The sequence below is a fragment of the Lissotriton vulgaris genome, unplaced genomic scaffold (genome assembly GCF_964263255.1).
Source record: "Lissotriton vulgaris unplaced genomic scaffold, aLisVul1.2 SCAFFOLD_1139, whole genome shotgun sequence".
In the NCBI taxonomy this organism is placed as follows: Eukaryota; Metazoa; Chordata; class Amphibia; order Caudata; family Salamandridae; genus Lissotriton; species Lissotriton vulgaris.
The window spans coordinates 9,597-81,685 of record NW_028241234.1 but is presented as its reverse complement, the minus strand read 5'-3'; the positions used below and the strand labels follow the sequence as shown (position 1 = coordinate 81,685).

The 72,089-nt window shown below is 44.5% G+C and overlaps 1 pseudogene; it reads left to right on the top strand.

Annotated features, from left to right (window-relative positions):
• The first annotated feature begins 33,647 nt into the window (after window positions 1-33,647).
• LOC147672007 (microtubule-associated protein 1 light chain 3 gamma pseudogene) lies at window positions 33,648-33,967 on the top strand (annotated as a pseudogene).
• The last annotated feature ends 38,122 nt before the right edge of the window (window positions 33,968-72,089 follow it).

The window sequence follows — 72,089 nt, the reverse complement described above, 5'->3', positions numbered from 1 at the left end:
TAGAGCCAATCTTTGAAATAATGACATAAATGTAATTAATGGGGAGTTGCAGGCTTGGCAAGGGCTTTTCACCCCTTGATCGCGGCGCAAATTCCGCCGTGCTGCTGGGGATATAATGAGTGGGTGGGGTTCGGATGGCCGGGGGCCGTCCTCCGCACACACCCGTTGTGACGTCGAACGGCTGGGGGCCGTCCAATGCATGCAAGTGGTTAAATACCAAGTTGAAGTTGCAGTGCAAAATGCAACCACAGGCTCTGTAATGCCAGGCCTCAGACATGTTTAAGGGCTACTTCAGTGGGTGATACCAGCAGTGCGGCAGTCCCTCTAGTAACTTTTAATATACAGGCCCTGGCCACATGTAGTGCACTTTACTAGGGACTTATAATTAAATTAAATGTGATAATTGTGGATACTTCAGTCAAACCATGTTTAGGAAAGGGAGCACATTCTCTTTAGCTCTGGTTAGTAGTGGTAAAGGGCTAAGAGTGCTAAAGCCAACAAAAAGGAATCAGTCAAATATCAGACAAGTCAAGCACAAAGTTTGAGGGAGGACTACCCTAAGGCGGTCAGGTCTAACAGTATGTATGTATTTTACGTGCTTGTGTTCCACATTTTATTCATTTCTCTTTTTTTTATATATTTTTTTATTTTCAATGGCAGAGGCATAAAACATACAAGGACGAAAACAGCATTTAGTCAATGGCAATCGTTCACATAGTTGCTAATACATTACTAGCTAAATAAGAAAAAAGGAAAAAAAGAAAGAAAAAGAAGAAAGAAAGACAGAACGTGTAACATATGAAATATCTCTTTGCAGATATGGTCACTATTAAATTAGATCCAATTGTCAATAGGAGACCATAGCTTCCTAGCAAAAATCTTCTTTTTCTGTCCTTTCAATTTATAGACTGCTTTGTCCATTCTATAAACATTTAGCAACTTTCCCAACCATTGCTCGAATGATGGTGGATCTATATCTAGCCATCTAGAAGTAATACAAAAACGGTAGACAGACATTCCAATAAAAAGAAAATGTTCTTGATCAACAGATAAACTCTCGGATGGAAAATAGATACCAAAAATAATCACAGAGGGACATAGCTTAATATTAACATTAAGCAAGTTGGTCAGAAACTTTTCAATCTTGTCTATGTATACCACTAATTTAAGACAGCTAAAAAACATGTGACACGAGTCTGCTGATAGGGTTCCACAACGACTACAATTAATGCCTTTCGTGGCTTTCCATTTGGCCAGCTTAGCAGGTGTATAATAGAGATCTAAAGTAGACATATAATGTTGACTTTTGAGAGAGCTATTGATTAGTGTTTTGTTGCTAATCTCGAACGCCCTTACCAAATCTATCCCTTCTATACACAGTTTTCTTTCCCATTTCTGGGCTTGTTGATCGAGATCATCATGCAGCCTGTTAACCATTAATTGATAGATTGTGCCAATACGGTTATCCTTCCTACAGCTCTCTAAGATATCGTTAGTCTCCATGGCATCGCTGTATAAGAGGTTTTTTTTTCTCCAAAAAGCTACGGATCTGTAAATATTTAAAAAATTCATTCCTGGAGAGGCCAAATGTATCTTGAAGTTCAGAGAAGGACATAAAAACCCCATTTTGATACAGTTGCCCAATTGAGTGAATCTGTCCCAAGCGCAATCGATGTGTAGGAATGTCTTGAGAAATCCCTGATAGTGAAATATTACAACAAATAGGTGTATAAAAATTAAATTTTGAAGTTATCCGTAAAATTTTATTAATCTGTCTCCAAACTAAAAAAGCAGAGAGAAGCACCTTAAATTTTGTTTTTTTGTAATAGCTGGGTTCCATGAATTTCAATAAGCATTGGCGCGCATGAGCGCCCATGAGCATTTCAAAGATAGAGGGTGCCATAGAAGTTTCGGTAACATGGTCATGGAATAGTAGGACCTTATTTGTTTTAAGAGTGATAGCCCAATAATACATTCTAAAATTCGGAAATCCCAACCCAGCACGCTCTTGCGGGAGAGTACACCACTTTAAAGATCTTCTTGAGCGGCGGTACCCCCACAGGAATCTGGACAACATCCTATCTATTTTATTGAAAAGAGACATAGAAAAGAATAGGGGAATGGTGCGGAAAAAATAAAGAAATTTTGGAAAGATCATCATCTTAATGACGTTGGTCCGTCCAAATAAAGATAAGTGTAAGTTATTTATCCTTTCTAAGGTTCTATTAGTGGATATAAGTAAAGGATCCAAATTTAGTCCAACAATGTCATCAATTTTAGGGGATATAGTTACACCGAGGTATGTGGCAGTAGAATTTAATGGAATATCAGTGGGTGTACCAGTTTTAGAGTGTATAATCTGGGTTTTTGAAATATTAAGCTTATAACCAGAGAATTTACCAAATTCTCTAGCAGCATCAATTATTTTAGGTAGGGCGGTAGAAGAATCAGAAGTTACGATGGCCACATCGTCTGCGTATGCTAAGACTTTGTGGTCAACCTCATGGAGTCGGACTGGTGGGATGCCAGGTTCTGTAATTAATCTGTTCAAATAGGGTTCTAAATAAAGTGCAAATAAAAGCGGAGAACAGGGGCAACCTTGTCTGGTCCCCCTAGTGATTGAAAATGGTCTGGAAGTATCAGTGCCTAGTCTTATTAGACCCTTAGAATTAGAATAAAGTGATTGTACAGCTTTAATGAATTGTAACAGGAAGCCCTTCCATTCTAATACAGTCCAAAGGAATCCCCAGTCTACTCTGTCAAACGCTTTTTCAGCATCGAGTAGGATCACCCCGACTGGGGATTCCTTCGCTTGAGCCCAATCCAACAGTGCAATAACGCGTTTGACATGATCTGTAGTATCCCTATGTCTGATGAACCCATGTTGAATGTGAGAGACCAAGCCTGCCATAACATCATTTAGTCTATTTGCGAGGATTTTAGAATAGATCTTACTATCTGCAGTGATAAGAGAGATGGGGCGATAAGAGCCTAATTCCTTTGGGTCCTTGTTCTTTTTTACAAAAACAACTATAGTGGCAGTAGACCAAGAGTCAGGGGATTTATCTTGGAATGCTATATTAAAGATTTTTAACAACTCTGGTTTCAACATATGTCTAAATGTCTGATAAAATTCAAGGGGTATCTGGTCGGGCCCCATAGCTTTACCAGCTGCAAGACTCATGATAGCCTTTTCGATCTCATCCCAGCTTATTGGCCTAGCAAATGAGTCAATATCATCTGTACACAAAGAAAGTTGGTTAGCATTTTGGAGATAATTTATGGGATTAAGAGTCTTATCAACTTCATTGTTATGGTCATTATACAGTGTCTAATAGAAGCCATGAAATGCCTCTAATATTCCTTCCCTACTTTCGTGAGAGACACCATTCATATCTTTAACACACTGTATTTCATTAAAGGAAGATTTTTGTCGTAAGCGCTGTGCTAAAATTTTCCCAGTGCGCTCGCTAAATTCGTAACTTTCAGTTTTATATTGTTTACATTTTGCAGCTACTTCATCGGCAATATGAATACGCAGACCAGAGCGTTCAGTAATTAGTCGTAATTGTGCATCCTCTATACCAACATTATTTTTGCATGCAGTAGATAATTCCATCTCGGCCATCCTAATCTTATTTAACCTCTCCTTAAAATCTGTTTGGATTTTTTTCCTCTTGTAATTTGCAAAGCTAATTGTCTCCCCCCGTACAATAGATTTAAAAGAGTCCCAAACTACTTGTGGAGAGGCAGTGTCATTATTTATTAGAAAGTAATCTTTAATAATTGTAGCCATAAATTGAAGATAATCTTCGTCTAATAACAGATTTCTCTGGAATGACCAGGATCTAGTTGGATTTTGGCAATCAGTGGGAAATTGAATCTCAGCAATTATGGGGTTATGGTCTGAGATGACTTGTGGTAATATTTCAATACGGATTTTCTCCAAAAACACTGAGGATACAAAATAGTAATCTAGACGGACAAATTTCCGATGAGGAATGGAAAAAAAAGTATATCCTGGGTCTTTATAGTAGAATTTATTCCAAACATCAGTTAGCCTGTTATTTAGCACCAGATCTCTAAGTGCTTTATAAGTTCTAATCTTACGACGAGTATATCTCCTCCCTGATTTGATGTTCCAGTCAGCTGACATATGAATATTTAGGTCCCCACAGACTATTATTGGTTGTGTCCAAGTGGCTAACTCTGTATTCATGGTGTTAAACAGTTCAGCATCGTCCAGATTGGGGCCATAAATACAACATATGGTAAATTTATAACTTCCAATTTTTAATTCAGCAAGCCCCCATCTACCCCATTTGTCAGATGATGTTTTTAAACACTTCCCAACTCCCTTTCGCATACAGATTGCAACACCTCTTTTAATACCCATTTGTTTAGACGTAAGCAAAACTTCTAATCCCAGATTATCCAAAAGGAAACATTTGTCCCATGAGATATGAGTTTCCTGGATGCATAATAAATCAATGTTTAAAGTTTGAAGCATTGTTCGAAACATAGCGATCTTTTTTAAATCATTAAGACCATTAATATTAATTGTACATATTTTCACCTTTTTATCCATGTCGAAAATAGTAAAAAAAAGAAATATTAACCATCATCACTACTATATGCTCTTCAGTATTATCATTTGAATGCCTTATATTCATCCTTGTATTGAACACCTCTGCCTTACACCCCCACCACCAACCCCTGCCCTTACCCACCCCCACCCTTGTTCCCAGAACCCCTCCCCCCACCCTCCCCACTATAGGAGGCACAGGAACTATCAGTTCCTGAAACGTATGGGTGCCGTGTTCCTGACCCATAGCGTCCTAACAAAGAGAAAAAAAGAAAGAAGAAGGGAATATAGAAGAGAAAAGAGAAATAAGTAAAATAGAAAATGAGAAAACAAAGCGGTCCTGCATTTTTAGGTAATTATTAAACAATGTAGTTTCTAAACTCAAAGTCTAAATTTATCAAACTATGCATCAGAGTTCTTCATGATTATTCAGAGAGAGTCCAAATACTCCTTGGCTTTAATTGTAGAAATAAAGTATTTTACTTGGCCTTTGAATATAGTCTTTAGTTTTGCAGGACCTTGGAGAAACACTGCTACTTCTTTCTTTTGGAAATCAGGAATTAATTGCCTCAATTGCCATCGTTGAGCCACAGTAGCTTGGCAATAGTCTGGTCTCACAAAAAACTGACAGCCTAGTCCGTCCGCTTTCTTATCTGGTCTTGCGTTTACATAAATGGCTTCGCGGGCAAGGAAGTTATTGAATGACACCAAAATGGCCCTGGGATAATTTTCTTGACCTTGTCGTGGTTTCCTCATTGTGAAAGGAAATCTGTGTGCACGTTGTATTTCCCGAGCCCAATCCCAATCGGTAATCTCAGGAAAAGCATCATTTAATAGATTGATGATGAACCTCCTCGGGTCAGCTCCTTCTTTATTTTCAGGGATCCCTAAAAAGCGCAAGTTGCTTCTGCGGGCCTGATTCTCCAAATTAGCTAACTTATCGGATAAGTCCTCCTTTTGAGCTTTGAAGTCGCCCACTTCTTGTCTTTAGGCCATGCATTCTTATTCTAGAACAGATATCCTGGCCTCTGCTTCGGTGACCCTGTCAGCAGTCTCTGAACATAGTTTAATTGCGCGTCGTACTGCGTTTTTAACTTTGGCACATGTCACTTGCGTGCGTTGGTTCTCAGCTTTACTTTCTGCCCTATGGTTCATCATGGTGTCAAAAATTGTTTTCAATGTGATCTCTTCGCTGTTTTCTTGTGGCAGAGTTGGATCAGGTACAGAATTATGGCTGGACCCCGGAGTATCGTTAGCAATAGAAGCGGTAGATACTGGATTAGGAGATAAGGAGTTCACACCATTTGGTGAGTTAGGAACGGTCTCTTTACTCGCTGCGCGAAGAGATCTCTTCTTCCTCATCTTCTTTTTAATGATAGTGGCCGTGTTGGTATTATCAGGGCTCATACTAATCTCACCCTCAGAAGATAGACTCTCGCAACTAAAGTCTGCCCAATCTTTATTTAAGCCAGTCGCTTCATCAGATGAAAGTTCTGATAAGGAGTAGAAATTTTCGGGAAGCTCCTGATTATGCTGCTGCACAGTAGTTTCTTTTGCATTTTGTAAATCACTTGGTAAGTCATTTGGCGATAATGATAGCGATACTAACGAAGGAAGAGAGCATGCTCGATTGGTGATAGTTCCACCTGAAGCTGCAATTCCCATAATGCCCTTCCTCAAAGGATCGATCGGTATCAGGGTTGAAAAATTATTCTGGCTATCAACACTTGTAGACGGTTGATTAGATGATTGAGTTACAGTCATGTCAATGTTTTGATTATCACTATCAATTATTTTCTTTTTTGCAGCGTGCTTCTCAAACAAATCTGGCAATGTTTGTAGCGCCATATTTTTTATGCTTGATACTTCATTAGATTTTAGAGCGACCCCTTTGTTAGGGTTCTTACCCTGCTTTGTAGCGGTTTTGGCAGGAATCAGTGGTGCTGCCTCTGCCATCTCGATCTCTTCGGTATCCTGCTCCACACCTTTCAGATCAATCCCAGCACCGTCTTTCTTGTTGCTGCGTGTGGCAATGGAAGGTGGTAGCGGCGTCCTCTTTTTCTTCCGTGAGCCGCCTCTACCAGGAAAAACGCTACTCTGTACCCAGAACAAACAGAGTGTAGCGCGCCACAGCGGGGACCGCCGATTGAACTCGAAGAAGTTCAGCAACATTCGTGAACTCCGTCCGTCACGAGGATAGTTAGTAGCAATTTGTTATCACCGTATGCTACTGTAGCGCAGCGTGGTTGGCTCTGCTCCGCTTCAGTTCAGCTCTGTTTCCGCTAATGTTGGTCCCAGAACGGCGCCTTGACCCGACCAGGAAGCTGTCAGCGCCTCCGTGTAACTCTGTTGGTCGTGCTCGAGTCAACCCAAACGCAGGCAAAAACAGTGTTAATTTTCAAACGCTCTCTCCAGCGCCGAGATCCGACCAGGAAATGGTCAACGCCTCCGTGTAGCTCCGTCTCTCCGAGCGGCTCAGCCCGAGGCAAATCGGCAACTCCCACAAGCAGCTGCAGGCAGCCGGCCGGGATCGACCAGGTAGGGTAAAACCCGTCAGTTACAAATATCCGTAAGTTAATACGATACAGTGCAGAAAGAATAGCTGAGGATCACATGATCGGCTCTCACATAATTAATCGCGGAAAAAAGCCGAAATCTCTTTCTCTTCGCTCCGGGACGCCAGGAGTCAGGGAGCTGGCTGTTTACACAGCCTTCCTCACGGCAGCCATCTTGCCCCTCTGGTCGCCCTAGACGTTTGAGGGAGGACTACCCTAAGGCAGTCATGTCTAACAGTATGTATGTATTTTACATGCTTGTGTTCCACATTTTATTCATTTCTCATTGTGATTCTATTTGTTAAGTTTAGTCATATATCACCGTAATAATGTTGGAGGAAAATTCATGGGTTTGGCGTGTTCTGGATGAAAAAGAGGATCTGAGCCTGAAACAAAAGAACAGAGTTTGTAGAGTTGCACTACGCTGAATTCTGTGGAGTTGTCTAAAAACGAACTGGAGTTCTATGGAGGTTCGCTCCGCCTACGTGTAACACTGAGATTCGACCCCGCTTTCTGCACTCACCTCTCAGTGTTGCCTCCTCTCCTGAAAGCGGTGCCTCACTGGCCAAGAAGATGGATGCAGGTAGTTCAGTGCTACATCGGTCTCTCAGTCCCAAGGGACCCACTTCCACTGCCCCCTGCGGGGCTCCCCAATGAAGCGTGGGGTGCGGTGCTAGACATGGTGCAAGCAGCAGGAGCAGCATCTGCACACACTCGCTAATCTACTAGGGCACAGCATGCACAATACACATCATTCACCCAGCAACTACCACATTGCTGTGACATGTGCGGAAAGAAATTAGAGCAGCCTGGTAGGCAGGTATGATGTCTGTTGGGGACAGGGGCTGATACATTTTCGGTTTGGAGGGAGCTGCCGAGGCACCTACAGAGGGCTATGTCAACTAGCTCTCGTGGCCCTCAAAGCTCACCACCATGGCACACTGAACCAGTGAAGTGCCCTAAGACACCGGTATTTCAATGGCAGTTTTTTAAGCGTTTCCTTATTTTTTTTACCGGCTTTGTCATAAAGATACTGGAAATGTTAGTAGAACAGTGGCTGAGTGGGCATGCTTTAATGAGAAGAAGCCCGCTGCCAGCGGCCTTCAGAACCTTCTGGAAGTCCACACTGAACTTGTTGACCGCCTCGCGGCACATACCCAGCATGTCCTCGGAAACAAGTGTACGCAGGATGTCCCCTGTGAACTCTCAGGTCGTCACCTTGGCATTGATCCTAGATGTTACAACACCAAGTGCAGCACTTGGGACAATCGAGGCTTGGGCAGGCTGGGGGTGGAATCAGTGGAGTTATTTACTCTGTGAGATGCAGTTTGTCTATGAACAAATGAGACCACCTAAATGTGCCCGAACCCTTAACTCTGGGGAGGGGGCATACATTCCTGTTGTACTGAGAGCAGTACTGATCTGTCTTGGGGACAGGTCTATTCCAAGTTAGGCACTGTTGCTCCTGTGATTTCAGAGTGCACACGCCTGTGAGCAGTGAAGATGGATAGATGCTCAAACACAAAATGCATGCCTTTCAACTCTGTAGACGCACTACCACCGAGAAACAGTTTCTTATTACAAAACAAGACAGGCTGCACAAAATGCAGGCGAAGCAGCTTCAGTTGTGGCACCTTTGAAACTCTCACCCCTCACCCACCCAGTCTCAGCGTCCTATGCCACTGCTTTCTCTCTGAATGTAAAACTAGCAGTGGCCAGCGTCTTGACAAATGACTCGATAATGCTGTACGTCTTACTGGTAACCAGGCGCGAGGCATCCAGCCTGCAGACATTATTGCAACCATAGGAAAGCGGACCATTGGGGCACCTGGCGTCTGAACAGAATGTATGCTAGATTTTCAGGTAAAAAGTAAATTGGGTGACTGGGGGGACCGGCAACACAAGCAGGATGGTGATGTAGCGAGCCATGGTACCTGTTGACACAGCAGCAGAGGCTCGTAGCATCGTTTCCCCACAGTGGAGCAGCACTGCAGTGCACCTAATACACCTCATTCCCTCTCCTGAAGCTGAGCTGCACTCTCAAAACCAGCTCTTCTAAAGATGCGTCCCGACCTCAGCAGCTTTTGCGTTCTTGTTAAGAGTGAGCGGCGGGGCAAACTCTGCCACCTGGCTGAATCAGAGTTTTTTCCTGAACCCCGCACTCTCCGCGGACTGTGGAGTTGGCAAAACTCTGCAAACTATGCTGGCACAGCGGAGTTCACTGCCCACCCTTAGTCTGGACATGCAATGCATTGGGAGAAGCCTCTCGCCACAGAATCAACACTAAAGTCTTCTGTACTGTTGCTTATCAATCCCCCTCTCTGACTTCTTATGTCACAGCTGTTCTAAATGGCAGATGGACCAAATACAGATGGCGCCACATGTTAAACCTCTGCCTCTGGTTAAGATATGAAGTGGATTATCTGTAGAGAATAGCTGGTTAGACTGACTTAAATATCTGTTATCTCACCTAACATCACATGAAGGTTTGTGTGGAATGACATCTTGGAAGGCCGGAGCCAGGCCCTGAACCACAAAGAGAACAAAGGAGGACTTGTGCCCCTGCCAGTAGCTGGCAGTTATCAGATATGGCTAAGAAGAGCTGGATTACAAAGGAGACACCAGGTCAGAAGATAGCTACTACTTCCTAGTTTATGGCCCTTCCTTTAGTGCTGTTGAAAGTATCTAATATAAAGGAACAATAGAGTTGAGGAAGACACATGTACTCAATAATGTCTTTACTAAATAATTTCATATTCATTAAAAACAAACTGTGCCGGCCCTGGCTACTTTGATGAGCACCTGTTAAAATATATACACCAATGGCGCCGAAGGCATTACTCCCATCACCTAAAGTCAATTTGCATAGCAAACATTTCTCTATTGCACTTCAACTGATCTATGCCTAACCCCCTCAGAGAATGCAAGTCAATGGCAGTACTACCAACAATGCTAGAAAATATGTATAGCAAAGGTTTTAGTCCAACATCTAAGCACTTAGGTCCAGACAGTCTAAAAGACTGGTCCCAAAAAGTGGTTGCGAATTGCACATCGACATTTTGCAAGGAATTTTTAAGTGACCGATATACTAATAGGTGGCATACCAAAATTTCTGGTCGCATAGGGACACAGTACGGCCTTTCTAAACAATAATAAATAGTCAGGTCACTATTTGCAAACCCTTGTGATTGGCTTCAAGCTGGTGGCTGCAAAGAACATCAGATCATCATCCCTTTGTTTATGTTAGAAATGGGATCCCTGGCTGGCCAGTGCTTGCGCCAAAGTCAGTCAGAGATCACCACTCCTAAGTCAGGGCAAGGGAGTTACACGCCAAGATAACCCCTGCTCACCCTCTAGGTAACGTGGCGCGAGCAGCAAGGCTAAACTTGGAGGCTATGTGAGTTAAGTATTTGCGCACGCACCCCAGCAGCAACACCCAAGGCCCACCATAAAGGAAACTCCACACAAGGTTATATATAAAAATAGCCTTTGTATTATACCAAAACACATTAGATGAAAACACACACTTTACAATGTGCCAACAGGCACAGGCAGAATTTACAGGGGATATGTACAAGACAGGGCCACATGGACCACTGTCAGGAATCAGCACTTTTAGAACTTTGCACTAGGAACATGGAAAATAAATCACTGTAGCACAAAATAGAACATAAAGCACACCACCAGTAATCACTGGTAACAGGTAAGTACCACCTACGCAACCCTAACCACCTTAGGAACAGGTCACACAGGGAACCAGGTCCTCACTAGCACCACCTGTACTAGCAAGAACACCCACCGAAGTATCACAATACAAGTAGGGGCATAGGCACATTACACATGATGCATCTCAACACATTCAGAGGTGTAGGGATGGAAAACACATGATGCATAACATAATTCAGCGGTGTAAGAACATGGCACATGACGCATTAAAACACATTCAGAGGTGCAGGGAAGGAAAACACAATTGCGCAAAATTCACATTAGTCATCACCTGTGACAGTCCCTAGGCCTTCTGGCCTTGTTGGGGCTAGGACGCCCTGTGTCCCAATGTCAGGGGCCTAAACGTGGCAGCTGCTCACGAAGTGCTGGGCAGCTGGTGTAACAATGAGGGGGGCCAACGCTGGAGCCTCACAGGCTCTGGCCACAAGAAATGCCCCCTAGAGCCTCTCTGGGCTCTCAAAGCAAAGATGCAGCCTCACTGGGCGGTGGGGTCCGTCACGGGGGACCCGGGAACACTTGGGGCGCCTTGAACCTCTCTTGGGCTCTCAAGATAGATAGGCGCTGCTGAGCCTCTCGGGGCTCTGAATAATCAAAACTGTGCCCTACAACTGTGGCACCCCAGAGCCTCTCAGGGCTCGGTAATAAAAGGCCCCCGGGGCCCTCGGGGGTCCGACACAACTGCCCCCGCTCGTTGGAGCCTCTCTTAGGCTCGGGAATCGAAAATGCCCCCAAGAGCCTCGTGGGCTCTCTACAAGAATGCGACAGCTGGTGGAGCCTCTCGGGGCTCTGGATTCGAAAGATGCTGCCTGGGTAAGGGAGCGGCCCGCTGTCTGCCGGGGCCACTCTACCCTGAATGCAGTGAGGCCCCTAGAGCCCCCACTGGGCTCTGAAACTACAACGGAGCCTCGTGGGCCAGAGCCAGACGCTGCCCCTGTGCTGGAGTCGTTCCCTGTGGGGCTCGTAGGAAGAGTCAGGTCCTTGCACTGGAGGAGTGGGGCGGGCACCGGTAATGTGCCCCGACGCCCCTGCCTCTCCTATAGAACCACTCACCGGGTCTGCTCCGGTCGCGCTGGGGTGTGGAGGCAGGGTGGGCTCCCGTCCTCCTTCCGGCTTCTCTCCTCAATCCTCAGACGCGTCCCAGTGTGGGGTAGGCTCCTGCCTGGGCTTCCCGTCGTCCTGTCGTCCCGCCCCCGGCCTGCTTGACTTCTGGCCGGGTGGCGGCGACGATTCCTTTCGCAGGCACGGGGAAAGATGCCAGGTGGGCACCGGCCAAAACAAGTGGAGCGTCCCTAGGCGCTAGGGGACAATAAAAGCACTCCCAGGCGCTTAGAACAATAAGAGCGCTTCCAAGCGCTGGGGACAAAATAAAGCGCTTCTAGGCGCTTGTGGGCAATAAAGCGCTCCCATGCTCTATAAGTACAAATCAAGCGCTCCCAAGCGCTAGCAGGAACCAGCAGGAACCAAAGAGTCCAGGACAAAAGTCCTCCTAGCAGAGCCAGGCAGGGGGGCAAGGCTGGGCCCAGAGCCAGCTCACTGGGTCTCCAGGCAGGGAGACAATCCAAGTGGCGGTCCTCCTGGCCCCAGCAACAGCAGCAGCCCCCTCAGGCAGGATCCTGGAACAGAACAGTTTCTGTGGGGACACAGCCCCATTTTTATACAGGTCATTCCTTTGTCTCAGTTCAGGGTGAGGGGAAAAACCAGTCGCAGCTGGTTGGTGAGCACTCTTGATGTGCTCAGCCCCTCACTCTATTCACTGGCAGGGCTAGGGTCGTTAGACGCACCACAGGGGGCGGAGCCAGCATTGTGTGGGGAAAACCCAGCCCCATTCAGGACCCAGGTGCACTCCTCGCCTCACATCAGCATGCTAATCTCAACACTCACCACCGGGCAGACCCATCATGACTCATGGAGCCTGGCATCCCAGCCAGCCCCAGCCAATCATACGTCAGCACCTTTACAGCACACGCACAGCCATGTCTAGAAGTGACACTTCCACACTAGACACATACACGCCGCATACATCATTTTGCAGCATTCAATCACACGAGTCCGCACATACCAGACTCGAGCCTGTACACCCCAGGCATCAGGAACTACCAGGGACACAGACATTCTCCATGCATTCCTATGGGAGGGCAGGCCAACCTTACTCCACGCACTCAGAGTGCGCATGCACTTTCCACTGGGACACAGTGAAAGTGCGCAGAAACCAAAAATCACTACCACCAATTCACATTCACAAAGCAAAAACTTTAGGGGTGAACCTGCCAGAAGGGTTAAAAGTCCAACAGTTTACATTCCTAAACAGAAAACTTTTTAGGTCTTGTTCTATTCCATTCCGCAAGGAATGAATAGGACGAGACTATTGGGGCTAAACTAAGAGCTAAACTAAGATCTGAAAAATGCAGATTTCCAGAAGTGCATGTGGTCTCGTGAACGCGCTTCTATCCGCCTGCCTCATATCACCACATGAAAGCCATTTGTTGCTTGTTCACACTTCTTTCACGGCTGCGAGGCCGTGCGTGCTTCAAAGGAATTCTCCTCCCCTAATTATTCACTGCCCACGCTACTTTCACTTTCACGGCCGCCAGGCCGTGTCTCGCATTTTGTATTAAAGAAATCGCACTATTAAAAGTGTGAAAAACAGTGGCAACATAGCTCTTTGCCTATTGCTCTGTTACTAGCGTTGGAAAACGTTTTGACCTGAAAGGTCTTCTTCAAGAAAGGTGCGGCCTATCACCCACATAGCAAAGTTCTACGCTGGTCAAGTTTGTGCTCTTGTGCCGCTAACTAAATACCACAGTCCCATGGCTCGGGTACTTTCGCTACGCACACTTTGCCATCCAAATGCACCCTACTGTGCATAACCTTAAATGACAAATTATTAGACATTTCTCCACAACCTTTTTAAACGGAGAAGATGCCCATTTTAGTTTTTATAATCCAAGCGCCATACCAAAGGAGTTATAGTTACACAGTAAATGTTAACATAAGTTGTAAAAACATTCAGCACAGACATCTGTTTTGAGAACAATTCCAGCAGAATGTGGCAGATGAGACAGATGCGGTGCCCGAAGATACGCATGAAACTGACTGCAGACTCAGGGTTCAACTTCTGGAAGCTAGTTATGCTTCTATCTCACTCCACTGCCTGTCTGCCTCTCGCTAACCACTGCCTGGCTTGCCTCTCTCTGTGACTGCCTACTGCCTTTCTCAGCTTCTCGATCTCTTTGACTGTCTCTCTCTCCTCTACCCCTCCCGTACGCGCTCTCTCACCTCTGAGTCTGCTGCCGGTCTCTCTCTCTTTGACTGTAGGCCCCCCCCAGCCCCCTCGCGTGCTCTCTCCGATCTACAGCCCGTCTCTGCCTTGCGCTCCATGCCGCAGTCTTTCCCTTTATCTTTCATTTATGGCCGAGGCGCCCCCAGCCAGAACAAACCTCAGAAATATTTTTGAACAAGGCGAGGGATTCTGCGAGTCAGCTTTCCATGAAAGAAAGCCACAGGGAGGGGGAGCTCACACCTCACGGGCGAGTTTATGGCACCCCAAAACATTTGTCCCCCACTCTCACACCAGAAAACCATGTGAAGGGCTGTAAACGGCCTTCAAAGACCATCTTCACATCTCAGGACATGCTTCGGGCCATTACGGGGTGGGAGTGGTAGGGTCAGTCGCCAGTGCCTCCATACTAGCTGTCCAACCAGATTCTGACGGGGACTCAACAACCGTACCTATGTTCATAAAGTGCGCGAGTGCTTGTGTGCGTGCGCTCAGCAGGCGTCTGAAGAGTGGAGGTGCAATCTGTATGTATATATCGATGGTGTTGAGCGCTTTCTTCAGCGAAATGTATAACCTGCAGGCAGCAGGTCCTGTTTGCTGAAGTGTGGACTCTTACTTTTAACTCTGAAGGTAATATAAAAAGTGACGTAGTGTGGAGAAATAACACCGGCCATTGCTCAAGTGCTAATAGGCAATTCAGTTTGTGATGTATGCCATATTAAAGGCCCGCAGCATTTTTTATGTAACAGTCCTCGCTCGAGCGGCCTCCCCCCCCCCACTTCTTATCCAGGTCACAATACTAAAACCACATGCAGTGATCCGAGTTTCTCAAATGAAAACAGAATTCAGCCCACCCACCTAACCCCCTCGGGTGTTTTTCTTTCCCTCGTGAAACAATCCTTTGCAATGCAATAGGTCTCGCAGTTACACGAGTTAAAGCTATTGGCATTGCAAATGACAATGCCTTTTATTTGTTTTTAAAACGAAAACAAACAAAAAAAGGCTGTTATTTGCAATGTCAGTAGCTCAAACTTCTTTTAGATAACTTTGATTGTGACCCGAGCAGATGTGGACAAACACCAATGCCACGACATTCTCACCCTCATATTCATGAGTGAATCGCATGCTCTGGTGTTCCTCCGTTCACATTTCTTTCCGATCCTTCTGGTTCTTGCAAGTGATTAGTGGGTTTTCACGCTTGTTTATTTTCTGCCTGCACTTCAACTTTCCATCCAGTCAACAAGCAGTACTTTCTTTCTATTCCACCAGTCTATGTACATTTTTTTTCACGTCTGTCGCAAAGCTTTCAGTCTCTCGTGCATGTGTATAGCGCACTTTGTGGCTGTCTCCATAACTGCTCTTTAACCAAATGCTTTTTTTATGAAATCACCCCATGCCGTGCTTGCACTTCAATGGCATACGTGCCCCTCCCTTTAGTCACAGCTCATCGGATTCACTTTGTCAGCGCTGCTTGCACAGCTGAGCATCTCCCTTAAACACATAGGCCTGCCCCCTGCAGCATTCCCCTCCTCCACCCCTCCCTTTCAGTGTGCTTGGAGTGAGGTCTCACATTTGTGAAAGTTCCAGCCATTGGCATTATAAATGACAATGCTATTTATTTATTTATATATTGGTTTTCAAAACAGATAAATAAAAAGGCCTTGCCATATACAATGCCAATAGCTTAAGTGTAAGCAACTGGTTGTTTTATTTCATTGCACTTAGATCCAGAACTGCTAAACCAGCTTTGGATATTTTGATGGCAACAATATAATATTTGAGGGTATAATTGTAATTCAAGTTATTTTGTAGCTGAGTTGTGCTTTTGTCCGGAATTACTGAACTGGCATGTGTAACTGGTTGGCTGCTGCCATAATCATGGATGGCCCTGGTTACCAAGAGTATAAACACATCAGAGACATTAGTATAGTATAGGTTGGACTTGCTGTGGTACATATCAAACACAGACTGCGTGCACACAGTTGCAATTCGGACTTAGTGGTCAACATGAGGCTCGGTTGAATGATTTTGAAAATGGCGGGAATTCGGGTCCCTTAGTTCAATATGTTATGGTTAATACCAGATGGAAAATAGACAATGTGCTTTCTTTACTGTGTAGTACATTCATTGAAGGCACCTCCTTTCTGAAGTGTATCTATTACGGAGTTGGAGGTAGGTCACACACATAGATTGGCCTATTATGCACTAACGAGTGCCCAACAGGCCTTTCTGTACTCCCTTAGGTACATGAGATAGATGGCACAATTTGCGGCGTAATGAAGCCTCAAAATCTTAGGAAAGGTTTGAAATGTCTCTGAGGCTTTAGTATTTAACTCACAAAGAATTAGCATGGATCCATGATTGTGTATACATTTGGGTATCACTTTTGTTCCACACTTGCACTTTTGAACACTGCGCCATCTTCACTCACAAGACCGTTTTTAACATCTCAAGAGAATATAATTTTGTAAAACATGACCAGTGAAATTGTTTTTTGCTTTTACGTCATAAACTGTTGTCTTGAGTATTTACAGGTCTACATATGTGGTACTGACCGGGTGTAAAATGGACCCACAGGACCTTCTGTGTTAGTTGTTACCCTAAACCATCTAGTTTGCAGATGGTTTAGGGTAATACCACAGCACCACTCAGCACCACCACAGCATCACTCAGCACCACCACAGCACCACTCAGCACCACCACAGCATCACTCAGCGCCACCACAGCATCACTCAGCGCCACCACAGCATTACTCAGCGCCACCCCAGCATCACTCAGCGCCACCCCAGCATCATTCAGCACCACCACAGCACCACTCAGCATCACCACATCATCACTCAGCGCTACCCCAGGATCACTCAGCACCACCACATTATCACTCAGCACCACCACATTATCACTACATTATCACTCAGCACCACCACATTATCACTCAGCACCACCACACCAGCATCACTCAGCACCACCACAGCACCACTCAGCACCACTCAGCACCACCAAAGCATCACTCGGCACCACCACAGCATCACTCAGCGCCACCACTCAGCGCCACCACAGCACCACCAAAGCATCATTCAGCACCACCAAAGCATTACTCAGCACCACCAAAGCATTACTCAGCACCACCACAGCATCACTCAGCGCCACCCCAGCACCAATCACCGTCACCACAGCACCACCAAAGCATCACTCAGCACCACAAAAGCATCACTCAGCACCACCACAGCATCACTCAGCACCAGCACAGCACCACTCAGCAGCACCACAGCACCACTCAGCACCACCACAACACCACTCAGCACCACCACATTATCACTCAGCACCACCACATTATCACTCAGCACCACCACATTATCCCTCAGCACCACCACAGCACCACTCAGCACCACCACAGCATCACTCACGGCCTCCACAGCATCACTCACGGCCTCCACAGCATCACTCACGGCCTCCACAGCATCACTCAGGGCCACCACAGCATCACTCAGGGGCACCACAACATCACTATGCGCTACCACAGCATCACTGAAAGCCACAGCATCACTGGTCGCCTCCACAACATCACTCCGCGCCATCACAGCATCAATCTGTGCAACCATTCAACAACAACTGGTTCAAATATGTTCTCTCAATCTTTCAAGCTTTATTACAAATGTCACAAAAAGATGTTAATATTTCACTTCTGTTCTTGGATTTTCGGCACAATAAAATACACTGAACATAATCTTCACAAAAGTTATTTACAAAAGGTTAAGCTATTGCCATTATAAATTACAATCACTTTTATTTAAGTATTAAATAATTAAAAATATTAAAAGCCATTGTTATTTGTAATATCAATACATCTAAGTCACGTAAATACAAAACATGTTGCATTACAAATGCTATAGGTGTCACATTTGCGAAAGTTATAACTATTGGCATTGTAAATGACAAAGCTATTAAATTTAGCTATTTTCAAAGCCAACACATAAATAAAAAAATTGTCATTTACAAGACCAATAGCTCAAACTTTCCTAATGCGAGACCTATTGCATTGCAAAGGTTAGTTTTATAGCGGCTGTGTTCCTTAAAGGAACCGGATTGGCTTTCACAAACCTCTGTTTGGGAAAACATGGGAGGAAAATTGAATTAAAGATTTTCTGAGGGGTGGTAATCTCCCGAAGTGTCCTCCTAAAGCCTCAGCCCAACTTCTTTGGCCACAATAAGTCTGCGCCCAGGAGTTGCCTTTACTAGGGTTACCAGTAACTTCTGGTCGCAGAGATAACAGGTGTAACTAGTGGATCCGGGTGGTTCCCCTGTGGCATGAGTAACTGTGAAGAACGCCAGTAATCATGGGTCTGGTTTCCCTGTTAATGTCTCATTTCTCCTCCAGAACTTTACAAAAAGATGTGGGGTGCATTCAGCAGCCAGGGACCCAAGGTGAAAGTTACTAGGTCTGTGGATATCCTGATAACCTTGTATTACGGCCCCTTTCAGAGTTACAAGGCCCTTTGATCAACAGGTCCTGCAAGTTTCACCTGAGAATTCAGGCTGCAGAATGCAGCTGACATGTTTGGTTTGAATTCCAAGGGAAAATTAACAGGATGATCGTACCCGGAAGTTTTGATACTCTTGGTAAATCCACAAAAGAACTGCAAGTGAACTTGTAATCGGTCCCTAAGAATCATAAACATACCTTACAGAGTGGCTGAAATATGGCATTCCTGGTAATGGCTATAAGTAACAGTAAGATGAACATAAAATCTTGGAACGAATACGAATGTGAATAAAATTAATGAATATAGATTGCAATGAGGTGAACAGAATATCCTTGTAGTAATTAAGACTGTGAGTAAAATTAATGGATATGAGCAGTGCTTTAAATGGAAAAAAATAAGTGCAGGTACTCACCAAAAGGAGCAGTGGGCGGAGTTAAGGGAGGAGCTAAGGTGGGAAAAGGGGCGGGGTTAGCTTTTTGACTTTGCCATGGTTGTATGCTCAAAATCTGCACGCATTATTAGAATGTCGGATGTATATGTCCATTAGTTATCTCACTAATAACTATATATATGGCACTTACTGATAAGTGTTTCTTACTACCCAAAGTAGCCTTTTTAGTATCTTTAAAATAAGAAAAGATTGAGGAAATAACAGTGAGGTTCTAAACATATGACTTCTTGTTTGCAGGCAGGTCCTTGCTGCAGGGTCATAACTCACTAACCTATATTACAAGGATCTTAACTTTTGTCTTGCAGGTAACACAAAGCTTAATGTAACAAAAAACAGTAATGTTTTGATTTGTTCTGCATTCCGTCCATCAATTGTGTGTATTTTGCTCAGTTTGTACAGCACACACTATAGGTGGTATTTATTTATCAAGATAACCATAAAGGAAATGTGACGAAGGGTATCCTAAGAGTGTGTTCTTCCAAATGAGCTGTGTTCATTCCTGTTACTCATTCTAAAACAGCAGCCAGAGTTCAGTGCCTTCCTCCAACTTGTTTTCTCAACCAGGTATACAAACACTTGGCCCTTATCTATACTACTATTATAAAGAGAGAACTCAAACCTTTTGGCAAGGTAAACTCGGGAATCACAGCGCTAATCCACACACCCAATACATTGTTGTAATCCTCAGGGTGTGCAGATGGACATAGGCTATAGAAAATAAAATAAAAACGTACATTTAAAAATATAACTTAAAAAAAAAAGTAGTGCCCTGAAAGTAGCGCCGGCCGCGACGCTGCGCTGGCCGCGACGCTGCGCTGGCCGCGACGGAGTGCTGGCCGCAACGTACGTGATGACGAGAAGGAGCGGCGGTGAAGTGAGGAGCGCGGGGAGGAGCGTCAGCTCAGGTGCATCATGACGAGGAGGAGCGGCGGTGAAGTGAGGAGTGCGGGGAGGAGCGGCGGCTCAGGTAAGGCTCTGGGACACGGGAAATGTTGGGGCGGGAGGGAGCCGGTGCGGGAGGTTGGCCCTAAACAAATGTGGCTGAGGTAAGGCTCAGGCTCTGGGGCAGCATTTCAGGCTTGCGTGCACTCCCGCCCTGGCCCCCGCCCGCCACGACATTGTCCGGGACACAGACAATGTCGTGGCGGACGGGGGCCGGGGCGGGAGTGCACGCAAGCCTGAAATGCTGCCCCCAGCCCCCTTCTGCCCCAGGCAACGCTGGGGCGGGCTGCTAGTCCGATATAAATAAAGACGTTCCTAATTTCAAAAGCCGTGCCTCGTCGTCCCTCTACGTGAGTGTACTCTGGAAGGAGTTACTGTTACTCGTATGAGGCATTATCATAGTTTACAGAAATAACACATTTCACAACAATATACTGTTTTAGAATGAAGAGGGACTCTGGGAATATAAATCAAGTTGTAATGGCAGCCAGTGAAGCACTTGCTTAATAAAAGCGGAAGAACGGTGCCCCCTCCCCCACCACCCATTTGATTTTTCAGCCCCACTGTGAAAAGAACAATGGATCCGATAACCACTCTGCAGACCCCCTCCCTCGCCCGCTCTGAAGACTTCCAAAGCAGCTCACGCTGGTACCTGGTGACAAGCGCTCCCGTGTCTGTGATTAACTCCCTGCAGTGCTTGTTAAAGGTGCTGCAGAGGTATCACTGGAGGGATGACGGAAGCGCTGCCTGGGTTGAAGTCAGGTCCCATGAGTACCGGTACTCTCTTCCTTCTAGGAAAAGTGCCGGTACCCAAGGGGAGAAAAGGAAAAAGTGCCGGTACTCAGTACCGGTGAGTACCGGCCCATTTAAAGCACTGGATATGAGTCACGGTGAGGTGAATAGCACACTCTTTGAAATCAGTGCCATGGTGAGTGAAATGAATGGCTATGAACCACATTGATGTGAATAAGACATTTCCTAAAATGAATACAACGCTGAATGAAAGGTATATGGACACAGTGAGCTGTGTTTATAACATATGTCGATAAGTTTGTAACCCTGGCAGCTAATCAATGTGCATTTCAATGAAGCTGCAGACCTCAGATTTGAAAATGAATAAGCTTGAGTTGGGCACAGATGAAGAAGAATGCCCAATGTAAGGAGTATTTTATGTGGGCACAAAAGAAACACACATTATCTTACAGGTAACTGGCACACTATTTTAAAAATTGCATGTTGCAATGCAAACATATTTATTTTGTGAAGTGTAAAAGACAATCCATTCATTCTATGTAATATATAGCTTTTCCTCCACCGATGCTCTCACATGGTTTTTCGCTTAAGTGTTAGTTGGCACTGGTATCTCGTGAGCATTTTGCATGGAAGTGAATACTGCCCTTTAACTCTGGAACTCTTTTATGTTGGTATCTCAAGGGCATTTTGCACTCAAGTGTGTGCCCTGCTTAGCATTTCCTAGTGAGTATCTCAATATAAATTACACATCCATTCAAATTATTTGCAAAAGTCACAACTTTAAAGCAGACGCACCCCTGAGCAAAACGAGAGAAAATTCAAATGATTTTAGTCGTTATTAATGAGAATTGCACATACATTGCAAGGGAATAATGTACAACTAGAACTTCCCACACCCCAAGTGGAAAGGAAAAAAACTTTTTTCTGAGGAAGGCTGGAGAACGTCAGCTCCTGATTGACAGGAACAGGATTATTCATGTACATTTGATGAATTTTAGGCAATACATTGCACATAAATGGTTGCTGATTATAAATAACCTTGTGGTTAGTCTAATTCCACTTCATCTTTCTAAATATGTACATTCATTTGCCCTTTTCACCCTTGATAATGAAATGTTTTGATAAAGTATGCTGATAGGGGTTTCGTTAGGGGTTTTGTTGTTTACTAATTCTAAATGTTTGCAACAACGTTTTTATGATGTTTGTCTAATGAAAATTATAAATGAACATTTTATTGGCTGGCTTGCGTGAACAGTCAACTGAGAATATAATTTTAATTTTAATGGCGTTAGGCCAGTCATAAGCTTTTGAGCATGGATTAAAAAAACTAACTAAACGTGTTTTTACAAAGAATTCCACATTCAACTGCTTGTTTAACTGTATAACAGTTGTGCTAAAAACAGCTAAACATTAAGTCGGCAATTTTGCCAAGAGGAGCTCTTTCTCAAGCACACACAGACTGGGACATGCCCTCTACGAGATCTTGTTTTGATTTAGTTTGATTTATTGTAGCCTCAGAAGCAACTTTGCAAATAGTATTGCTTTCTCTTTAAGACACAGCCTGGAGCATGCTCTAAAGGATTTTGTTCTGATAGTTTTAATCATCATAGTCCCTCCTGGGTAATTATGGGGGTTGCTTTGCAACATGCCTTGCACAGCAGCACTATAGAGAATCGAAGTCATATAGGAATGCGTTGGAGTGTCTGTCACTTCCCCACCCAGTAGGCCTATAACACAACAGTAGGAAGTTGCATGATGTGTCACTGCAGTGGATTGATAGACAAGGAGAATACTTGTCATTTCGATTTGGCTGCTTTAATCATTAGAAGCTGGTATGGAGCATATACAACTTTCTCTAGCCTATTTTACCTGCAGCAGTGTAGCCAGATGTGGACTAAGTCCTCAGCATCTCCTGAGTCACAGTCACATTTGTCACACTGGACATTGCCTCACTACCTGTGTTGTGTTGTACATATGTGTCTTGAAAGCTGGCTCAGCCAAAGAATAACTATAGCCTCCTCCCTGGATGGTCTACCACATCCAGAAGCGTTTGAATGACTTCCTGGTAATCAATGATTTCTCTCAAGTGTCCCTTCAGGTGCAAAATGCATTCCTACCATCCTGTCATTCTGTCAATTATCTTTTGTCAGTATGTATGAAGCTATTCCTTTTCTGATGGTAATTAGCTACTAAAACCTACCCTCAGTATTAGTCAACATAGAATTTAGCTGGGGTGGAATTTCTTTTGGTGGTATAGTTTAGAATCATATTACTCCTAAGCATGGGCGAATTTTGCGAATCTCGCGTTCGCGAATTTTGCGGATTTGCGAACTCGCAATCCGCAAAATCCGCGAATTCTCGCGAATTTGCGGATTTTTTTTTTGTGCTCGCGCGGGTTTCTGCCAGTTCGCGAGGGTTTTGTACAATTTCGCAAAACGCGAACTTACCTGTCGGGTCGCAAGTTTCGCGAACTTGTTGTTTCTACGTGTCCAGCCTGTTTGGGACACTCTTCTTCATCACTGCCACTCTCTGTCACCACTGCCACTCTCTGACTACTCATGCCACCCTCTGGCCCACCCATGCCACCCTCTGTTTCATCACAGCACCCTCTGGTTGTCCAGTCAGTGTACATTATTGTGGCAACGCAAGCACACCTTCCCTGCCTCAAGTGACCTGAATTAATTTGGGGCTGATTAATGTGTCACAGAATATTTTTTTAGCTGGCACCTGCTTCCTTAGTGCTTCCTGATTAGTGATCTTTTGCACTTGCTAAGTGCTTTCATTGTTGCAAAATTAGTTACAACACCTGCCCTGCCCCAACTGACAATAATGAATTAGGGGCTGATTAATGGATTTGAACTTCCAGCCTGGCTCCTGCTTGTCTCCCTTAGCTGTAATTCAGGACCTTTGTGGCATATGTGTAACTATTCTGAGGTTCAGAGCAGGGTCACATAATAGTTGCAACTGGCAACTGAACTCTGGAGGGGCCCCTCAGGAAGCACTACAGGAAATGGCTACTAATGATGAGCCTGAACTTTTGAACCTGGTAAGTAGTTTCCGTTTTGCTAAGATTGTATTTCTGCAATTTTGCGCTTATTCGCGGGGCGCGAAGTTGTACTGGGAAGCCGCGAACTCACGCGAACAGTGCGAGCAAGCCATAAAATCCGCTGCTCGCGGATTTGCGGATTTTGCGGGAGATTCCCGAATCTCGCGGATTGCGAATTTACCGAAAATCCGCAAAATCCGCGAGCGAAACGGATTTTCCGCCCATGCTTAATTACTCCCCACCAAATTGATCCTTCTCAATGCAGTGTCAAACTTCAAAATGGAAGAGGGAAATGCTCGATGTAGCTGTACCAGTTTTCAGCGAAGCTTCTATGAGTCTGTTTCAGACGTATTACTGCTCTTGCATTTCCCAGACTGACAATACCATTTCAGAAAGCTGACATATCTCACCCACCCATTCTTCTAACAATACATCTTGTTTTCCAAAGGCTGGAAAATATCTGCCCTTCTTCCTTCTGCAATCTAGAGCATGGTTGATTGAGGTGGGAATTTTCCAGTTTTTTTTCTCCAAGATGAGCAATCTCCCATCTGACTTCTCTCTAATTGTTCACATGAGATTTGCCCTCAAAACTGTTTATATAGTAAGGCCTATGAAGAACTTACTCTTCCATATATTTCCTATTGTGCCACAATGCAAGCATTGTCCCGCTTACTTATTGTCAACCACCGCTGAAATTAAACAATGTGCTACTCTATAATAACCTTCAACAAAATGTGCGTGATGAAGGACTGGGTAGTTGACAGAAGCCCCTTTGAACCAGGGCATCCAAGAATTGCTCTTGTCATTAATGTACCCAGGAATAAAAGTTAAGAAAAAGGGTGAATCCCCCTTCCAGAGTTTTAATGTTTTATTTTTTTGTATATAGCGCGCACTGGACCCGAAGGTATCAGAGCGCTTTACACGAGCACCAGTTGCCTTGTTTGTTAGGCGTGCGGAGATTAAGTGATTTGCCCGGAATCAAAGGATGTTGAGCTGTCCCTGTCGAGACTCGAACAGGGTTCCCCTGATTTGAGATCGACTGCTCTAGTCGTTAGGCCACATCCTCTCCCTTCAAGTCTTGATCAGTTTCAGAGTTGAGTGCCGACCTTAGTGGCCCTCACTTCATTGCTCTCTGGAGGCTTCCTTTCCCCACAGGTCATTTAGAATTGAAGGTAAATGGACATCTACTTTTTTTTTTGATCTCTGGAGTGTTAACCAACAATTGGAATGATGCTTAAAAAACGAAACTATTTTCAGCTTATAAAGTCTTAATAGTTTGTTGGAAGGGGCAAACCCACAGAACAGAGAATTAAGATTGACTGCCATTTTGGAAACATCAAAAAGGGGCGTGGAGACACTGAAGACATCTATGGTGGTTACACCCTATTGACATTGATTAACTGTGAGTGGTCATTATTGCTCACAACCGCTTCGGACCATTGAGGTTATTAATACCTAGATCCTGTAATGTAATGATGATACTTGTAAAGCGCACTGTTACCCCATCTCGGGGTGTCCTGGCGCTGAAGACCGCTAGGGAACCCGTCCTGGCTTTTTCCTGTGAGATGGTCTCACAGGGATCCTTTATCGTCAGTAGCATTGGGAGACATTAAACTTTATTATTGCCCTCAGACATTAAAGCTCAGTAATGCTGGGGCCACTGATGCTTCTTAATACTATCTCAAATGGCACTCATTACTTGTAGCCACTAATGCATAGTACTGAATTAGGCTATTCATAAAATGGCTGGAACTATTGACCCTCACTGCTAACTGGAGAAACGGATATTCATGGCTGTGGTCCATATAAATGTTTCTTACTGGCAGGTCACGTCCATAGTCTGTAATATAGCCTTATAGCCCACTGTAGAGGGCTATACCGGCTATTAAAGGCCCTCTCCAGCGTTAGAGGGCCGAGCCAAAGTCAAGGACCTTTAACAAGGGAGAGGGACTTTAATAGCCGGTATAGCCCAGCTACGAAGGGCTATAAGGCTATTAGAACATTCTGCCACTAGAGGGCAGAATGTTCTAACAAAAAAGAACAACACCTTATGGGAGCGTGAGGGGATTGGAATCCCCTCAGGCTCCCTGAAGCCTTTGTTCACACCCAGAACTGTGAACAAAGAAACATAGGAATGTTGGAGCTCCAGGCTTATACCAGCCATTGTTTTCAATGGAGCTCCCAACATTCAAATGTTCTAATTATTATTCATGCATGCAGACATTATGAATTACTCATAATGGCATATTCAGTTGATACAAAAAAGCAACAGAATTGACTGGAAAATCTTTGGTAAAAGTTTAAGTAGGTTTGACAGATGTCTACTAGTAAAAAAACTTTAAAAAGTTGGAAAGTTGACCTTAACTCTCACTACTACCATTATATCTGAAAGTTGGCAAGCACAAGACAATATAAATCTGAGGGGGCATTTAGGTTTTGCCAGCTGGCCTGCAGACTTAACAGGTCAGTGAAAAGTGTGACCTTTGTCACCTAATGAAGGATTTCTTGCTACATTTAGAAATCTGTGCCGGCATAGAGGGGTTCTCAGGCATGGCAATATATGGAGGACCACAATAATCAGGACAAATGCCCTAATGTATGACAGACGGTGACTCTGTGGGTGATGAATCACAGCCTTTGATTGGCAGTGACTCCACCTGGAGTCAATCAGTGGCTCCCTTACAGTAAAGTGGGTTGGGGAGCAGCGAGTGTGGTATACTGCAAGAATTACTGATTTACTTCTTCTGAATGTGTAGTTACGCGTGTAACACTTTCAGTGATTGATGCATGGAGTTGGTGTAGTCACAAATTAATCAAGTTGGTAACTATATAATTGGATGTCTGTCCTGGGTACAAATGTTATTTACTAAAAATATGTAATATTGGGAAAAAGATCCATATGTGAAATCTCATTCTTTGTTTTAATTACTTTTTGTGTATGTCAGTATGTATGCATTTTGGGTGTTGCACGTCGGTGTTCCACGTTTTAGTCACTAGTGTCATTCTAATTATTTGTGAAGATTGGTCATGATACTTTACTGATGAAATAATGTTTAAGAAAATTTAGATGGCATGGCGGGGTTCTGGATGAAAAAGAAGATCGGCTGCTGAACCAGAAGAACATTCAATCACTGCTAAGTTTGGTAAAAGTAAAATAATGGTATCACAATTCAACAGCACAGTCAATGTGGGACGACCCCCTTTGAAGAAGTACACGTTAATACAAAACTGAGTATAGGTAAGGTACAGTCAACAATAGTAACCTCTTATGTCTCTAGTGTTAACTGGTAGGCGGACCAACTACTGGTGCCGGAAGTTAAGCCTCTGCTTGTTTTCATTAGATTTGCAGTGGATTATGTGTAGAAAATAGCCGTCCAGGCCAGTGCTTGATTTGAGCCGGTGGTTGCTGGCACTCAGCACCAGCACCCTATTGGTTTCCTGAGCTTGGCACCAGCAATATATTGTGATTAGTACACTTATGAAATTCTTCCACATGGTGGCGCTGCTCATCTAATTTAGAGATAAGCAAAACAACGGTTGTGAAAAAAATACTAATACCTGCCTGCCCAGCCATTCCTTTTGCTTTGGGGACCTGAAAGGCGAGAGGGATAGTTAGTAGTTGTTTTGGTACCGTCATGGGCAGCGATGAAGAAGCAATGGGTGGTGCAAGATGCAGTGGCCACTAGTCAGGATCATTGCACTTATTGTTTTACAAATTAAAAACTGGTCCAGGCCGATTTGAACATCATATATCTCCAAAAACGTCCTATGAAAGTTTGCATGGAATGACACATTGCAAGGCAAAGAGCCGGGCCTTGAACCAGACAGTGAACAAGGGTAGACCTGTGCCCCTACCAGCAGCTGGCAGTTATCAAATGTGGCTAAGAAGTGCTGAATTACAAAGGAGACACCATGTCAGAAGACGGTCACTGCATCCTTGTTTCTGGCACATCCATTGGTGATTTTAAAGGTATCCATATTGAGGACCATGCTTGTTTCCAATAGAGTTGAGCAAAACACTTCTACTCAATAAATGTTTCAACTAAATCTTGTAAAATTCGTTAGAAATATTGTGCTGGCCGCGCTTCTTTTTTGCTCGGCTGTAAAAAGATACCCACCAAAAGCCCTAAAGCAAAGGTCTACAATCTGTGGGACGCGTCCCCTAGGGGGGCTGTGGAGTCCTGGGAAGGGCGTTGCATATTTCCTAGCCTGTGATCCAAAACATTTGCTTTCATTTTGAGAAAAAGATAGCTATTGATCTGTAAAATGCTTCAGCTGAGTCTCCTGTGCTGTGAAATCGTTGGTGCCAGGGTGCCTGGTCGCTTCAAAGAAATGCAAATGTGCACTATTAGTTAATGTGGAAGTATAAAGGGTGCTTGGGATTGGGTGAATCACTCCAAGCTTTGTGATGACAAAGATTTTTTTTTGAGTGGCAGTACAACTAGTTAACAACTGTGCTGTGAAGTGCTTGCTTTTATTCTTAACTGTATTTACACAGCCCTTAGTTCCCCTAAGAAGGTGTTGAAGGGACAGTTATGTAAAAACAAAATTGCATTACATAGACCCTACTGAAATCTACATTTTGGAAGGCCCATTTTATTGTAAAACCTTTTATACATTTTTTATATGTCTAACTTATACTAATGGGTAATGCAATGTAGGTATAAAATAATGACTTACATATTCACAGGACTTTTTATCACTAGCACTAAAAAGTCCCTATTCTCCACTGCCCCAACCAAGATTTAATTCTGTGGCTCTCTGGTTACACACAGACCTCTGTAGTGCATTAACTAATAGAGTTTTCTTAATGTACTACAGGGCATTTCCCACTGAGTAACAACTTTACAAAATGTATTTTTCATTTACGCTGCCCATTATTTTATATTAGGTACACAATGGTGAAAGACCTAAAAAACGTACAGAATATTTTGGGGCTTATATATGAGAGGTCTTGCGCTGCCAGAGCTCCACTTTTTTGACGCTCCAGCGGTGCAAGCTTCTCAAGCATACCTATGAGGCGGTGCAAAGTTACCCTGCATGGCTTTACATGGACTCATACGTATGAAGTAAGACAAAGCACCAAAAGTTACTGCGTTGTCGTACTCTGCGTGAAGGATGTGTTCCATGGGCGTTGCGTGAAGGTTCCATGCATTACCTGGGATTTTGATGTTGCCCCATATTTACAATATCATGTAAACGTGGGGCAGCACCAAAAATATGCATTTCCCCAGCAGGGGCGTTATGAGGAGAAATGTTTTCATTTCTCCTGGTCTTTGTCTCTTTCCACGGGACCTGCATTCTGCTACTCACATAGAAAGAGGATAATGCCTCTCAGGATTGTTTTTGTGAAGAAAGGTGCCACTTCCTGCACAAAAACATTCCTGCCTATGTTGGTGCTAGGCAGCAATTTCTGTGTCAATGAAAGGGGAAAGAACAGGAATGCACCGTATTTCATAAATATGGTGCATTCCTGCCCTTTCACATTGGTGAAGGGCGGTGCTGCAAGAAGAATGGTGGTGCTGCCCTGCGCCAATTCCTTATAAATAAGGCCCTTTGTTTTTAGCTACACCTTTAACCATGACCCCACGCTCACTGACCTTTGGTTTGCTACACACTGTTAATATTATTTAGCTCAGAGCAAAAATGATTTGCTGTGGGAATTGAGGGCGTTTATGGTTGTCGATTAGGGTGAAATCTTTGTCAGGAGGGGGTCCTTACACCTAAGAAAATTTGACAAGGGGGTTTTGGCATCAAAAAGTTTGAAGACCTCTGCCCTAAAGGCATAACTCCCATCTACCAAAATCGTATCGAGCACAGCAAACATTACCCTGCTTTGATGCAACGGAGCTGGGCCTGACTCCGAATAGGAAAGTCAAGGGCAGTTCTCCTAACATTGACAGAAAACGTCTGTAGGAAACCTTTTTGCCCAAACTTGAATCACTGAGGTACAAATGTTCTAAAAGACTGGTTGCAAAAAGTGGCAGCAAATTGCACACCAACGTTTTGTGACTAGTCTGTAATTTTGCAATGTAATCTATGGATTTATAGGCCGCATTTCAACAATTCTGGTCACAGAGGTCAAAGAATGAGCTTTCTAATAATTGTTAATTTGGCAGATCAATATTTGCGACCCATGTGATTTGCTACAAACACTAGGATGGTGGCCTGCAAGGAATAGCAGATCATCCATGTGTTTGTTTTCCCAAAGAGGAAACTTTTTTTTACCTCTACTCATAACTCTACTCCTCTGTAAATCCTAAAATCACAGTATTTTCTTTTTTAAAACAGCCTACCTAGTAATGTACTGTATAGTAAAAGTACAAACACTTACCTGTGCGTTACTTAGCTGCATAGTAAAGACTGTGAGGTAAAGGTCCTTCTTGGTAAAGGCTGTTATGACTCTGCAGAACAGATTGGGACCCCTCCATAAACACTCTCCTTCCTACATCCTAGACCCCCTAAATGTTTTGAGAGCAATGTTATTTGTTTTATGCCCTTCAGTATCTTTGGCGGGGACCTTTGCACTGTTTGCCAAAACCCTATACTTTAGCTTTTTCCCGGGGCTGCGTATGTCCTGTATACCCTGTCACTTCGGAGACATTTTTTTTAATTACAGGAGGCTTAGAGCCTGCCTGCACATTCCTTACCACTCCATCATCACTCTCCAGCGCATTTTCTGTCACTTCAAAACATTTTGTTTATTTACAGGGGGCCTCGAGCCCTCCCATTGCTTAGCATTGGTTGACTTCATCATCACTCTAATTTCCTTTCTTCTCTTTTGTCAACAAATGCCGTCTTCACTTCCTGTTTGTGTGTTTTTATGTACCATGGAACATGGCCCAAGTGCTGCTTCCCTTGCCCAGTGTCGTTTAAATGCTTGCTGCTTTCAGAGGTACTTTTTTCCCTTTTACTTGTACACCCTTCCTTCTTCCCTCCACCCACATGTTTGCTTGCCCCGCTCTCCACCCCTATCCTGCACTATTGCTTGTATGACTTGCCCGTACCCCATGCCCTGTTGTAGCTTGCCTTTTCAGTCCCCCACCCATTTCCCACTCCTGTTTGGTGGTTTGCCCCCTCCAGTCCCACCAGAAAATAAATTACCCAAAAGTCAAGCCAAAGGGGTTCAAGACACTACAAAAATGCAGATGGCGCTGTGCTTCCTACTCTGCATACCCGTTTTGGAAATGTCTTCATGCAGGGCCAACACAGTGAACTTCAGCTTGAAGGGAAGATAATTAAACAAGTAAATGTTTTCCTTCAGTGCCTTTTATGTTCGACACGCCACTGAAATCTCCGAATCTCTCCTTAGTGAATCAATTGGCATTGCGTTCCTCACGGAAACCTGGCTCAATGACCACTCAACGAGCATGCTTGATCTACCCCCCTCCCCCGGATACTCAGTCCTCAGAAAAGACAGACCTGACAGAGTAGGGGGGAGGCCTGGCCATAATTTTCACAAACGAACTTCAGCGCTCCCTTGTTAACAACTCTGGCCACTCCACTTTTGAATACCTTGAAGCTGAACTTAAAGTTCAACATACCCACCCTATTCATTTACATACTATCCACCACCCTCCTGGTGATCCACACCCCTTTATTGATGAACATTCTGACTTGATGACACAATCCTCAATATCCAACTCAAAAAATCTCTTCCTTGGAGACCTCAACCTCCACTTGAATGACACCAATGATCCCACTACCACCCTCTTCACCAACCTTCTCGAGATTAATGACCTCAAACAAATATGTCACTCCCCCACCCACACCAAAGGAGCCATCCTGGATTCCACCATTACCAACAATGACTTCCCCTTCCTTCCCAACATCATCCCCATTGAATGGTCCAATCACCACCTCATATTGTTCTCCATTACAATCACGCCCCTTCCCTCCCCACAAAACAAATTAAACCTGTGAAATGGACCAGAAATCTAAAATGTATCCCTCCTGATGTGCTTGAGTCCACACTCCAAGCTCAACTGATCCTCACTCCTCTCTCACAATGAGTTTACTTATCAAGTTAATAAAGCTGTCACTGATGTCCTAGACCAATTGGCCCCTGCTCAACTTAAAACTCTAAGAACCATCCCTTCCATATGATGGTTTAGGCTAGAACTTAACAACGAGAGAAGCTCATTAACACTGATGGAAAGAACCTGGAGACAGCATCCCTCCCACTCAAACCTGACACTCCTCAGATCAGCTAGATACACAAAAAAATTCACGAAAGACATACTTTATCTGTACACAACTTGATCGGGCCAAAAACAGACCTATAGAACTGTTCAACATTATCCGTCACCAAACCTCCTCATCTCCGCCTAATCGCAACGGCCTCAACCTCTAGCTGTGAAGAAATTGCCCTCTTCCTCTCTGAAAAAAATCACCAAAATAGATCAATCCTTCCTCTCAATGCACATCCGTACCAAGCCCCTACTTACTCCTGACATCACCTCTGAATCACACACCACACTCCTGTCACCCCCTGGTCTCCCCTCATACTCACTGCTTCCTCACCTTACCCTAACCCCTCCTCACACATTCCTTCTCCTATTACCACCATTAACTACCCCCTACACATTCCCACCACAACTCCTCTCGTACCGAACCACCAAAACTTACAATCCAAAAACAATGCCGCCTTGCAAAATGTCCTCCCTGTAACTGAGCGTGAAGTCTACAGCATCATTGCTCAACTAAAATCATCCTCCCATACCAAAGACCCCCTCCCTTCTAACCTTGTCCAAGACCTAAAGCATCACATTGCCCCATCCTGGACCATAATCATCAACACCTCCCTTGCTACTGGAAATGTCCCTAGCTCCTTTCAACTTGGTCAAATCTCCCCCATTATTAAAAACACTAATGCTGATCCTAATGACTTAAACTATCTCCACCCCATCACTAACCTCCCCCTTCTTTCTAAAGCCCTTGAAAAATATGTATTGCGACAATTAGACAAACACATCGAAAAATTCAACCTTCTGGACTCCTTGCAATCAGGCTTCAGAAAAGGCTGCAGCACTGAAGCTGCCATACTAAACATTGTTGACAACATCCACCACTCCCTTGATAATGGTGAGACATATCTACTTATCCTCCTTGATATCTCCGCAGCTTTTGACACTGTTAACCACTTTGCCCCACTTAATGTGCTCAAAGATCGTTTTGGCCTCAATGGTACTACCCACAAATGGTTTGTCTCCTATCTTCATCATCGGATCCAGCAAATTAAAATTCAACACTGTCTATATAACCCCACTCTGTTATCCCTAGGAGTCCCGCAGGGACCTATTCTCTCACCCTTTCTCCTTAACCTCTTCATGAAACCCCTCACCTCATTCTAAAACAAGCTGGAATCAACTACCACCTTTATGCCGATGATATCCAGCTCTTCTATAAGATCAAAACCCACGCTGACATCATACACCTTAATACAGCAGTCTTCAAACTGTGGGGCGCGCCCCCCTGGGGGGCGTGGATGTGTTGCCAGGGGGGCGCAAATAGGTCTGCAAATAAATGTAAATGTAGATAGCCTGGAAGCGCGAAAGACGCCCTTCAATGCTGTCTTCATTTACATGCAGCAGTTAAATGCCACAAAAAGAGAAACACCTGTACTACTAAGTGGCCCTGGGGAGGCCAGCGAGTGTGAAGTTGGGGTCAAAGAGCAGGCTAAAGAGAAGAAAAAAGATTGCATTCCGTTGTTTTCTGTTCACCTTGGAATAACTGCTTATAAAAAACACGCACACCATTCGAGGACAAATCATCAATTAACTGTCCATTAGGTGTAGAGGTCAGCAGGCAACAACATAAAGCTGACAGGGAATGGAAGGTCTGCAATGAAACTAAAACCCAATCCTGTTTAAACTGTGGAAGTGCTTAGCAACTCGGTTAGGTGAGGTGGGTTATATAAACAGTGAGTTTCCATCCAAACTACCAGTGGTCATTGAAAGACTGTTTTCTTTATGGTGAATAACAAGACCTTACAGTTCATGTCTGTCACAATGACAGAAGTGTATTGGGATCATAAGGATGAAGATGGCTTCTTATACATGACCCATGCATCACAGGAGATGTTTGTCTGCAATCTGACCAATAACTAGCAGAAACAGACAGACTGCTACGCACTAATACGGACTGCTTAACATTAAAGCAGGTTTTATCCAGAGGAAATGCTTTTTTATAGCCATTGTGCACCTTTGAGGATTGTGAATAGTTGATATCAAACGAAAATGCATGTATGCTTTTGAAGCTGCTACTGCAAAGGACTTTGAATAAAGTCTTTAAGAACGACTTGTTGGGAGGCTAAACAAACAAGAATTTTTCTTTTTTGTGAAAAATAAACTTTGCACGAGTACAACCTCACAGGACATACTGCTGCATTTTTGTATTTTGGAGCTGGTGAGGATAAAGTGCGTTCAATGTTTCAGTTTTGTTTTCAAGTGGGGAGATTGCAGGCAGGAGAGTGGTAAATGAATGGCATTTGTCATCTAGCATGCTTGTTGGGGCACTGACAGACATGATGGTCACTTGTCCTGCACACAATTACTGCACCACAGTGACCATTCTAAAAGGACTTATACAGTTAGAGACATCTGGTTTTTTTTTTTTTTTTTCCAAAACCTTTATTGCACTTTGCATAGTACACAGCGGAACGCCTACAACCTTGCGGGCCGGCCGCTATCAAGGATCAGTGCATAGCGTGTTTCCAGTAAAACAAGTAGCGAGGTTAGAAAGACATTAAGGTCGTGACAAAACATACTGGAGCAGTAAAAGTGCATGTTGATCAAATGTTTAATGCAGGAATTGAGGTTTTGATGGTTTTTTTTTTTTTCATTTTTTGGAAAACAACAAACACAAAACACTAACAAGTAGGAATGGTCATTTGGTCTGGTATGAATCAGTGCAACATAGATTACAATCGTCCCTCGGGAACATGAAGATTCGGGGTCCCCGGTCAGTACCTGCGTGTCTCCGGGTCCCAAGAACCGCCCTCCCCCCTCACAGATCCACAGTGAAGGTGCCCACAAGCTGCCTCCCACCACAAGTAGGGTCGCCATCTCACTCCTGCAACCCGTCTAAGTTACCCTCCTTCACCCTCGTCCTCAGAATCTTCCAGGTCCTCCTCCCGCAAGGGCTCACAAATGTCCCCTCTATATTCGTTCCACTTCAGCCATATTTTATTCCATTTCACCGGGCAGGCTCGGTTGGAGTAGACTGCCCGTTCGGTCAACATCACACGATCCATGTTAAGGCACCATTGGGATTTAGTTGGGAGATCCGCTGCCCCCCAGCGTTGCGCTATGTCCCGTTTTGCCACCATTATCCCCGCCGTGACCCAAAGCTGCTCATAACGGGACAGGTCGGTGGGTTCCCAAATGTTCAGTAAGCACCTGAGAGACATCTAGTTTGTCATAGAAACTACGACTTACTATCTGCAAGACGAAGTTACATTTTTGCAAAATGCAATATCTAATGTATGCTCTATTTTTGAAGATGTAATTATATTTCTAATAAAGACACACACACACCTCAGTTGAAAAATGAATGCAAGTTATACTAACCAAAAGGAAATATACTCTTTTACCTTATGAAACCTCAGTTAGCTAATGTGATCATAGCAGATGTCTTTGTGTGTGACGACTGAGTCACAGAATTAAATCCTGATTGGTGCAATGAGGAATAGTAGCTTGTTTATAGTGTTACAAGATCCCAGTCTGTGACAGAAAGCACTGTGACTGTCATTGTTTTTAAAACTGTATTACACTGTATAAAACAGACTGCAGCAAAATACTGTTTAAGATAACAACAAGTGCTTTAAAATATAAATGTTAGTGATAAGAATCCAGACTATATCTAATGTAAATATTTTATATATGCCCATTAAAAGGGTGCACTCCTTTTAATGGACACATATATATCCCCTCAGAAAGAATAAGTATTTGACTTTATTAATTAAAGCCTACACTGGTTCCAACCATTCCACACATTTGCATTTCTTTCAGATAGTGGGTACCTTGGTGAGAAGGCATGTTCCTTTAGTTCTCTATCTGTTTTGCAGCATGTGAGCCCTCCCCCTCCACACACTGTGAGTGGGGACTAGCTCTCAGTTATGGCAGTCTTTCTGTGAAAAAGAACATAGGATGCATTTTCCTTGATAGCATTAGGGCCCTCGACACCATTGTTCTGAAAGGAACAGGGCTCAAGCAGCGGATGGAAGGGGGGTTACATTTGCTATTCGTGTGGTTATTTTTTGCAGAAAGCCTGCTTTGGGCATCTGACCTATAAGTAATTGCCCAGTTGAGTGGGCAGAGTAGACAGCCTGCTTTGCAGAGCTGTAGGCATCTTTGATGTTGCAGCTGCTTAAGAGGTCTGGGGCACACTTCCTGTGCCAGTGTTTCTTTGAGCCTTGGAGCAATGATCCAAGGGAGGGGGGAAATTAAACAGAGGCAACACCTTGATTTGGGCATCAGAGAGACGAGAGGGTGAGGAGGGATGATGGGAGGGAGATGGTTGGTGTGGGATGGGATCCCATGTTGTTAAAGGGCAGAGGCAACAGCAAGGCAGCAGCTAATATTAATAAAGCAAGTACAGTGACACTTTTGTCAAGGGGCCTACTGTATCACAATTATGAATGTTTTAAACAATAGAATTTGGGCATGAGGGCTCAATTTCCTTGCTAGCATTAGGGCAGATGGTGTAATTGGTGCAAAACAACTGGGGAAGCATGCAGTAGCTGACTTTCTTTCAGACAGACTGGACCTGGTTTGAGATTGAAGTGATGGTCAGACATGGTGCGGAAGAAATGAAAGAAGAGGAAATAGCTTGTTTCTCAGGGCTACATCCATCAGTAGTGCAGCAGGTGGAGTGCATTGGGGCCCACAGCACCCCAATTATGGGGAGTAGTGTTTGTGGTCAATTGTGTTCTTGTTTGAGGCTACATTTAGTGTGGATTACAGGCTACGGAAAATCACCCCTGAAATAGTCTCATGATCACTGACTCCTGTGATCATCCCTCCCCACTCCCCAAATCCTTGCCCTAGAGGTTTGGTGGGGGCCCAACTTCCCAAAATTTTGCTAAAGGGGGGCTCAGACCAAAATAGTTTGAAGACCTCTGCCTTAATAAAACCGTCACTAAAGTCCAATTCTGGTTCCACCTTAATCATTTCAAACTCAACCCAAAAAAAACTAAAATCATTCTCTTCTTCCCTAAAAACAACCCTCTCATGCTGCCTTAAATCGGTGCTGCTGAGGGACATTCCGTTCGAGGAGTACCGAGTGATAGGTCAGATTTGTTTGCATTGTACATTTCCTCCAATCCCTTTAAACGTACGGCTCTGACACGCATTTTCATCGTTTAAAATTTGAGCTTCAGCACAACAATCATTTTGCAACATTGTATTTTTTGGGCCAACTGACTTTTGCAGGACACCTGTTGGACACATAGCTACTCAAAACTCAGTATCTATGACACCCAGTATGCATTAAGGGCTTACTACCCGTCCCCTATGTGTCCCCTAAGTAATTTTGAGATCCACACACGTGTACGGTGCATTTCACGCGCTCGCGTATGGCACCATTACAATAGTAAAACGATGGGCATACACGCCCGGAAAGTAGGGGTATGGTGCACTCGCGTACTGCACCTTTACAATAGTGATACGTTGCGCACACACGCCCGGAAAGTAGGGGTACGGTGCATTTCACACGCTGATGCGAATGCAGGGGTAGGGTGCGTTTCACACGCTGATGCGAATGCAGGGGTACGGTGCAGGGGTAGGGTACGTTTCACACACTGATGTGAATGCAGGGCTACGGTGTGTTTCACACGCTGATGCAAATGCAGGGGTACAGTGCAGGTGTATGGTGCATTTCACACGCTGATGCGAATGCAGGGGTATGCTGTGTTTTACACGCTGATGCGAATGCAGGGGTACGGTGCGTTTCACACGCTGATGCGAATGCAGTGGTATGGTGCGTTTCACACGCTGATGCGAATGCAGGGGTATGCTGCGTTTCACACGTTGATGAGAATGCAGGGGTACGGTGCAGGGGTATGGTGCGTTTCCCACACCATTACAATAGTGATATGAGGCGCACACACAGCAGGGATGTAAGGGTACGGTTCGCACAAGGATGTCTATCAAGTACTAGTCATTGCATACTTTCATGTGCAGGCCCTAGGTGTGGCAGCCAGTGAAATAGCACAGGGCATCTAATCTTGTTGCACAATCGATGTGTGATAACCTGTGGACACATGTCATGGGTGATGGGGCACTATGTGGCACACATCACCTTGACACTTGTCACATATATATCATTAGTTCGATTTTGTCATGCACAGCAACACTGGAATGGCACAGTCATCACTACCGGCACCTGTCTCCTGATGCCAGGGACTGGGGCACTTTGTCAACTGATGTGTCACGCTCAGCATGACGATATGTGAATATGTCAGGTGTGTGTCATGTGTTATATTGAGCTTGCTGTTTGTGTTCCGTAAAATGCATCTGCTGTTGGTGCATCTAACATGGGTCTGTGTTGAGATGGGAATAGTTTCACATCTACGCACACCATGCCACATGTGAATTCCCATGGCTGTTGGGTCAGTGTGCATCATACATCATATTTCCCCAGGCATACATGTCTGCGTCGTGTCAATGGCTCTGTTGTTTTGTTGTCCCGTGTACACCTTAATCGCAATGTGTTTGATATGTACATTTGACATTCCATGTGCCATGTGCATGTGCCTTGCAGTCAGCTGTCTGGATGGGATGACATCCTTCCACTGCAGGTATGGTGACGTGTGTCACTCCGGTGATATCTCGGGCTGTACACTCAGACCAGCCCAGCAGCTCATTTCAAGGCATGCCATGTTGATTTGTCAATCAATAGGTGTATCTGGCTTTTCGTAGGAGTGTCAGCAAGCTGGCATTTGTGCCCTGGATGTATTGCACATGCCAGACTCCATAGTGAACTGATGTCTAGTAGCAGTTTTGCATGTGCTATGTACATTGCCAATGATGTTGACTGACTGTCAATCTTCATTATTCCCAAATATGTCCTGCAGGGCATCGTCTGTACCAAGGCCATTCCCGGACTTTGCTACCATGAGGGAGCGTGCCTGCATCCGACGTTACAGATTCACTCAACAGTTGATTGAGGAGTTGACGAACAAACTGGCACCACATCTCCAACCGCAACACAGGTATCCTACTGCGCTGACCCCCAAGATAAAGGTGATGGCAGCCCTACATTTTTTTGCTAACGGTACGTTTCAATTAACCATAGCTGATGTTGGTGGGATGTCACAGACGATGTTCAGCGGTGTCCTGCGTAATGTTTTGGCAGCCATCTTGGAGAAAATTGATGAATTTATCAAATTTCCTACTCCTGAAGAGTTGACAGATGTCAAGGGTGATTTCTATGCCCTGGGAGGGATGCCACATGGCATTGGGTCCATTAATGGGGCACATGTTGGTGCCACCACAGGCACAGGAGCAGGCTTACTGCATTACCATTCATCATTACCATTCAATAAATGCCCTTGTGGTGTGTCTTGCTAACATGCTGATTTCCCACGTTTGTGCACGTTTTCCGGGATCGGCACACGATGCATTCATCATGAGGCGTAGCAGGGTGCCACAAATGATGCTGCAGCTGCGCAACGAGCGGGCATGTCTTGTTGGTGGGTAAACTCTGTTTGTCCTGTGTGTTTCAGTATCTTTTGCTCTTACGGCATCTCCTGAACCACTTATTTACATGATGTATCTATGTAGGGGACTCGGGATATCCCAACAAGCTATGGCTAATGACACCTCTCCGCAACCAAAGAACAGCTGCAGATCAGCGGTACAATAATGCACACGGGCAGACCAGGTGAGTGATTGAGAGGACGTTCGGCCTCCTGATTGTGCATGAAGTAGTTGGTTGTGTATGTATTTGTGCAGGTTGCTACCCACAACAGGCAGGCAACACCTGCTGACGCTGTGTGTCCTGGGCGCAGCTTTGCATTTTGGAGCCTGATCCTGTGCCCGTCATTTTTGGTGATTGTTCATCCATTTTCTTTGAGTGACCCATGAGTAACCAGACACTCCTTCCTTTCCTTACACCTGTTACTCTGTGCCTTTCTAACCTCATTGTCTTTGTGTGCTAGTTTTTGCCGGGTTTCTCACCTTTTCTGCTGTCAGGTGTCCACGCATTCCTGCTGCTGCCTCTCCTGCGGCACCGCCCCACCGAGTGCCCTGATTCTGCAACCCACATGCCTCCCAGATGCTCCTCCCTCCCTCCATCCATTCTTAATGCAGGAACAGCTTGTCTGTGCCCCTGTTGCGCCAACGCTGTACCAAAGGCAGGACCATCAGCACCTGCAACGCGCCCTGTCCAAGACCCTCTGGTCCTTACATGACCCACGTAACACAACAGACTTATGCTCCAGCCACCCTCCAAGCAATGAACACCGGACAATCAACCACCTGCTATCAGGCAACCCCTAAGTGCGCTCACACAACAGCTACGAATGCTGGGTGTGCAACACCTACTGCCTACATTGCGCTGCCCCGCCTACCAGACCATGTCCGTACAAACAGGTCATGTCCCTCCTACTCCACACCCGCTCTGTTCACCAGCATGCCATTAGACTCTGTTACCTCCTCAACACAACAGCCCCGACACATCGCCTTCATTACAGACACACTCAGCATTGTCTTGCACCTGCACTTCAGGTTTCACACCAACCCCCTGACCACCCTCAAACTAATACTCATCTACAGATCTCCAGGCCTACACCCACAATTCCGCTGAGCCATCAACAACTACATCAGCACGCAGGCCCTCACCTCCACAGCCTTCATGTGGCTGGGGGACACCAATTTCTGGCTGGAGGACAACCACACCACCATCCTTCATTGGTACATCAACATTTGCATCCAGTTCTCCGACAAGCAACCCACTGCCCCACACTCCACTGCAGATCCCCAAAAATGCTTGATCTAAATCACCATAGACGAGCTGTGTGGCACCCTCGCCCAGGACACTCCAACCAACACCACCGCCACACCCTGCAACCTCACACACTGGATCAGCGACTGATCCAACACTCTTGCCACATTGGCGGACTTTCCTGTGAAGCACAATGACAGTTAAGCCACCTGGGACAAGGCAGACCTACTGGACTCATACAGATCTAGCCGGACCCTTGTGCAAACCTTGTGACACAAACAACCATCAGTTACCTTTCAGCCCTGAAAACCGCCACACACAGACATCACCATATCATCAGCACGGACAAGAGGACATCCTTCAGGTAAGGCCTAAGCACCAACACACAGGACATCAAGGAGCTCATCAGCATCGTGAGTGAACTAGCTAACCCCAGCTCTCCATCCAAAAGACATCCCACCCTTGCAAGGCCAAGCCAATCCCTCACAACATTCTACCACTGCAAGCTCATGGACATGAGTGGAGAAGTGTGGCTCACTGGTTAGAGGAGGCAGACCCTGAAGCAGAGGTCAGACCCGGGACCAGGGTTCAATTCCCGACGCGGCAGGGTCTTGAGCCCAAATGTCCACGGACTCGATAATTCTCGCTTCGGTGCCTACTCGAATCATGGGTTCACACTCTGCAACTCCGGGCATTAGCTTGCGTAATCTCCACTACAGCCCCCTGCGGCGGGATGCCTGGCTTTCACCTTGGGGATGCCAAGTACGGGTTATCTCACAGGGGAAAAAAGCCAGGACGGGTTCCCAAAGCAAGCACCGAGACGCCTCACGGTGATTCGAGCACTATAAAAGAAGACATAACATACCATAACATACATGACAGCCTCGCCACACAGAGGAAGACAGCGCTACTATCCGCGGGACATACCCCCCCCCCCTCTCAGGTTCTGGTTTCCCGTCAGCAGCAAAGACACCACCCGGCTCATGTACACCATCCACTCCGGCTCTCCATCAGGACCCTTCACACACAATATCTCAATCACAGCATACCCCATCCTTGAAGCCCACCTCTGGCATGTCATGAATGTCTCCTTTGAGTAAGCCACATTCCATGGGAGCTGGAGGCATGCAGAGACCCAGGCCCTTCTTAAACAACCAGCGGCAGTACTGCAGGATCTCATGGAACATCACCTTGCTTCCCTACACAGCAAATGTCATCAAGAAGACATTCAACGAGCAACTGACCAACTCCCTCCAAGCAAACACCTCCAGGCAACCCGCCCTGGTCCATCTTCCACACTAATCACACCACTGCAACCGCCCTCATGGCCACCACCAATGACATCTTGGACCCTGCTCAACAATGGTGATACCACCACCCTCACCCCCCTCAAACTCTCAACGGCATTCTACACCATGTGCTACCACACTGTCAGATCACACATCTCCAACACTGGGATCCAGAGGAGGGCCTAGGATTAAATTGCCAAGTACCTCACCAGCAAGGGCCAGGGAGTCTGCCTCCCCCCTTCAGCACATAGTACACTGGGGTCATCTGGCCCATGCCCCAGGGCTCATCTCTCAGTGTGACAATCTTCAATGTCTCCATGACCCCCCTCTCCACCATCACATACGCACACACAATCTCATCATGATGTCCTATGCCATTGACACCCATCTGCTCCTCACCCTCACCAAAGACCCAGCCACTCCCAGATCCAACCTTCAAGAAGGCATGAGGTCCGTTGACAAATGGATAAACATCAGCCACCTTAGGCTGAACTTGGACAAGACTAAGGCCATGATCTGAGGATTGTCCCCTTACGGCTGGGACAACTCCTTGTGTCTCACCGGCCTGGGCAGTGCACCAGCACCCAGTGGCCGCGCACGCAAGCTGGTGTTCATCGTAGACTCCTCGCTCACAATAACTATGCAACTCAACACCATCTCTACCTCATGCTGCAACACCCTCCGCATGCTGCAAATGATCCTCAGATAGATCCACTCCAAGGCAAGACAGACAGTCACCCAGGTCCACAACACCAGCCGGGTCAACTACGGCAACGCCCTCTACGCAGGAACAACAGCCAAACTACCGAAGGACTTGTACACATCCAGGGTGCATCCGCACACCTCATTCTCAACATCCCCTGCCACAGCCACATCACCGTCCACCTGAGATACGTACAATGGCCCCAGACCCAAAAACGACCTTGTTTGTCTCTCATCCAACACCCCATTGCCTCAACTCCATCCAGCCAACCTTGCCCTGGCCACCATTTATCACATCCACAGAACAACTGCATGCAGGAGATAGTTCTCCCACCTTGCCAAACAGACCTGGGACTCCCTCCCCGGGCACCTCCACATGACCCATGACCTCTACACCTTCATGATACTCTTTCAAACCTGTCTGTCGGAGCAGTATGGCAAATAACCCCCCCCCCCCCCCCCTCTCAGCAGCCTGAAACCATTGCGGGTGAGTTTTACGCTCCATGTATGTATTTGATGATACATTGTGACAAATGTGTGTCCTTGACTGGACTCAGATCCCAGTGTATGGATGGCTTGAGTTTGTTCCACACTCAGGCATACTTTGACATATCCCCATACGTATGTTGTTGGCTCATGCTAAATGACTGCAACATCAATTTTCCTTTTGATTATTTTGTTTATTTATCTGTCAGTTGCGTGATTCGTGAGTAAGTGATAGGTGCTGTACAATAATCCAGAGAATCCAAAGTTCACAGAGGGAGATGTGATGCCTTGCAGTTGGAGTCACCAGAGTCCAGACCACAGTGATTGGCATCATTGTTCATACTGCAACCAGCAAGTCCATGTGGCAGAGTAGGACAGTCAATGAGGTGATGCTGTTGGACACAAAGTCCAGGTGCCAGACCAGGTGACCTGGGAGATGGGCATGGCCTGCTGCCTCTCACTGTCTTTTCCGTGGTAGACCCACCTTCCTTGCTATCCGACAGAGTAAATGGCTGATGTCCCTTTGCACTGCCAGGAGCTCAGCCAGTCTTGTCTCGATCCGTCCTTGGTGTTCTTGTTGACTGGCGTGTTGCTCAGCATGCAGGTTTTTGATCTCTGTGAGGGTCCCCACTACCTGGCTGATCTCCCTGGTGTCCTGCCAGTATGCCTCCATGATGTTACATAGTTCAGACATACTGGGCCCTACAGCTGGCTGGTCAGGTTCTCGCCTCCACCTGGTGCCACTCCCACCACCCCTGCCCACACGAGCCTGGCCTGCCGTTGAGGGCACATCGGATCGACGGGACCCCTGAGGGATGGCAGTGGTGGTATTGTCTGCCACCTCCTGGGTACCCGGCGAACCTTGTCCCTCATTGTCAGACTGGCTCAGTTGTTTACTGTGGGCAGGGCTCCTAGATGTCTGCTGGGATGTGGCAGGAATGGTGGTGGTGGTTGGCGCAGATGTTCCTGATCCAGGTGCTGCACGGGTTTGGCCACCAGAAGGTGCCAGGTTGGTCGTGGTCATCTGTGGAGTGGTGAGAGGCGTCGCTGCCGGTGGGATCAGGGTCCTGCGGAGCCTGGGACTATGAATCATCTTCCCCATTGTTGGGGGTAGATTCTGCAAGTTGCCCTGTGGGTGTGAGAGACAGACAATATTAATGCCATTTAATGCTACATCCATTTTTCATACACATTGTAGTTGGCACTGTTCCACCTGGTAGTTGTCTATGCTGTGGATTGGCCTCAATGTTCACTTGTGGATGGGTATGTTGTGGGGTCAGATGGATATGTGCTCCAGAGTCATTGACATGTGGGGGCATATTTACAGTAACTGGCACATCCCTGCATATCATCAGGAATTCACCAGTCATTGTGCACCACAGCTCTGCCAGCATGGAGTGCAACACATTTACAATGCGGAGCACCATGGGTGAAAAATGGCACAGCTGCATCACGCATCTGTGCCGTAGAAGTGGCGCATTGCTGGAGTTGTTGTTCGCCCGCACAATGCAGCACCATCAATGCTCTGTGGGGCCCTATCTGCACAATGCTGCGTCAATCCTTACGCCTGCTTCAAGCATGCGCATGGTTTTGACGCAGCATGGGCTTAAAAGTGACTGAGTGAAATCTTGTGTTTTCACTCAACCACTTTTGGGAGGCGTTCCTGTGCCGGAACGCCCATCCCCCCCTACTTGTGGCACAGGGCTTTAGAACGTGACATATCTCCCAGATGCGTCACCTTGTACATACCCAGCACCATGCTGCCACTTTTGTTCCACCGCTGCGTCACAATGGTAATGCAACAGCGGCGTGAAAGAGGCGCAAGGGGCTTGTGAATCTGCGCCGTGCATTTTTTGCTTGGATGCTTCAACAGATCTGTATTGGTTTCATTGTGTTACATGTCCATTGTGACAGTGGGGCACTCAATTGCCTGTCCCAGGAGGGTATGTTTGCGTAAGGGAGTGTGTTTGACAGGCCGTGCTGGTAGTTGGAGTCTGAGTTGGCACTTGGCCTCCCTCGTGGTGTAGCTGTCCCTCCATGGAGCATGCTGCCATGACAGTCGTTGTGAGTTCCTGTCCAAGATATCTGACCTTGTGTTCCTGGTGTTTGTGTTTGCACTGGTCACAGGAGGAACTTTTGCTGCCTACACCAGGGCCCATTGTCAGCTATCTTGTCAGTACTTTCCCACTCCCTGTGCATTGAGCATGGTGCATGGGTGTGTACCTGGGTCATATGGGATGAGGGCAATTGGGCATGGGCGTCCACAGAAATGTTTCTAGGGGTGGGCACATTTTTTACTTCATCACCATCCCCCTTGCACCCTTCTCCCAACTGCCTTACACATTTCTCCCCACTGCCTTGCACGCTTCTTCCCCTCCGCCTTACACCCTTATCCACTTTGAACCCATACCCCCTTTGCCTTGTACCCTTCTCTGCCTTGCACCCTTCTCCCCCTTGCTCCCTTCTCCCTTCTGCCTTGCACCCTTCTCGCCCTCTGCCTTGCATCCTTCTCGCACTCTGCCTTGCACCCTTCACACCCAATGGAGGGGGCTGCAATTGGGTCTGATTTGTAGTCCCACAATGCATTTTGTGACACTCACTCTGCTATCATACCGGACATCTATTTTTGGGTCTGTGATTCCTGTAGCATGGGACATAGCATGGCCTTGCTTTCTCAATGGGGCATAGACATGTTAGTGGCATTAGCGTTGTTTTTGGATGTAGTTCTGGGCGGTGGGCGCTTGGGGGTTTGTGCGGGCACTTTTTGTACTTGGGGTATGGATGCCATACCCCCATGTTACATGAGTTGTTTGTGTACTCACCAGGCTCCACTATGAGTATGGGCGAAAAATCTGTTCTGCTCATGGAATTTGCAAATTTCCGGCAATTTCGCAATCCGCGAATCTCGCGAAATTGCCGAAAAAATAGCAAATTCACTTGCGGGAGGATTTTTGCACATACCCGAGTTGAAGCTCAAATAATCAGCCAAAACAACTAGTGAGCACGGTCTAGACTAGGCAGGTGTGCTTCCTCCCCATATCTACCGCCTACAATTAGATGTAATCCTTGATGGAGGTCTTTGCATCCACGAGTTTCTCAAGCGCAATCCCCGTGCACTTCCTGTGACCAGGAGGCTGCTTTCTTCTCATCTGCTGCTCTGATCGGTCTCTGACCCTTTATAAACAAGAGGCATGTGAACTCGCATAGAAGCCCTGCCCGTTTGGCCCCACCACATACACACTAGGGTATGCAACGTCTTCACTCCCTTTCCTCACTATGATGGACAGCTCACTCGAGGGACCTCGGCGCCTTTCGGCGCGGTGGCAAAGTTACAGACACACGTTTCACATTATTTGTGCAAATGACAAAAAAATCTGCGAGTTCTCAGGAAAATCCGCGAGCTCACGGATATTTTTACCATTTCTCCTGAATTTGCGGACCGCGAATCCGCAAAATTCACCCATACTTACTCTACTACTTCTTCAATTCCATGTACTCCCACCGGTGAAAGCAGGGCCATCACCTTCTCCTCCCAGGACTGGTACTGTACTGGTCTGCGGGGACCACCACCTCCAGTGTGCTGGCTCTGTGCATACTCTTTGTCCATTTTCCACTTGATCATCCTCCGCAGATCATACCACCTGGCCTGGCACTCCTTCCTTGTGCGTCTTATGGGTGCAACAGCATTCACCTGATTGACTATCCTCTCCCACAGGCGGGTTTTCTCAGCTATGCTGGTCTGTCTGACCAATGTGCCAAACAGCTGTGGCTCGACTCTGATGACTTTGTTTACAAGGATCTCCATCTCCTACTTTGTGAACTTTGGATTCTTCTGTGTGGACATGGTATAGGTGACGGTGTGTATGGATGTGGGTCTGAATGTGAATGGGGGTATGTGTGAAGGTGGATATGTGCAGTAGGTGGTGTGTTGTCAGTGTCTCTTGCAAATTGGGTCTGTTGCAAAGGATCATGGTTTGTGTGTGTGGGCCCTTTTTATTGGTCCATTTGTGGGTGGGGCTTAGTTTGAACTTTTGGTGGGTGTTATAAGGGGTGGTTCTGAGTTAGCCCCTCTGTTTGCCTGTTTGGATCTGCCCAGGACATTCATTCCCATGGTTGGTAAACTGGAGACGTGTTTTGTGGTGTTGTGTGAGTCGCTCGTTTTCACCCTCCTTGTGCTGTTTTGCAGTGTCCGCGTGGTTCAGTACGGCTCGTTTAGTTGTATTTGCTTCTGTTTGTTTGTGTGTCCAACGCGACGTTCTCTCGCGGAACGAGTCGTTTTCAGCCTCCTTGTGGTGTTTTACGGGGTTTGCGTGCACTTCGTTCAGTGTGGGTTCGTCTCGTATTTGATTGTGAGGCTCGCTCATATGCGATGTTTTTTTTTCACAACCAGTTTATTGATGAAGATGAGCATATGAAATAGAGTGGCAGCCCACAATCAGGACTACACCACCAGACATTTTGATACAATCACAGCAGTCAACCGAGTGTCCAAGCAAGGAGATAATGCAATCAAGGATATCAGAAAACAGTTACCCCACCTTCATCGTATTCCGCTATCTACCTACCCAACTCCCTGATCCCACCCTGGAACCCACCCTAACCCTATGCATGTGCATATGCGATGTTTTTACGGGGTTCGTGTGCGCTTCGTTCAGTGTGGGTTCATCTTCTATTTGATTGTGTGGCTCGCTCATACGCAACGTTTTTACGGGGTTCGTGTGCGCTTCGTTCAGTGTGGGTTCATCTCGTAAGCTACGTTTTTTGTACAAATCACAGCTCATACGCGACATTTTCCGTACAAATCGCATTATGATTCCCCGGTCTGGATCGTACTTGTGGGTCGTACATCATGTGTACGATTCGTACGTTCCCTTTCAGGGTCCGTATTGTACAGATTTTCCCTTGATCTTCTGTCTTCTTTTCTTATCGGGATCTGAGGAAGGAAGGTTCAGGGTACCCCGAAATACTAAGTTTAGGGGCGTTACAGGTAGGGCAAGGGCAGGGACCAATAGGTCCCTGTCCTGGGGTGGGTACACCCCCTAGCCTGCTCCTCTCCTGTGGGAGGGGGGCAGGAGCCTAGCTGTGATTGGGCAGGGCTCCCCATCTCCAAGATGGCCGGAGCCCGGGGTCGTGTTTCACCTCGCCTCGCCCACCTGAGGGGTGGTATTGGCACAGGCTGGCACACCCCCTTCCTGACATAGGTTTTCCTAACAGTCTTCCCGCCAGAGTGGGGGTTAGAACTGGTGGGGGCCAATTGCTGAGTACAGCAAGTGGCCAGGAGAAGCTCACAGATGCGGCATGCCTTTGAAGCTACCCCCTGCCCATTCTGGTGGAGTAGACCTAGCACCTCGCCCAGGATGTGCATTGTTGCAGGTCCAAGAGAGCGAGGGGCTCTCCACCCAGGGGTCCAGCAACATGTCTGCTGTGTGGCAGCCTCGACAGCCACTCAGTCCAGACGTGGATTGTAGGTTAGGTTTCAGGGGGCATCTCTAAGATGCCCTCTGTTGTGCATTTTCACATTTAATCCCACACTGGCATCAGTGTGGGTTGAATGTGCTGAGAAGTTTGGCACCAAACTTGTCAGTCTTCAGTGTAGCCATTATGGTGCTGTGGAGTTCGTAATGACAATCTCCCAGCACCATATACTCTTATTGGCATCACTGAACTTACAGTGCCCAGTAATGGCCCTGGGTACTGTAGGGGCACAGGGCTCATGCACCTGTGCCCACACCACTGGCATAGGGCACTCAGCTAGAGGGGTGACTGGGGTATGCCAGGGCAGTGGGTCTTGTGGGCATGGCACACAGGGATGTGTGCCATGTCGATTCTTTGGTTAGTTCTGTACTTAGACACTCAGCCTGCAAAGGCAGTGTGGGGTGTCAGGGTACAGGGCCCCTGAGGGTGGTACAATAAGGGCTGCAGCCCTCAGGGGTCTTCTCTGGTCACTATGCCCTGGGTACCTAGGGTACCATTTACTGGGGGCTAACAGGTGGCCAGAGCTGCCATTTGGGTTTTAGTTTCCACACAGTTTTAGGGAAGGAACACAGGCCCAGGGCACACTCAGCCAAGCACATCAACAGTTCAGAAAAAAGTGGGGGCATACCAATGCAAGAAAGATGGAACTTTCTCACACAAGGACATATTGTGAGTGTCACAGAGAAAACCTGCACTGCTTTTGGCTGCACAGTCACACAGTAAATGGATTAAAAATGCTGTCAAAGCTATGGGCTACGCTGTATTGCATTGCAGTGTACGCAGTCTACTTGTTCAATGGTTGTGTGCAACCTCACAACACATCTTCTAACTTCTGTATAGTGTCCCTACAGTAAGCACGTTGCACCTCCATGTGTGGATAAACATTTCACAGGGTCACATACATCCACTTTCTTGTCCATATCTGACGCATTGAAACATGTAGATGCATTAAAAAATATGCTAGCAAAATGTGTGCCAGAAGGAAGAACCCCCTACTGCTACTTCCATGTGTCATGTACTTGCTAGGCTGAGGATTCACAATTCTGAATGGTACTCATACATCCACACAATCAAAGCATGTTCGACAATTGCCTCAGAAATCTTAAAGTACACATTGCCATTGGTGACTGATCACATCCTACAAGGCATGGGCACTTTACTGATTCTCAAGAAATGGAGGTATCACAGGGAACAACACAAATGGCTGTGAAGTAATGTGTAAGCTATTCCCAATTGACACTTGTATGTTTTCGATGCTATTTCATAGCATGTATATGACCGTGTGCAAGGTGAATGTAGAAAGCTAGACACTGAACACAATGGTGACTAATGTGCTTCTCACCCTCATCATGATTGCAGACTAATGTAGCACGTTTTTCCTTTTTTTCGGCTGATAAAGGGTGTGCACTGATGCCATGAGTGATGACACCAATCAAAAATCCACAATCCCAGGCACAGATGGCCTACAATGTCTCACTTGGCCGCACCAAATCCATAGTGGAACAGACTTTTGGTGGCCTCAAGTCCCGTTTTCACTGGCTGGACATATCTGGCAGTAGATTGTTACACTCTTCACCCCTGGTCTGCAAAATCATACTTGTCTGTTCTTTCCTTCACAACATATGTGTCCTCACTAATGCCCGAAGACAATGTTGATCAGGAAAATCCTGAGGATGGACAGGAAAAAGAAGAGGACCTGAGGCAACATGTCAGTGCAGCAGAAGCACCACGGCAGAGGGATGGAATCCTCACAAATTTCTGTCAGAATCACATATCAATTCAATTCTAACATCAAAATGTGGTTAATTTAAAATTATCAGTATGTATATAAAGAAACAGTCATAAAACAACTAACAACTTGTAAGCATTTTTATCATAGTTGCACATTATACTTCTGGCATACTGTAGTTAATCCACTCATGTCTGGCACATAGACCGATCATCTAGGATAGTAAATGATACTAACTATAACATAACCTGGTACTAGTAAAATTGTAGTGCATGTAAACTACAAAATGCAGACAGGGCCCCAATGGGTGATAGATGTTCTCGGTGTATTGTGCTCTATGTAGCACCAGGCCCATCAGTCAATTTAGTTTGGGAGTCCAGATATCCTGCTTCCAGTGCATAGATTGATCTGGGGGCAGACTGCGTTTCTCACTGCCAGTGATGTGCGAAATCATCTTGGTGTGCTGCACAGCACATAAAATATGTGCGTGGCAAACGTCCCATGGTTACATGCCAGTGGTGAATAGGATCACCTGGAAGATGGGAAGGTTGAAGAAGAAAAGGATAAGGTAGCAAGACAACTGTTACAGCAATACAATGGAGGGACAACATCATTCACCAATTATTCACATAATGTCAAGTGTTGCAGATTATACTTCCACTATACTTCACACATGTGTCACTGTAACTATAGTTTGATAAGTGTCTTACACCGTGTATGACTCATATTTCCACACTGTACTGACTTTAAATTGCCCTGCAACACTCATCACAAACACTGAAACATAAAATGTTAAAGCAACAGTGTTCACTAATGTGTACCTAGACCAAATAGGATAACAATGTAATGAGGACAATGTGTGGATGTCACATGGCCACCACCATGAATGTGCAATGGCGCTCAAATATGATAACAGATGCTATCCTCACCACAGCACACTTATTGTGTGTGTCAATCTACAAAACATCTGATGCAAGTCTTATGAGCAGAGTGTGTCAGGAAACCCAGCAACCATGACCAATACATGCAAGGTGACATTTAACTAATCACGGGCCAGATGTAGGACACCAAATACCGGTCGGTAACGGCCGATTTCGGCAGTTACCGACCGGTATTTGGTGTTTGACATGTAGGGGGCCTCAATTTTACAGAATCGGTAAATTTACAGATTCTGTAAATCAAGATGTAGGTGGCACTTAAAACAGTGCCAGAGGCCCTTAAGAACTCGTTATTTACCACCAAATACTATTTGTTGGTAAATAACGAATTCCTGTGTACATACACATCTGTGCATGTACACCTGTGCCACGTGACACACATACATGCCCTTCGGGCATGTATGTGTGCCACATGGCACACAAGCCAGAATCAGGGGTGCAACAGGGTGTCAAAGTGACACCCTGTCCCCCTTTACAAATCGGTAATTTTTTCCCGAATCGGCCCATAGGAATCAATGGCAATTACCGAATCGCTAAATACCGATTCGGTAATTACCGAATCATTATGATTTGGTAAAAATGACCGAATAATTATCGACATCTTATTTACCGAATCTAAAATACCCAATCGGTAAAATTCGGTATTTTAGAGTTGGTAAATAAGATTTACCTACATCTGGCCCCACATCCTCAAAGGCAAATATAATGTAGTCTGCAATTTCAAGAAGCAAATGCTCCCACAATGAAGAGGCATCACCTAGCTCAAACATGCAATACAGCCAATTGAAACATTGATATGTTAATGGATGTAATTCAGGTACTTGTTAGCACTAGATCTGTCTACATAGCTATATATTTTCCAGTATAGTCAAACATATATAAGAGCTTGCACTCCTAGGAAATAGTCATGTCACATAGTGTGTCACCAGGAATCTGCACAACACACATAAATGCACACCAATATCTTATGAGTGCCACATCATCCTATGCTACCATCTCCTCACACATCCATGCACAAATAGGTTCAAAAACATAGTGGGACATAAGCAACATTTGCGCCAGCATGCAGAACTTAAATCTACATATTTCACCATGTAAAAGGACATGTTCAATGTGTTGAAACTACTTAAGGCCATAGTTACCAAGGAATGCAGCCAACTGAACATCACTTTTAGTGTCGTTCTGGTTGAGAACTCCCCTTCTCCTGATTTACAAAGTGGTGTCAAGTCATGTAACGTGGCTGAATGCTGCATTGAAATTGGGGCACGTGTATATGTTCCACTCAGGGTGAAAGAGGGGTACAAAGGGTGTTGCAGTGGGTCTTCTGCTGCAACATACTTAGCCTCATGATGTTGCCCAAGAATTACAAAGCTGAGGCTGAACCAAAATATGTTAATGCCTCTAAAAAGGAGCCTTAAGAAGGGTGATACAAGGATAAATCATCACATTTTCCTTGTAATTTGCTCTTCAAATGTGTGAATCATGCTGCTGCACACATTGAAACAGTAAATTACCATCCAGAATTGTTAGTGGTAATCTTTGAAGAAAGGTTTGAGAGTAGCATTGTGCCAAAAAAGGAAACACTGCGCTCTGCTGTCTTGTCTTAACACACAGGGATGAGCTATGTGTACCATATTTACGATGCAGCCCTGTGTGTACCCTCGCGGAGTACCAGCGCGGGCCCACTTGCGCCATGAAGCAAGGGTGAATGTGCTGCTTGGTTGTTTTTTCTGTGCTTGAAGGACACTTGTATTGTTGGGTGACTGTCTACTGGGTGTATAGTTAAATATAACTTATTTAGTATACGTTTTGGGTGGGCTTTCATTTCTTAGTGGGCATAGGGGCGTGGGGGCAGATGTTTTGTGAAGGAAGTGAGGTGCAGATGTTGGAGGATGCATTTGGAACATTCCTCTTGCTGGTAAACTTTCACCTCCCCCGGATGTTTAAGTGTGGGGGAAGTGTGTTGTTGGGGTACACTATCAAGGTCAGGAAAGTGCACTGGGACTGTATCTGGAGGCACATGGTGCACATCTTCGGTGTTGACAGGACGGTCTACCAATGAAAACATCGCTATCAGAATTGCGTTGGCCTGGAGTGCGATCTCTTGGACAACATTGGCATCATCGTTGGCAGGCAAGATGGTAAGTATAGAACAAAATATATCAGCCTTCATACTGTTCTTCCTATGTATACAACTTTTTACAATGTTGATAATATATCAGGTTGGAAAGAGCCTGAAGACTCCATGTCTACTGTGGCAAATGTGCACTAAAATCTGCTTCAGAACGGATCAGGCAGACTGTGGATGCAGGGGGTAGTGCAGCACTGGTGCTGCTTGATCCTTCCACTGCATTTGACACCATGAATCTCATAAAATTACTGGAATACCTTGAGAGGATAAGCATCAAAGGGAAAGCCCTATCTATGCTCAGATTCTTTCTGTTTGACCAAAAACAATTTGCTGCACTTTTGGAACTTAAGTCACAGAATTTTACACTTCCAAGTGGGGTCCCTCAGGGCTCGCCGTTGAGCCCCACCCTTTCTAATATTGATGTGGCCCCAATGGCGCAGCTGATTAGATCACTGGGCTTCTCAGCAATAGCCTATGCAGATGGCCCCTAAGTTGTGGTTTTGGTGGCAGGGACACCATCACAAATGGCAGCTCAGTTCGGAGACTGGATGGCAACTAACTGCTTGAAGTTGAACTCCAATAAAACCGAGGTGCTGCTCTTCGGCAGCAACACCTCCTTTGGGTCCCCTATTCTCTGGCCATCAGATTTGGGCTCTCTGCCCACCCCCTCAAATAAAGTAAAAAACCTAGGAGTTACCTTCGACTCAAGGCTCACATTTGAAGGTCATGCGAACCATCTTTCTATATGTTAAAATTACTGAGGAAGATTCTTTCGTTCATTCCTGCTGAGTTACGCAAGCTGGTGATCACAGCCTTGGTCCTATCCAAGGCCGACTATTGTAACAGCCTGTTTATCAATCTCAGGTCTCAATGTCTGTCTAAACTTCAGGTTGTGCAAAATGCTGCCGCCAGGCTTCTGTTGCATTTCCCTAAGCACATATCAGCCACCGCTGCATTAAAGGAATTGCACTGGTTACCAGTGAAGCTACACATTGAGTTTAAAGCCCTGTGCATAGCACTTAAGCAACTCATGATATAGTGCCAGTCTTTTTTAAGCAAAATCTTCGCCTATATGCACCCAGCTACTCTCAGCTCAATCTCACAATCTGTTTATCCCTAGGTTCAAGAAAAGTGCTTGTGGAGGCAGACGTTTTTTGGTTGGGACAACTAGACTCTGGAACTCTCTCCCCCAGAAATTGAAGGGTGCAACTCAACTGTTAGCATTCAGGAAGGCGCTGAAGACATGGTTGTTTAACCTCTAACCATTTGTTAAGATCTATCGATGTCTGTTTGTTCTGAGGAGCTAGCGCCTTGACACCTTCGGGTAACTGACTTGCGCTTTATATATCTCGTTTGCATTTAGTTTAATTTCATTTTTAATATATATGTACAACGTGTTGTGTCATGTAATGCTGAACATAGGGGTATGTGTACCCAAAATCAGCAGACTGTGGAGCAGTGCCTAATTTGCCAATGCCGCAGTCTGACATTTTTCCAGCACAGGGATGCAGTGTATTGATCTGAGAGAATAGACACCCATTTGCATCCCATAGGGTTTGTGCTAAGTTACCTACCTAGCACCTGCGCAGGCACCACGCAGCCATGTTTAGAGGGTGCCTGCACTATAGGGGTGATTGTTTTTGTGCATGAAGGGATACCTTTTTGCACAAAAACAATATCTCACTGTGAATTCATGCTTCTATGTGTGCTGCTGAATGAAGTACGCATAGGTAGAGCATAATAGGTTGAGAAATGTAAACATTACCCCTTGTATGGCCACCCTAACACCTTCATGGAGGTTAGATTTGGGCTAGCCACAAACTTGCAGATCTGGGCAAACCTCAAAAGCAATGGGTGCTGTGTTGTATGCCCACCCCAACACCTATTGCCTGCCCTTTGCCGTAGTTGGCTGAAGTGGTAAGGGTCATATTTACAATGTGGCCTAAGCCACGCTAAGTGTCACTGCGCCACATTGTAAATAATGATAGAACAACTAGGGGTTGGCTCTAATCAGCACGGCTGAGCCTTAATAGCGAAAAACAGAAGTGGGTTGCCAAAACTGATGTGAATAAATTGCATGAACAAATCGCCTAACAGAACTTGAAAGAACATTCAAGAACGGGAATTGCTAATTAATAGCTTTTTATTTTTAGCATTTTTTGAAAGAAATCATATTTTTTAAGTTTTCATACAAAATTGCATATTCAAGAAGGACACATAATACATACCAGAAGGGGAACGGGATTCATAAATCATTCATTATATCATACATATCACAAGCATACAAAAACATTCAACCAGTCTAGGGGAGGGGCTGCAAAAACATTCTATAAACTCTATTTACAGAGAAGAGAATCCCAAGAAACACAGTGGGATTCGAAACGCGTAGGCCCCTGCCACATCGTGTCTGCAAGAGCGACAAGCTATTAAATGAAATCTTGCTTGCCGCTTTCCAATGTACATTACCTATAGCTAATAATTGTAGAAAGTCTTTCCTTACCATTTGATTTAACATATAGGAATGTGCTCAGCAAAGAATATTTGCCTGTAATATTATTGTAAAATTGTTCTGCAGACAGTGGCTCTCTTGCTCTTCTTCCCTTTTTTTGTAATCCATTGTAAATAGAGTTTATAGAGTGTTTTTGCAGCCCCTCCCCTAGACTGGTTGAATGTTTTTGTATGCTTGTGATATGTATGATATAATGAATGATTTATGAATCCCGTTCCCCTTCTGGTATGTATTATGTGTCTTCTTGAATATGCAATTTTGTATGAAAACTTAAAAAATATGATTTCTTTCAAAAAATGCTAAAAATAAAAAGCTATTAATTAACAATTCCCGTTCTTGAATGTTCTTTCAAGTTCTGTTAGGCGATTTGTTCATGCAATTTATTCACATCAGTATTGGCAACCCACTTCTGTTTTTCGCACATTGTAAATAATGAACATGACGTATCACCACCGAGCTTTCAAAAAATGTTTCTCCGTTGGCAATATGGTGATTGTTTACATGCACCCAAGTATGTGAGCACAATGGTAGACTGATGTCTCAGAATCTGATGTGCTGGTGAGATGGAAAACAGCAACACCTCGCAGTGGTTGAAATACAAGTGTTGTAGGTTAGTGTCTTCTGACACTCAGCTGTCAATAGGAGGTTGAGCGACGAATGAGGTGACTACCACTCTCAAATTATAGCCACAAAAGAAGCACAATGTGTCTCCAGATTGTCTTGTAGTACAACACAATACTGCATTGAGCAGGAGTTGTGTGTGAGTCTGTCATTTCTCACCCCTTCCTCTGTTCAACATGAACCTACACATTGATTAAATTACTAGATGTTGTATGTCAATATTTTGTGATGACACATGATACATATGCCAGATGATGACTGAGCATTAATCCTAGTTCCTGTTTTGCAGCTGGATACCCATCGTTCACTCAAGGGGACATTGATGCCTTCAAGGACCCCCATGCCACTGGTGAGTGTTTTTGTCCATATATATTTGTTCCCCAAATGAGTGTTTATGATGACTGGTCCTGTAGGGTGTTAATCCCACACTGTGTGTGCATAACATTGATATTACCTCACCCACAATGAGGCATATTCATAAGAAGATGTTGGAGCGTGGAGCTGCAGCAAAATCTGTTGCACTGCACTCCAGTATTTTCTGAATTTAGGGATGCCCCATATGTACTATGCTACAGGGCACCCCTGTGTTTTCGCAAGCAGCTGTGCCATATTAGCTGGTTAGTGGTAACACAGGCACCCTTGCACTATGGTGCAAAGATTCCTTCATTGTCGTTCGGCAGTGAAATATGGCACCAGTGCTTGGGAAAACACAGGGGTGCCCCGTATTATTGAAAGTACTTGCTTCCATGCATTTTCCAAATATTAGGGCACATCATCATTAATTTTGCCATGACACCATGCTCCACCATTCTGCTGATAGGACAACCATGCATATGTTTGCAGACAGATTTTCAGTGCTATGTCGCCCATTGAGCCCATCCTTCAACATGACAAATGATGCTGTAACCTTACGGTGCAGCTACAGATCTTGATTCTGTGTGTACTTGTTGCACCATGCACCTGCAATGGGTGTAGTGTTGTGAAGTCAACAGGAACATCCATTGCTAACCCCTAGGCAAATTCCTGCTTGAAGTAGAGCATGTGCACAAGGGGCATTTGTCCACAATGGATGGCTAGAGATTATTTAATACACATGGTGTAGGCTATTGTGACCATTGTTCCCTTCAGCATGCGCACGTGCGCGGGCACGCACACTGCCTTTCCCCAGGACACACTTCAATGCTCCATTCAAGACCTAGAGGCATTAATGAGTGGCGCGAAAAATCTTTCAGTTTCTTAAAGATTAGGTCCAGGGGTAGCACATTTTCATTGCCAGGTGGAGAAGCAGAATGCAAGTGAAAGGCAGAGTCTTCCTCTTGAAGGCACGTGTCACTGTGGATGACAAAACTCAGAGCAGGCAGTTGTTACACGTGCTGCTTTCACTATTTGTGTCCGGTAGGTGTCCTGCCAGGATTTAGCAGCAACGTCTGGGAGACGATTCAGGAACAGATGTATTGTTGTCAGTGGCACTGACTGAACTTAATATATAAATCTGTCCTTAAGTGCTGGAAAAATCTACCCAAAGTTTGCGGTATGTAAAATTGCACAAAATAAAATGTGTGTCACCAAAATCCAATCACATCTTTTAAGTAGACCCAAAGCAGCTTTGATAACAGAAATCAATACTAATCTAGAGGCTGAATTGTACAGCATGAAACTAGAAAACCTCTGCTTGGCCAATTAGTTCTTATTAGTGCCTGTATCTACACTGTGAAACAGTGACGTGCTTCTGTTCACTTATCACATTGTCATCAGGGCTGGAGTATTAATGTTTCTGAGTTCATGTTAAAAAAATCGCAATCATCATTTTTAATAAATACATTTTAAATAAACTGATTTGCTAAAGTAAAAGACTTCTGCTTTTTAAAAAATATATACTTGCTAGAATCTTGACACGACTAACGAAATTGTACCATTGATCTGTGCCCACTGCAGAGGGGCCAACCATTGGATGCACAGTATTCTGAACAACGTTTAGGCCCACTGACATGCATTGTTTGAATCTCGTTCTTCCATCAGTCTCAACTGCCACGCTCTGCATTGTGGCCCTCTATAAGGGCTCACCTACAACCTGAGCTTGCACAAGTGCAAATATCCGAGCATATAAAAAATATCAAAGCGTAAAAATGCTGGCTTAATGTGCTACAACTGACATACAATCACTAGGCTGGTCCATATTATTGCAATTTTCTTACGTCGTCTACTTTCCATAAGGGGGCACTCCACGTGCATGTATGTAACAAGTTCAAGAATAAATCATGTTTATGAGATACGGCAGACTGAGTTAAAAGTCACATAATTAACACTGTATATTTTTAGTTGGGTGCTAGCATCCTTAATTCCTTACATTCGTATTTACCAACCGACCCCAATAAAATGGTGAGTACCCAAACACAAAAAGTTGATCCATTGTAATGTTGGGTATAAAAAAACACACTAAAAATAGTAATTTACGCACAGCCTAGCCCATTTTTCACACCTTTCTATCTTCTTGTAGGATTCCACCTCATAATCAAGTCACAAGTAGAGGCTGTGCCTAATACACATTGTATATTAGGGACACACAATTTTTAGCTTCAATTTCAACCAAAAGCTCTGAATAATGCCACAGTCTGAGGCCAGTCCCTGGTTAAACTCGACTTTTTGCAGCCCAAGTCAAGCAGGCTTTAAATCCCTCAGCAATCACAGACACGTTTTGCCCAATTTGAGACTCACCAGTATGATGGGAACAAAACTTTCACCTGCGCTCCCAGCTTCCTAGTGGATCAGCAGATAGCAATGCATCTGAGGAGACTGGTATAGTGTGTCTGTCCAGGAGTGAAGGGATACTGATGGTGTTACTGGACATATTTAAAAAGAAAGTAGATAATGTGGGTTTAAAGATTCATAGACTTAGCACCCTTGGAGGTCTTGGATTCCATGAAAGAGGAGAGCCTGGGAAGAGGGACTCGGGGGTGGAAGGAGACAAGACTTGCGAAAGCAAGGTCAGAAGGAGAATGTGAAGTGAAAGAAAAACAAACAGCCACCATGCCAAGACCCCGTACTCTTTCCTGGTCATGATCACCCTGATGATCCAGAACTTCTCAGAGAAGACGTTCATGCTCCTCCGGTTAAGATGACCGCTTCCCTCTCCATTAGTGCCTTATGACTTGTTCACCATTTGGATCGCTTTGATGCTTTCTTACTGTATGCTATGAAGTGAATGCCACCACCCCAACCCCGTCTTCTGCGGCCATACAGACTGCATTAACTCGCTCTTAACCTTCCAGGTCATTGTCACCGTATCACTTTACCTTCAGAGTTACAATCTTCTGAGTCCTGTCCTTTTTAGGTTTCGTCGGCAGTGCTGTGCTTGATAAATCTATTGTTAATCTAAACTTAAAAGGGCCTTACATTCTGCATTCTCTCTTGCAGGGCTTCTTATTGGTTCCTGTGCATGCCACTCACCTTTCCTCCATTGCTATTGGCTGTAGCATTTTTTCCTGCATTTACCAATACTTGTTCTTCATTTGCTTCTCTTATCAGTGTCCCGGCACCTAAATACTGATAATACCCACTTTGGTGGAACTCTATTTTCATACAATCTATCACCCAGAGAGTTTAAGTGATTTGCATAGAATCACAGGATGTTGCACGGCACTGCTGGGATTCGAACCAGGATTCCCGGCTCTCAATTCAGCAGCTCTGGCCTCTGTGCCACAACCTCCCACTCTCATGTTATCTGTCAGGGAGCTCTTTCCTTCTCCTGCACGATGATTGTTGAAAACAGCTCCTTATTCATTACAGAGGCGAAATCAATGCATTACCAATGTTTGTTTAAACCTGGAGTTTAGGTGCCAGTAGAATAAACAATTCATGTCATGATGGAGTGTATCTACTTTGCAAAACTGTCTCAGGTCCCCATTAAATGTAGCTGTTTGTGTGAAATGCACCTGTTTTCTCTCTTTTTGTAAACAAATGTTTGGAGTGGTGTTTGCTACAGATTAATTTAACTTAGCACAGCGCTCACATGCATGATCAGATGTTTGGCGTACATTGACGTCAGAGCTTACACTGCTGCACACAGAAGAAAGCAATTAGAGGGAACATTGATTATAACTCAGGGCATATGGCAACCTTGTGAAGTTCCTTTAGCACTACCACCTTGTACATATGTGCCACAATTCTATCTCACATCTGTCTCTGCATCTGTGTTTCACAGTGTAGATGCAGGCACCAATATAAAAAAGTGATGTTTGTGATGTCTATGATGGGACTGGTGTGCCATGTACACACTGTCATGAAATGGCAATCACTGAGGATCTGAGCATTACTGCTACACTTGTCAATGACAGTGATTCATACAAAGAGCATGTCTCATATACATGTTGGGACCTGTTGTATATCTGAAGGTTGGGTGACTGGTCCACCCCAGACCTAACACAGGCTGGAATTGAGATTTGTATTGTTGAACAATGTGATGTGTCTAACTACCCGTTCCACCATTGTGCCCTGTCTTACTTCCCATGTGCTCTTTTCTATGATCAATGTGACACGGCAAGCTGCCTTGTGACATACAAGTACTCATATGCTTCAAGTCGTTGAATACAGGATGAACTTTGAATATGTAGCTCTGGAGACACATCAGACTATCCAGTGCAAATTAGTTCGCAGTTGAGTGACTTTTGTACAGTTTTAACACTTTGGCGCTTGGTTGTATTCCCTACAACACCCAGTGTGTCCTATAAGTATGGTTAAATGTTACGCCCTGTCGGTGCAATGGTCCTGTAAATCAGTCACCTTGTGTACGTTCCCCTGGCAGACTCAGCCTGAGTACATGATAATGTAATTATTTTACTTATGAGGCCATACACTGATCCTGTAGAGCCCTGCTATTGCTCTATGCTATTCCTTTCATGAACCTAAAGGTCTGTGAGTTTACATAGACTACACATATGAGTGGCCCACCCAGCTTCAATTTGAAAAAAGTTGTAACAAACTCTTACTTTCCTGTTGGTATAACCGTGAGATGTGAGCAACTAGTTACCCACTGTCGTTTCTCCAGTTTCTCCAGTTTCTAACATCTTGTCATGTGTTTTCTTTACAGACAACATGACACCGGATGCTGCCAAAGCCTTCAAACTCCATACAAACAGATCTCACCATGTTCAGGGGATGGCATCATTGGAGCAGCAGATGGAACAGGTGTTCCGACATTTGGAGGACATAAAGGGAGCACTGTACATGTAAATCCACTACTTGTATAGCGCACAAATTACCCCCGAATGGGGTATCTCAGCACTGGGGGCCATACGGAAGATTAAGTGAGCTAGTGCCCAGCGTCGCATGGTGCTGGGCAGACCCCTGTCGTCGGAGATCGAACCTTGGTCCCTGGCTGCAGAACCACACCTCTCCCTTGTGTACCTCCCATTCTAAAGGTTTAAACTGAAATGAGCCCTTAAGCAGTCCCCCAAATCCTGTTTTTAAAAACGTTATATTTGGACATTGTTTTTCATGTTGATGTTTAATATATGTTGCTAAGTGTGTAGGCTAAGAGAAGGTTTGCTAGGATAGTGCTAAGTCAAATTAGGATAAGGTAGTATAGTAGGAGTATAGAATAGGACTTTAGCATAGGGTAGTTGGGCTTAGATATATTTAGTTTCTTTTTAAAATAAATGTTTACCTTTTTCTAATTTGTAGTGTCAGTAATATTTGAAGTGTATCAGAGATGTACTGAGCTAGGATTCATCTACTTTTAATCTGTTATCCTACCTTGAATAGTTGCACAACATGTGTGAGTGGCTTCATTATCTAGGGACAGGGTGCTAACGGACAGCCTATTGATTGACATAATCAGACATGCATACAATGCAGAATTTAATGTGTGCCTTTTCTCATTCCATGTGGATAGGGTGCTAAATAAGTTGTCCTATACAGGAATATTTTGTGTTACAAAATCATTAGGTCTTGGAGGAATGGTGGGCCCTCTGACTTCTGTACGTAATGTTGTTATGTTGGGTGGTTCTCTGTTTGCAGCCTCGTAACCTATGGTAATCACTAAATTTGCTTGTCACCCCAATGAGGTATTTTCACTGGTTACCATGTTTGGACATAACACTTGTAGATAGACTTTTTTCCATACACTTTGAAGGAATGTTATGAGCTAAACATTATTGTGGCCAACTCATAAAGCCCTCAATGTATATGTGGTTTGAAAGACAAAGACCTGGCAACGATTTGAGTTGCTGCTATTTATTTAGAAGCAGACTTAGACCCTCAATTAAATCTATTGTGAGGATCTTTTGAAACTAATCATGAAAGGTTACAAATAGTTTACACAAAATATACAAGTCTTTAGTACATCAGAATATGTGAAAAAACACCAACAAATCAAGTTTAAACAAAATTAGATCAAAAGCAATGAATTATAAACATTCAGAATTGTAACACATATCATGAAACAGGTAAAGCTAATTTAGTAACTATTTCAAAACACAGTTACATGTAAGAGTACACCAGAACAATGTTTACCTCTTGATGGTCCTAATGCTCATTTATTTCCTCTTTTCTAGGGCCAATACCACGGAGGGCTAAGTTTTATTTGTTTTCGGCAAAGCCTAGTCTTGATAGACTGTACTCAATATTTTGGGCCTTCAGTGGGTATTAGGGGTTTATTCGTGACAAATGTCGAAAGCCGACGCGTTTCCATACCGTTCATGTAATTCAGGTTTTTTCTTCATGGCAGGACTGGGTACCTAGTAATAAACAAAAAAATAGAAATGCTTAACGTCTTCTCTTTTCTCTCTGATTGTTTGCATGGTTAGCTAATGTGGCGAGGATTTACCTTCATGTAATTCTAGAAATCCTCTATTCGGAGTACAGATTTTACGCGCTGGTTTGTTTGCAGGTATTCAGGTCTGCATGGGAGCAAAAAAGGGCAAGGGGTTGTCACTTGCCACTGCATTTAGGATAATGCGCTCACTATATATTAACAGTATCAGTGCACGCTGGTGGCCACACTTCTTTTTGCATTGTTCGCTGATGTTCCGCTGATCTATGATAAAAATATGTACTTTGAGCTAAGTCGTTTATTATCTTTGAAACATTATGACTGAGTTGCGAGTCCAACTGGTAAGTTCATGATGGCTTACTTGGCTCGTGGCGTTTGTCTGATCCTTGGTGTTTCAATAGGTTTTGCTTCCAGCACGAACACAATGAGGAAAAGCTTCCACTTTTAAGTTTATCTGGAATAGTTAAAAACAGCTTGTAGCTGACGCGCATTGGGTTGACTGCTGGTTTGCGTGATACTAAATTCAAAAACGCCTGTCTCACCTGACTTTTCATGTGTTTCTTCAGGGGCTATGGCTTCCGTGTTCTCTCCTCAATAGGTATCGCATTTGTTTGGGGCGGCTCCTACTTTTGTGAAAGAGACGATCACGTGATACTATGGAACTGTGGGATTTGTAGTCCATCAAATTCTAGTATGATTCATAGTCCCGCAACAGCATTATTTATTGTTAGGCGAAAAATTGTCTCAGATCGGTTGCTAGTCATATTAGTGCCTGGCACTCTAATTCTATGAGGGTTTTTTTATTAGTAACAAATATTTTTTTTATGAAAGCAATTTATCTGTGTGTGGGCATAGCGTGCGATCTGTTTGATAGTGATTTGGTTTGTACCGGGTGTGACAAGAAGGGCCAACCGCGGGGTTACACTATGGTTTGTTGAAGTTCAGACATCTCGTTCATTCCTTCCAGCATGCAGTTGTATCTTAAAATCAGATAGGCTTCTTTTTTATCAACAAGGTGTCAACATTGCCTTCACGGGGGGGGAGTTTTAATGATTGACAAAACCGTCCACTGGAAATATTTCTCAGTGTGGTTTTTATCGATGAAATAGTGTACCATTGGAGCGGTCAGCACTTTCGTTTAATTCTCGACCTGTGTTGGGCAAGTCGTTGATTAATTTGTTGGTTGGTCTTCCCAATGTAAAGTTTTGGGCAAGGGCAAATAATCGCATAAACTACGTTGTGGCTTTTGCAATTGGTGAATTCTTTGTGGGACCATTTCGTGGAGTTAAATTCGAACATGGCCCCTTCAATTGTATTGGCGCAAGAAATACATGGGCCACATTTGTGGTGGCCAATCACTGGTTTCATATTCCATAGTGTACGGATATCAGACTTAGGTTTAGTGATCCTTAGGTCTGCTCGTACAATTTGTTGACCTATACTTCTGTTCTTTTTGAGAGCAAATAGGGGTTTAGCCATAGCACTTCGAGATTAGACAGTAGATGCCAGTTTTTGAGAATAATAATTTTGAACTTATTAGTGTGTGGACCATATGTCGTCACACACACTAATCTCTCCGAAGGTTTTTTGTCTTTTTGTTGGAGTAACACGTCTCTCGGTGTAAACCACGCCCGTTTCATAGAATGTTTCAACATTTTGTGTGGGTATCCCCTTGCTCTCAGCTGGTTTCTCATGATCTCAGAATGGGCTAAAAAATCTTACTTCCTAGAGCAATTCCTTCTGATACGAAGCATTTGGCTGTAGGGGAGATTGACTTTTAAACTCTGAGGGTGATAGCTTTTAAAGTAAAGAATTGTGTTTTTGTCTGTCTTCTTGTGATATAAAGTAGTTAATTTTTGGTCCTGCGGGAAGGCTTCTACGTCTAGAAACATTAGTCTTGTCGTGCTATGATTTACAGTAAATTTGATGTCTGGATGCCGTGTGTTGAGCCACTTGTGGAAACGGCAAAGCATTTCTTCCGACCCGTTCCACTGGCACCAGATATCGTCGATATACCGATACCATGTTTTGATGTGGTCCGAAAAGGATTGTTCCGGTAAACAAAGCGCTCCTCATACAGTGCCATGAAGAGGACAGCCATCTCTGGGGCATAAGGACACCCCATGGCTGTCCCCTTCACCTGCATGTAGAACTCATTCATGAACCTAAAGTAGTTCTTGTTAAGTGCAATGCGTGCTAAATCAATTATGAATTCAGAGGGGACTCTTTGTGGCTTGGGTCTTGTTTCGAGGAAGAACTCAATTGCTTCCAATCCCTCTTCTGGGGGAATTTGTGTATAGAGGGAGATGACATTGAAGGACACCATAAGTACTTGATTGGCATCAAAAGAGTTGCCTTCAATCTTGTTTATAAATCAGTAGTATCTTTTATGTAAGATTTTACTTCATCCATAAAAGGCTTCAAAAAGACATCTACGTATTGTGCTATTGGTTCTAATACGGATTCACACCCCGACACAATGGGTCTTCCGGGTTGCTCGGCAAGGTTTTTATGTATTTTAGGTAAAAAGTAAATTACAGGAGTGCGTGGCTGTCTTTTGTTCAAATAATCAAATTCTTTTGGGCCTAGAACCATGTCAAAGCCCTCTATAAGTTTTTGCTGAATTTCTTTTTGGATGTACAATGTGGGATCTTCGTTTAGTGATTGATACCATTCCTTGTTCTATATATGGTTGTTTGCCTCTGCTATGTATTTGTCTTTTGCCCGGACCACAAGGGCGCCCCCCCCTTGTCGGCGGGTTTTACCACCACAGATTCATCATTTATCAAGTCATGAATCGCTGCCTGTTGTTCTTTGGTTAAATTACTTCTGTAAAAACACTTTTGTTTACTCAACTGCGTGATGGAAGAAAGAACGGTCTGCTCGTAGGCTATTATTTCTTTGGGAATTATATGTGCCGGAGGAACACATTTGGATTTGTTTGCCAAATTAGATGGTTCTGATTGTTTTGTGTTTTCTTTGTCATGGAAGAAGGCTTTAAGCCTTAATTTTCGACAAAATTCCAGAGCCTCAATTTTGAGAGTAGTCAAATCAGAGCGGGCGGCAGGAATGAATTTTAGGCCCAGCTCTAAAACAGATGTTTCATGTCCTGTCAATTGTTTATCTGAGATGTTTACTATGGACGACTGGTCTAGCTTTTCTAAAAATTTCGACGCGTTCTCATTTCCCATGCTTGGGGTTGTGGTTGTGGTTTGAACCTGACCCTGTTTCTTGCCTCGCCTTTCTCTAAAAAAGGGTTATTACGTTTTGGTTGGCCTCCTGTTGCCTCCTGTTCTCCTGTTGAATCTGAAGATGAGCTGTCTGAAAAGGTCAGAAACCGGTTTTTGGAACGTCCTTGATATTGTGTGAGAGCTCGTCTGGACTCAATATGGGTGTAGTAGTCGTCTTTTAGATAGGGGTACACTGTTTCTATTTTAAATGACTTAACGTCTTTATCGAATTTGTTGGATCTGAAATTGATAGTGTGATCTCTGAAGGTTAACATTTCCTTCTCTATTTTCTCTAGTAATGTTTTTGCTTCCGTGACACTGTGGTTAGCTTCAATGGCCTTAATGAGAGCCTCAATCTCCTCCTGTTCTTTCAAACAATGTCTTTTAGCTGTTTCGACTGTGTGCACCATAAAGTTCCTGCTACATTTTGTTGCTATGTAGCTGAAACCTTTTTTATATACTGGGTCTTCAGTGAAGACCACCGGTACGTTTTTCACTTGTAGGCCCCACGGAATTGTGCCTGCTTTTAAATGTTCGAAGAAGAAATACCCATGCAGCTCTGTACGGATGTGTTTTTTATTGAGACTGACTAATTTGTCAGTTTCATTTTGCTGCTGCGCATTCGTACTGAGTTTAATGGCAGAGAAAGGAGATGGACCAGAAATCGAATTTTTTATGTGGTCCACGGTAAATGAAAGTATTTCTTCTTCCAACATTATTAACAGGCTATATTCAGTAGCCTGGGTGCTTTGGTCATATATGTTTAACTAGTGGCTCTTTTAATAGCCAGACCCACTCGGGTGATACCCGCACATTAGAACTACAAACACTAGGGGGGTCTTGTCCATACGTTGCCAGGAAGGAAAATAAACTGGTTTGAAAGATAAAGACCTGGCAACGATTTGAGTTGCTGCTATTTATTTAGAAGCAGACTTAGACCCTCAGTTAAATCTATTGTGAGGATCTGTTGAAACTAATCATACAAGGTTACAAATAGTTTACACAAAATATACAAGTATTAAGTACATCAGAATATGTGACAAAACACCAACAAATCAAGTTTAAACAAAATTAGATCAAAAGCAATGAATTTTAAACATTCAGAATTGTGACATATATCATGAAACAGTTAAAGCTAATTTAGTAACTATTTCAAAACACAGTTACATGTAAGAGTACACCAAAACAATGTTTACCTCTTGATGGTCCTAATGCTCATTTATTTCCTCTTTTTTAGGGCCAATCCCACTGAGGGCTAAGTTTTATTTGTTTTCGGCAAAGCCTAGTCTTAATAGACTGTACTCAATATTTTGGGCATTCATTGGGTATAAGGGGTATATTCGTGACAAATGTTGAATGCCGACGCGTTTCCAAACCGTTCATGTAATTCACGGTTTTTATTCAGGACAGGACTGGGTACCTAGTAATGAACAAAAAAATAGAAATGCTTAACGTCTTCTCTTTTCTCTCTTATTGTTTGCATGGTTAGCTAATGTGGCGAGGATTAACCTTCATGTAATTTTAGAAATCCTCTATTCGGATTACAGATTTTATGCGCTGGTTTGTTTGCAGGTATTCAGGTCTGCATGGGAGCAAAAAAGGGCAAGGGGTTGTCACTTGTCTCTGCATTTAGGATAATGCGCTCTCTGTTTGCGCATAATTTTAAAACATACTCATTATATATTAACAGTATCAGTGCACGCTGGTGGCCACACTTCTTTTCGCATTGTTCGCGGATGTTCCGCTGATCTATGATAAAAATATGTACTTTGAGCTAAGTCGTTTATTATCTTTGAAACATTATGACTGAGTTGCGAGTTTAACTGGTAAGTTCATGATGGCTTACTTGGCTTGTGGTGTTTGTCTAATCCTCAGTGTTCCAATAGGTTTTGCTTCCAGCACGAACACAATGAGGAAAAGCTTCCACTTTTAAGTTTATCTGGAATAGTTAAAAACAGCTTGTAGCTGACGCGCATTGGGTTGACTGCTGGTTTGAGTGATACTAAATTCAAAAACACCTGTCTCCCCTGACTTTTCATGTGTTTCTTCAGGGGCTATGGCTTCCATGTTCTCTCCTCAATAGGTATCGCATTTGTTTGGGGCGGCTCCTACTTTTGTGAAAGAGACGATCAAGTGATACTATGGAACAGTGGGATTTGTAGTCGGTCAAATTCTAGTATGATTCACAGTCCTGCGACAGCATTATTTATTGTTAGGCGAAAAATGGTCTCAGATCGGTTGCTAGTCATATTAGTACCTGGCACTCTAATTCTATGAGGGTTTTTTTATTTGTAACAAATCATTTTTTTATGAAAGCAAGTGATCTGTGTGTGGGCATAGCGTGCAATCTGTTTGATAGTGATTTGGTTTGTACCGGGTGTGATAAGAATGGCCAACCGCAGGGCCACACTATGGTTCATTGAAGTTCAGACATCTCGTTCATTCCTTCCAGCACGCAGTTGTATCTTAAAATCAGATAGGCTTCTTTTTTAAGCAACATGGTGTCGACTTTGCATCCACGGGGGGGGGGGGGGAGTTTTAATGCTTGACAAAATCGTACACTGGAAATCTTTCTTAGTGTGGTTTTTATCGATCAAATGCTGTACCATTGGAGAGGTCAGCACTTTTCGTTTAATTCTCGACCTGTGTTGGGCAAGTCGTTGATTAATTTGTTGGTTGGTCTTCCCAATGTAAAGTTTTGGGTAAGGGCAAATAATCGCATAAACTACGTTGTGGCTATTGCAATTGGTGATTTCTTTGTGGGACCATTTCGTGGAGTTAAATTCGAACATGGCCCCTTCAATTGTATTGGCGCAAGAAATACATGTGCCACATTTATGGTGGCCAATCACTGGTTTCATATTCCATAGTGTACAGATATCAGACTTAGGTTTAGTGATCCTTAGGTCTGCTTGTACAATTTGTTGACCTATACTTCTGTTCTTTTTGAGAGCAAATAGGGGTTTAGCCAATGGCCCTTCGAGATTAGACAGTAGATGACAGTTTTTGAGAATTATACTTTTGGACCTATTAGTGTGTGGACCATATGTTGTCACACACACTAATCTCCTTCCTAGCAACGTATGGACAAGACCCCCCTAGTGTTTGTAGTTCTAATGTGCGGGTATCACCCGAGTGGGTCTGGCTATTAATAGAGCCACTAGTTAAACATATATGACCAAAGCACCCAGGCTACTGAATATAGCCTGTTTATAATGTCAGAAGAAGAAACACTTTCATTTACCGAGGACCACATTAAAAATTTGATTTCTGGTCCATCTCCTTTCTCTGCCATTAAACTCAGTACGAATGCGCAGCAGCAAAATGAAACTCACAAATGAGTCCGTCTCAATAAAAAACACATCCGTACAGAGCTGCATGGGCATTTCTGATTCAATCATTTAAAAGCAGGCACCATTCCGTGGGGCCTCCAAGTGAAAAACGTACCGGTGGTCTTCACTGGAGACTCAGTATATAAAAAAGGTTTCAGCTACATAGCAACAAAATGTAGCAGGGACCTTATGGTGCACACAGTCGAAACAGCCAAAAGACATTGTTTGAAAGAACAGGAGGAGATTGAGGCTCTCATTAAGGCCATTGAAGATAACCATAGTGTCAAGGAAGCAAAAGCATTACTAGAGAAAATAGAGAAGGAAATTTTAACCTTCAGAGATCACACTATCAATTTCAGATCCAACAAATTCGATAAAGACGTTAAGTCATTTAAAATAGAAACAGTGTACCCCTATCTAAAAGACGACTTCTACACCCAAATTGAGTCCAGACGAGCTCTCACACAATATCAAGGACGTTCCAAAAAATGGTTTCTGACCTTTTCAGACAGCTCATCTTCAGATTCAACAGGAGAACAGGAGGCAAAAGGAGGCCAACCAAAACGTAATAACCCTTTTTTGGTGAAAGGCGAGGCAAGAAACAGGGTCCGGTTCAAACCACAACCATAACCCCAAGCATGGGAAATGAGAACGCGTCGAAATTTTTACAAAAGCTAGACCAGTCGTCCAAAGTAAACATCTCAGATAAACAATTGACAGTACATGAAACATCTGTTTCAGAGCTGGGCCTAAAATTCGTACCAGCCACACACTCTGATTTGACTACTCTCAAAATTGAGGCTCTGGAATTTTGTCGAAAACTAAGGCTTAAAGCCTTCTTTCATGACAAAGAAAACACTAAACAATCAGAACCATCTAATTTGGCAAACAAATCCAAATTTGTTTCTCCGGCACATACAATTCCCAAAGAATTAATAGCCTACGAGCAGACCGTTCTTTCTTCCATCACGCAGTTGAGTAAACAAAAGTGTTTTTACAGAAGTAATTTAAGCAAAGAACAACAGGCAGCGATTCATGACTTGAGAAATGATGAATCTGTGGTGGTAAAACCCGCCGACAAGGGGGGGGTGCCCTTGTGGTCCGGGCAAAAGACAAATACATAGCAGAGGCAAACAACCATATATAGAACAAGGAATGGTATCAATCACTAAACGAAGATCCCACATTGTACATCCAAAAAGAAATTCAGCAAAAACTTATAGAGGGCTTTGACATGGTTCTAGGCCCAAAAGAATTTGATTATTTGAACAAAAGACAGCCACGCACTCCGGTAATTTACTTTTTGCCTAAAATACATAAAAACCTTACAGAGCCACCCGGAAGACCCATTGTGTCGGGGTGTGACTCCGTATTAGAACCAATAGCACAATGCGTAGATGTCTTTTTGAAGCCTTTTATGGATGAAGTAAAATCTTACGTAAAAGATACTACTGATTTTATAAACAAGATTGAAGGCAACACTTTTGATGCCAATCAAGAACTTATGGTGTCCTTCGATGTCATCTTCCTCTATACCCAAATTACCCAAGGAGAGGGATAGGAAGCAATAGAGTTCTTCCTCGAAACAAGACCCAAGCCACAAAGAGTCCCCTCTGAATTCATAATTGATTTAGCACGCATTGCACTTAACAAGAACTACTTTAGGTTCATGAATGAGTTCTAAATGCAGGTGAAGGTGGCAGCCATGGGGTGTCCTTATGCCCCAGAGATGGCTGTCCTCTTCATGGTACTGTATGAGGAGCGCTTCGTTTACCGGAACAATCCTTTCCGAGACCACATAAAAACATGGTATCGGTATATCGACGATATCTGGTGCCAGTGGAACGGGTCGGAAGAAATGCTTGGCCGTTTCCACAATTGGCTCAACACACGGCATCCAGACATCAAATTTACTGTAAATCATAGCACGACAAGACTAACGTTTCTAGACGTAGAAGTCTTCCCGCAGGACCAAAAATTAACTACTACTTTATATCGCAAGAAGACAGACAAAAACACAATTCTTCACTTTAAAAGCGATCACCCTCAGAATTTAAAAGCCAATCTCCCCTACAGCCAAATGCTTCGTATCAGAAGGAATTGCTCTAGGAAGTA